The 72,089-nt window shown below is 43.6% G+C and overlaps 2 protein-coding genes across 3 annotated transcripts in view; one reads left to right on the top strand and one right to left on the bottom strand.

Moving 5' to 3' along the window:
- LOC110532251 (syntenin-1) overlaps window positions 1-7,251 on the top strand; it is a 12,954-nt gene extending 5,703 nt beyond the window's left edge. Inside the window, exons 4-9 of the mRNA XM_021615979.2 lie at window positions 1,266-1,366; window positions 3,139-3,303; window positions 4,666-4,841; window positions 5,963-6,134; window positions 6,230-6,321; window positions 6,439-7,251. Coding sequence (XP_021471654.2) covers window positions 1,266-1,366; window positions 3,139-3,303; window positions 4,666-4,841; window positions 5,963-6,134; window positions 6,230-6,321; window positions 6,439-6,493 — 761 coding nt within the window. The 3' untranslated portion in view covers window positions 6,494-7,251. The remainder of the gene's footprint in view (window positions 1-1,265; window positions 1,367-3,138; window positions 3,304-4,665; window positions 4,842-5,962; window positions 6,135-6,229; window positions 6,322-6,438) is intronic.
- Window positions 7,252-11,594: 4,343 nt separating this feature from the next.
- On the bottom strand, window positions 11,595-46,285 carry snphb (syntaphilin b). Of its 2 annotated transcripts, none has more exons than XM_021615978.2 (6): window positions 46,093-46,285; window positions 23,649-23,771; window positions 20,485-20,604; window positions 18,223-18,333; window positions 15,518-15,670; window positions 11,595-15,141 (listed from the first exon to the last, which is right to left on the bottom strand). In XM_021615978.2, the coding sequence occupies exons 2-6, from the start codon at window positions 23,696-23,698 to the stop codon at window positions 13,392-13,394; spliced, it is 2,184 nt and encodes a 727-aa protein (XP_021471653.1). In that variant the 5' UTR covers window positions 23,699-23,771; window positions 46,093-46,285; the 3' UTR covers window positions 11,595-13,391. The 2 variants fall into 2 exon arrangements, with proteins under 2 accessions (XP_021471653.1, XP_036844089.1); XM_036988194.1 differs by lacking the exon at window positions 46,093-46,285 and adding an exon at window positions 34,060-34,216.
- Between the last annotated feature and the right edge of the window lie 25,804 nt (window positions 46,286-72,089).

Below are 72,089 nucleotides of genomic sequence, written 5' to 3'. Positions count from 1 at the left end.
GAGGGGAAATAGATAAATGCATAGAGAGAGGATGGGAGTGAGATGGGGTCTTGGGCCTACCAGGGGAGTGAATGTAATTTCCCTCAGCCCCTACTCCGTGGCTCTCACTCCTCTCAGCCTCAGGGTCTTTGAGTGAGGGTGAAATGGGCAGGGAGACTGCAGTGAGTAGTCCCTCAATGCACGAGTCCGAATGGGGGAGGATGATGCTGGAGTACAAGAGAAAAGGAAAGTAGAAGATGGACAGGGGGCCCAGGGGGAGGAAAATGTGTTTTTTCTGCTCTTTTTCACTTGTTCTCCTCTTTCACTCTTGCTCTCTCTTGCCGGTTCTCTCTCAGGATGGGATGTCCTCTGGGCTTTTGTTTTCTTCCAGTGGAGCTAGTTTAGGGTTGCCATGGAGAAGGCTGGCCGAGCAGCAGGGCTGAGGAGGGGGGAGGGGTGTTTTTTTCTCAGGCCTGAAGGGGACAGACTGGAAAGGAGGTGAAGGAAATGGCCCTGGCATCATCACTGGACTACAGCCCAAACACAGCTCCCACTCCTGCCCCCCCTCGTCCCCCTCCCTCTTCATAGGAAGAGGTTGTAATGATGCGTGTAGGCGGTGGTTGGGTGAATCGCTGTCTGCAAATCCTTCTCACACACAGCATCTGTGGTCTGTGTGGGTGGTGGTCTCTGTGTTCCTTTGCTTGAACCAAAAATAGTGCCCTATAGCCAGTATGACTTCTATGCTTGTCTACTGTTTGACTGTCTCCGTCTTATCATATCAGTCTAAACAGGATGCACCTGAGCTCAAATTCAAGGTTCATAGCAAACGGTCTGAATACAAATGTATTTTTGTGTTTTATTTTAAATACATTTGCTACAGCACAGCAGCCAGGTTATTAGTAGCATTCCTCCAGAGCAGCTCAAGACTAACCCTGCTTTAGTGGTCAGTGTGACTGAATACAACCCATCACAATGTAGGAGTGTTCAATGCCTCTTATTGCTCATTATGTAAATATTGTAACACATACCGACTGAAGAGACATACAGAAAATGTTCTTTGTCAGTATTGTGTTCTGATTGGTTGACTTCTGAATATCGCATGTTTTATTTTAAGAGGGTAGTCGATGCAAAATGTATATTGAGTCAAATTCCCCTGACCTTGAATTGTCTGAAGGCCCATAGGGACAAAATCCACATTAATCCATTGATTATTTTTTGCCACAGCCAGGAGTCATAATTAGCATCGTCCAAATGCATTATTGTATTCATGTGGTGTTCTCTTCTAGCCCTGTACCCTAACCTGGAGGATCTGGGAGAGTACATGGGCCTGAGCCTCAACAGTGATGAGGTGCAGAGGAACATGGCCCTGGTGCCCATGGCAGACAATGTAAGTATTGTGGGTAGTTTTAATCCACCAAGCACTACGAGAAAGAGAGCCCACCTCTTGTTGATGTATGTCAGATGACGCGTTTGTGTGAAGGATGTCAGTGGTGATCTCGGTCAGAAGTGTTTTCTCCTCATTGGCTGAGTGAGGGATAAGAGGAGTTGTCTGTGGATGCCTGAATATTATAGAAGCAATAGATATAGACCTTACATCTGATGCTTAGATGTCAGACAGAGGACCCCAGTTCCATCAGGCCAGCTCACACAACACATCCTGTTCGTCTCTAGTGAAGACAGCACGGCCCTGACTGAAGCTTCCTCCGCCTCACAGAATAGGTTGCATTCAAAATGGTATTCGGAAGTGCAGCTAGTAAATTCAGAGGATGTAGTTAGTAAATGCAAACCACAAGGCTTCAACAAGAGATGTATGGTACTAACCCCCCCCCGGTACATATTTTGTCAAGAGTTGTACAAGAATGAGACGTGTAGCCTAGTTTTTTGAGGGGGAGGCAGGAGGGACATTGGTTTTGAAGGCGCTATGAGACTGAGTCATAGAATACTCTTTAGAAACCAGAGTGCTGTGTAGCACTGTGTTCCAAGAGCTCCACTGACTCACTCTGCAGCAGCCTGGAGTATGAGTGGGTGAGGCGTCTGCTCCCCCTCAGTGTGTAGGCCAGTGTGTGTGGGTGAGCTCTCATAATGCCCAGTATTATGTCCACTCACATTTAGTTCTCTTATTCACTTTAGAACACCAAAAAGAAGATTCAAGAAAATGCCAAATAAACAATGCAGATTTAGTCTTCTAACATGAGTGAGGGAACAAGAAGTAATGTCAAAAGCAGGTCTTATCATCTTTATTAAGTTCTAGGTGGTTTAATCCTCCTGGTTTAGCAAGTGGAAGTTTTCCAGGTGATGCTGGGAATTGAATCTACACTGAACAAAAATATCAAGGCAACGTGTAAAGTGTTTGTCCCATGTTTCATGAGCTGAATAAAAGAGCCCCAAAATGTTCCATATGTACACCAAGCTTATTTTTCTCAAATGTTGGTAATTAGCATTTCTCCTTTGCCAAGATAATCCATCCACCACAGGTGTGGCATATCAACAAGCAGATTAAAATGCATGATCATTACACAGGTGCACCTTGTGCTGGGGACAATAAAAGACCACTAAAATGTACTTTTTTTCCCCACTCAACACAATGCTACAGATGTCTCAAGTTTTGAGGGCGAGTGCAATTGGCATGCTGACTGCAGGAATGTCCACCAGAGCTGTTGCCAGAGAATTTCATGTTAATTTATCTACCAACGTCGTTTTAGAGAATTTGGCACTATGTCCAACCGGCCTCAGACCACAACTGCAGACCACGTGTATGGCATTGCGTGGCCGAGCGGTTTGCTGATGTCAACGTTGTGAACAGAATTCCCCATGGTGGCGGTGACTGTTTTTCTGATCAACTCCCCTACCTTGTTTTTTTAAGCTATCTGTGATCAAGAGATGCATATCTGTATTCCCAGTCATGTAAAATCCATAGATTAGGGCCTAATTAATTGATTTCAATTGACAGATTTTGTTATATGAACTCTAATTTAGTAAAATCCTGTAAATTGTTGGGTTATGTTTTTTATATTTTTGTTCAGTATACCTCCTCCCATGGACATTCCATCTCCAACTGCTTATTAATGTAGCATTCAATTCCACCCCTGCCATCTCTCTTCCAATCTCTGAATTCTCTCTCAATTTTATCTTCCTGTCTCTTCCCCCCTCCCTCTACAGCAGGTGGCAGTGCCCTCAGGCATGGGCATCGGTGGCATGGTGAGTCCTGTGACTGGGTCAGACGTGGGGATCAGGAGGGCAGAGATCCGACCCGGCCTGCGTGAGATCATTCTCTGTAAGGACCAGGATAAGAAGGTCGGCCTGAGGCTGAGGGCCATCGACAATGTGAGTCATCATGATAGCCTTACCACCAGACTAAAGCTTGGGGTTATCTATCCTCAGGCCAGTCTATATCTGGGCCGCAGGCACTTGTTCTAAATCTGTCTAAGAAACTTAAATCCCCCCTAAAGCAATCGCTGAATATTTATTAAATAAGCAGTCTAGCCTATATAAATGTACAGTGCATTTGGAAAGTATTCAGACCCCTTGACTTTGTCCACATTTTGTTACGTTACAGCCTTATTCTAAAATGGATTAAATGGTTTTCTTCCCTCATCAATCTACACACACTACCCCATAATGACAAAGCAAAAAACAGGATTATTATTTTTTTGTTGAAAATATCACATTTACATAAGTATTCACACCCTTCACTCAGTACTTTGTTGGAGTAGCTTTGGTAGTGATTACAACCTCAAGTCTTCTTGGGTATGACGCTACAAGCTTGGCACACCTATATTTGGGGAGTTTCTCCCAAAGAGTTCAATCTTGGTTTCATCAGACCAGAAAATCTTGTTTGTCATGGTCTGAGAGTCCTTTAGGTGCCTTTTGGCCAACTCCAAGCGGGCTGTCATGTTCCTTTTACTGAGGAGTGGCTTTCGTCTGGCCACTCTACCATAAAGGCCTGATTGGTGGAGTGCTGCAGATGGTTGTCCTTCTGGAAGGTTCTCCCATCTCCACAGAGGAGCTCTGTCAGAGTGACCATCGGTTTCTTGGTCACCTCCCTGACCACGGCCCTTCTCACCCGATTGCTCAGGTTGACCGGGAGGCCAGCTCTAGGAAGAGTCTTGGTGGTTCCAAACTTCTTCCATTTAAGAATGATGAAGGCCACTGTGTTCTTGGGGACCTTCAATGCTGCAGAATTCTTTTGGTACCCTTCCTCAGATTTGTCTCGACACAATTCCGTCGACCTCATGGCTTGGTTTTGTCAACTGTGGGACCTTTATATAGACAGGTGTGGCTTTCCAAATCATGTCCAATCCAATTTAATTTACCACAGGTGGATTCCAAGTTGTAGAAACATCTCAAGAATGATCAATGGAAACAGGATGCACCTGAGCTCAAATTCGAGTTTCATAGCAAACGGTCTGAATACAAATGTATTTTTGTGTTTTATTTTAAATACATTTGCTAAAATGTCTAAACTGGTTTTCGCGTAGATTGAGGGAAATGTTTTATTTAATTAATTATAGATTAAGGCTGTAACGTAATAAAATGTGAATAAAGGGAAGGGGTCTGAATTCTTTACGAATGCACTGTATCTAATTTCCACTGCAGACCTAAGAGGAATCTGTTATTCCAGCAGGGGAGATTATGCAGTGTGTTGTTAACTTCAGTGGAACATGTTGTATTTCCTCTCCTCCTCAGGGAGTGTTTATCCAGTTGGTTCAAGCCAACTCCCCGGCCGCCCTGGGGGGTCTGCGCTTCGGGGACCAGGTCCTCCAGATCAACGGGCAGAACTGTGCTGGCTGGAGCCTGGACAAGGCCCACAAAGTCCTGAAGGCCGCGGCCGAGACCCGCATCGAGCTCATCGTCCGGGACAGGTAAGGAGATGAAGCAGCACGTGTTGCACTTAGATGTAGACTGAGGGAAAGTGTCAGTAACATGCATATCATTCTCTCCTGGCTCAAAGTTGAGGAGAGATTGACTGCATCACTATTGGTCTTTGTGCGAGGTGTTGATGTGTTGAAGGTACCGAACTGTCTGTTCAATCAGTTGGCACACAGTTTGGACACCCATCGGAACAGCACAAGACATGCAACCAGAGGTGTCTTCACAGTCCCCAGGTCTGTATTAACTACATGAAACTCTCTGCCACCCCAAATTAGCAATAAAACCAGTTTTAAAAGAACACCTTACTGTACAAAGGGGACTGTGAAGAGACTTATGTTGTATTATAATTTGCACTGTACTATGTATTAGACCCAGATGTATGTACTGATATGCAGGCTATGTGTGATGTTTTAAAGGTATGTATTTCAGTCCTTGACTAATGATGTTCTGCACAATGTCATGTGGTCCCCAGGAAGAGTAGCTGATGCTTTTGCAGCGGCTAATGGGAATCCTAATGAATACCAAATGAATGACGACCAATATTTTAATCAAATGTATTTTATAAAGCCCTTTTTACATCAGCAGTTGTCACACAGTGCTTCACAAATACCTGGTTTGAACACTGAAACAGCTGAAGCAGAAGCACAATGGCTGGGAACAACTCCCTAGAAAGCAGGAATCTAGGAAGACCTCCAGAGAGGAACCAGTGTAGTCCAGTTTGATCAGTTTCCTGGATTATGTCATGGGGTTTTGGTGTTTATCAGTATGTCTGGCCATTAGGGGGAATGCTAATAGATGAGGAGATGCTCTGTGCTTTGAAAATCTAACACACTGTAGCTCTGGCTCCTCCTGCTGGACATATCACCACACTTGATGTACATTTTTGCTGTTAGGCTAATTTGTATCATCTTTTGAGAAACTGCATTCTGATCAAAGGACATGGTAAAAAAAAAAAAAAAAAAGAATTGTCCTTGATAGACAAGCAGCTTTAGGCCACTACCAACCCTAACCCATTTGAGAGATTTTAGGAGAAAGTGGACTGCGCTACTACTAAGTGCCCGTCTTGAGCATTTGAGTACCTAATTTGTCTTTGTTTGTGGTCTGACTTCAGGCCGTTCCAGCGTACTGTCACCATGCACAAAGACAGCTCGGGTCACGTTGGGTTCATCTTCAAGTCGGGCAACATCACTTCGCTGGTCAAGGATGGTTCGGCCGCTCGCAATGGCCTTCTGACCGACCACTACATCTGTGAGATCAACGGCCAGAATGTTATCGGCCTCAAGGTGAGTTTTGACTTGTAACTGTTGACGGAGACTTCTCCATAACGAAGAATGTGTCAAAATTGTCTTATGTATGCTAATACTCTGTTTATGTGCAGGACGCTCAGATCAAGGACATCCTGACCACCTCCCCTACAGCTATGACCATCACCATCATGCCCAAGTTCATCTACGAACACATGATCAAGAGGTAACCGGTCAGGAGCTGAGTGTCTAAGGAATAGCATTACACCGTTTCCTCAGATCAGTAACGCTGGTAAAATACTTAGCCATTTAGATTAATAGAATGCATTTTTGTTTTTGTTAGAATGTCCAGCGGTCTCCTGCGATCAGCCATGGACCACTCTGTGCCAGAGGTGTGAGGACCAGAACGTGACCACGTTCTCCTGCAGGATGGTTCCCATTGGGCCCCTAAACGTCCAATGGGGTTCTTTCTCTTTCGAAAAACCCTATTGTATCACAATCACCTTCATCGTAACAATAGTTATTCAATGTAGTTCCTTTTATACTTCATCCCTCTGTCTATATTTACATTTCATCTTTTTATATGATAATTCTTGTAGTCAAGTATTACATTATGTATGTGGCATTGCATTGAGTACACATTTATTTTAAAGACATGAACATTACCACGAGTCCAGAGCTTCCTCAAATATAGCATGGAAATGGATCATTGGCTCGTGAACTTTCACCCTTTGTGTCAAAATGCTGTAAAAGCCAATGACCCCCATGGTTGTTGATCGTTCCCCTATGCAGCTGGGGTGTTACGCTGGGCGGATCCACTAAGTGCACTTTCCACTTCCTGTTAGAGGTAGTCTTTCCTCTAACCATTTCAGTGTTTTGTTATTGTTCAAGTGGAGTCAAAATAAACTAGGAAGTATGTCAACAAGTATGGAGAAGTTAACTCTGGGAATTGATTTGTTTGATGCACAAAGTAATCAACAAATAAAACATATCTAGGGTTCAATCATGTTTCTCTGAATGTTCCTTTGCTGTTCGTTTGGTTGCTTTCTTTTTGTAATCTTTGATAAATCATACAGCCATCATTCTGAATGCTAGAATCTAAACGTTTATATACAAAATAACTGTAAAACAAATAAATAATCATTCTGTTCATTCATTCTGCTGTCCACTCCCTTTACTCAGAGTATATGTCCTTTTTTTTTTTACCTAGGCAAGTCAGTTAAGAACAAATTCTTATTTACAATGACGGCCTAGGAACAGTGGGTTAACTGCCTGTTCAGGGGCAGAACAACAGATTTGTACCTTGTCAGCTCAGGGGTTTGAACTTGCAACCTTCCGGTTACTAGTCCAACACTAGGCTACCCTGCCGCCACATATCAACCTATTTACTCTAGTTTAGAACACCCATCTTCTGCCTTGTACAATTTTAGGTGATTTAATCCCTTTAAATTGGCCTTTGGACTACTAATAACCAGCCATAGTGCTTAGGTAATCTTGACAGTATGGCTCTAAAGTATGGATGGACTCGGGCCACATTCCTTCATATCGGGTTTCATACCTTCTCAACAGGTGACGTTATCCTTTAAAGGCTGCCAGAACACAATAGTGGGAATGCCCATGAGACTCGAACCTAAAAATCATTTTACAACAACTTGGTTAAATTCCTTTTCCACAGCGATTTTAAATTACCTCCATTTAGTGAAAACATTTGAAAGTACTTTGTGGATAACTGAACAGAAACACAAGTGTCAGTTTTACATCATGCGGTTTAATATGGGGCCTTTTGGTTTTGCTTTATACAGTATGGTGGGAGTGAAAATGCATCTGTACTCATGAACTGTGTCTGCACTGTACACACTATTGCCATTAAGATAATTGATCTATAGCTATTAATGATGGCTACTTGATCCCCATACAAGGCATTTAGGAGGGAAAATGTCCGTCAGGTAAAGATATGTCTCATAACCATCTTTGATACAGATCCCTTTACATCCAACAAATAATCTGACAATTAGACACATGATACCGCACATTCAATACAATACCCTCAAAGAGAAAACGTCATGATTTCCACCAAGATTGTGTGGGTTTCTCTGGGATATACAGTACAATCTCACATATCTCACATTAATGTACTGTCACTGACACAACCTACCTCAGAGCAACAATACAGTGCTCTGAATTGGACTGAATGTATAAAAAACAGAATATATCTGAGGTACTAAGATATCTTCCAATCACATTGTAAAATAAAGATGAGTGACATGGATGTAGGATACAGTAACAACCCTGTTAAAACACTGCTTTCCAAACAAAACACTCTAGACTACCTCTTTATCAATGTCACAACATTAAGTGCTATACACACTGCTAAAAAAAATAAAGGGAACACTTAAACAACACAATGTAACTCCAAGTCAATCACACTTCTGTGAAATCAAACTGTCCACATAGGAAGCAACACTGATTGACAATACATTTCACATGCTGTTGTGCAAATGGAATAGACAACAGGTGGAAACTATAGGCAATTAGCAAGACACCCAATAAAGGAGTGGTTCTGCAGGTGGTGACCACAGACCACTTCTCAGTTCCTATGCTTCCTGGCTGACGTTTTGGTCACTTTTGAATGCTGGCGGTGCTTTCACTCTAGTGGTAGCATGAGACGGAGTCTACAACCCACACAAGTGGCTCAGGTAGTGCAGCTAATCCAGGATGGCACATCAATGCGAGCTGTGGCAAGAAGGTTTGCTGTGTCTGTCAGCGTAGTGTCCAGAGCATGGAGGCGCTACCAGGAGACAGGCCAGTACATCAGGAGATGTGGAGGAGGGCAACAACCCAGCAGCAGGACCGCTACCTCCGCCTTTGTGCAAGGAGGAGCACTGCCAGAGCCCTGCAAAATGACCTCCAGCAGGCCACAAATGTGCATGTCTGCTCAAACGGTCAGAAACAGACTCCATGAGGGTGGTATGAGGGCCCGACGTCCACAGGTGGGGGTTGTGCTTACAGCCCAACATCGTGCAGGACGTTTGGCATTTGCCAGAGAACACCAAGATTGGCAAATTCGCCACTGGCGCCCTGTGCTCTTCACAGATGAAAGCAGGTTCAGACTGAGCACATGTGACAGTCTGGAGACGCTGTGGAGAACGTTCTGCTGCCTGCAACATCCTCCAGCATGACCGGTTTGCGGTGGGTCAGTCATGGTGTGGGGTGGCATTTCTTTGGGGGGCCGCACAGCCCTCCATGTGCTCGCCAGAGGTAGCCTGACTGCCATTAGGTACCGAGATGAGATCCTCAGACCCCTTGTGAGACCATATGCTGGTGCGGTTGGCCCTGGGTTCCTCCTAATGCAAGACAATGCTAGACCTCATGTGGCTGGAGTGTGTCAGCAGTTCCTGCAAGAGGAAGGCATTGATGCTATGGACTGGCCCGCCCGTTCCCCAGACCTGAATCCAATTGAGCACATCTGGGACATCATGTCTCGCTCCATCCACCAACACCACTTGCACCACAGACTGTCCAGGAGTTGGCGGATCCCTCAGTAGACCATCCGCCACCTCATCAGGAGCATGCCCAGGCGTTGTAGGGAGGTCATACAGGCACGTGGAAGCCACACACACTACTGAGCCTCATTTTGACTTGTTTTAAGGACATTACATCAAAGTTGGATCAGCCTGTAGTGTGGTTTTCCACTTTAATTTTGAGTGTGACTCCAAATCAGCACATTCAACTATGTAAAGAAAAAAGTATTTAATAAGAATATTTCATTCATTCAGATCTAGGATGTGTTATTTTAGTGTTCCCTTTATTTTTTTGAGCAATATATATATATATATATATATAGCAATGACCTACAGGTATATCCTAACGTAAGCTCCAATGACATACAGGTATGTCCTAACGTAAGCTCCAATGACCTACAGGTATGTCCTAACGTACGCTCCAATGACCTACAGGTATGTCCTAACGTAAGCTCCAATGACCTACAGGTATGTCCTAACGTAAGCTCCAATGACTCCCAATGACCTACAGGTATGTCCTAACGTAAGCTCCAATGACCTACAGGTATGTCCTAACGTAAGCTCCAATGACCTACAGGTATGTCCTAACGTACGCTCCAATGACCTACAGGTATGTCCTAACGTAAGCTCCAATGACCTACAGGTATGTCCTAACGTAAGCTCCAATGACTCCCAATGACCTACAGGTATGTCCTAACGTAAGCTCCAATGACCTACAGGTATGTCCTAACGTAAGCTCCAATGACCTACAGGTATGTCCTAACGTAAGCTCCAATGACCTACAGGTATGTCCTAACGTAAGCTCCAATGACCTACAGGTATGTCCTAACGTAAGCTCCAATGACCTACAGGTATGTCCTAACGTAAGCTCCAATGACCTACAGGTATGTCCTAACGTAAGCTCCAATGACCTACAGGTATGTCCTAACGTAAGCTCCAATGACTCCCAATGACCTACAGGTATGTCCTAACGTAAGCTCCAATGACCTACAGGTATGTCCTAACGTAAGCTCCAATGACCTACAGGTATGTCCTAACGTAAGCTCCAATGACCTACAGGTATGTCCTAACGTAAGCTCCAATGACCTACAGGTATGTCCTAACGTAAGCTCCAATGACCTACAGGTATGTCCTAACGTAAGCTCCAATGACCTACAGGTATGTCCTAACGTAAGCTTCAATGACCTACAGGTATGTCCTAACGTAAGCTCCAATGACCTACAGGTATGTCCTAACGTAAGCTCCAATGACCTACAGGTATGTCCAAATGCAAAGTCCAATGACTACCAATGTGATTTTGGTAGTTCTTTTGAGCTATAAATAAACCCATCACCCGGATCATCTTTGTTGATGCTTAAAGCATTTCACACAAAAACAGTACACTTTGGGGAAAGGGAATTATCCCAAAGGACAGACACACTAACATCATAGCAGTGCATTACCAAATCAAATCAAGCATCCAATGGAGAGAGCTGGGCTTGTTAAAGTACTATGGTGGCAAGACCAGAACATCGGAAATCTAATTATGCTTCAAAACCCAGGAAAATAACAAGCAATTAGCAGACGGTAACTATAACATAAGCATGACCCGTTAGCCTTTAGTAATTCACTTAACATCACAGACACACACATTACTGTTAAGCTTGTTTTGTTGTGCGTAGAGGTACATAATGAAGAGGCGTTGTTTTACTGTTCAAACACCAATGAAATTGCTTGAGAAATATAAAATAGTCCAGTACAGGTTTAACAAGCGATGGCTTTGTTTACACAGGTAGCCAAATTCTGATATATTGCCACTAATTTGTCATTTGACCAATCAGATCAGACGTTTTTCCAATTATTGGCCAAAACACCCCATGTACTGTTGGGGAGACTTCAGGTGAGTCATCTACAAATGCATATCAATATGATTATCAATCACACTATTTTCATCATTGTGTTTCTGCTAGAGACATTCTCAAACACATTCACCTTACAGAAAGGAGTATGGCTTTTAATAAAAAAAATGCAGAGGCTTCCTGAACCACTTACACCAAGCAGGCTTTACAAATGGCAGGGGGACCATTCACAGGTCATGATGATGTGAAACATGACGGGGAAGAACTAGAGCAACGCACAATATCAAGACACAATACAAAATTCCAACAGGGTTGTGGAAAGTGTTCAAATCTAAAGCACATGACGACGTTGAAAAGTGTGTAAGACAACTCCCAAGCGTTTCATTAATTCACCACTCAATCTATTTTGTCAGTGCTGCTCGTGTGTTTCACTATTCATAGGTGCTGGAAGTCACGGTGAAGAGGTTACATCTGCAGAAACACACACAGAAGGGATTGTCAAGCAGCAGAAATGAAGAGGGATAGAAGAAACAACACCACAAATGCACATCCCAACGCACATTCCAGAAAGCAGCGAAACATTTTTGAGAAGGATATTCCCTACGGCTAAAACACTACAGGAAAAGAACGTTATGGACGGAAGGCAACAGTTTTCAGTGTTCAAAGAAAAATGGCACCTTTACTTTGAAACATATTTCATTAGACAGTTGTACCTGTGAGAAAGTATAGTGAACACAAAAAAAAACTCGAATGCGGCCACAGTTTTGCTTCTGACTTTGGAAACACACAAACTTGACTTCAAGTAGTTGCTTAGCCTCATAAAGTGAATAATAGTGCAAAACATTGTTAATAAATTAAAGGAATAAGATATATCCTGTTTCTTCTCTAAAGAACTCAATGTACTTCCACTCAAAGGACTGTTCTTGTTGGTTGCATCACAATCTTGTGGACATCAGTTAGCACTTGTTTGGCTCAGAAATCGCTAACAAAGACTTATATTTAAACATTACAGTACAGTCCTTGCTCAGCCTTTCAACTATTTCACATCAATGACTACATCCATTACAGCCCTAAACAATAAGACACTCAGATTCTTCCAACTCAGGCATGACACTGCAAACACCCCAAGAACAACAAAGTCCATAATCCCTTTCCTATTTTTGAAAGAAAAATAAACTTAGTTTCAATTATTATATCTCTATTTGCTTCCTTCTTGAGATGTTTCTGGTTCATGGGTCTGGAATGACTAACACTTGGACGACAGACATGGACTGAATGCTACAAGAGTGATTGTTAATCTAGGACACCAGTGACAGGAAGCAGAAATGTACAGCAGCAGCTTGCCTGGTACCTTTAGGGGGCAACTGCCATGTGTCAAGACTTCAGTCATTCACTCGTAAATGAGCATACCAACTACTGCACAGCCATGGCTGCGATTGCCTCCAGACATCTAGGTGCTTTGGCTACACAACGCAATACAACACAGAGAAGAACACACATGCTGCACACTCACAACACACGTCATGTGATCACACACATTTCTTACACACGAGTCAAAATGGAACTGGCCCAATAAAGGGAGCCACAGTGACGGACAGACCTTTCAGTCTCCCTGCACACAAGAGAGAGTGCTTACAATCACCATCAGTCACACTCCGGCCATTCAGTATCCATTGAATCGTACAGTTCTACCATTTAGTGTCAGTATAACACATCCTGGTGTCCCTTCTCAGTCTAGCAGAAGAGGTGGAAGAGGCCACCTCCAGAGAGGGTTATATGGTTTGCTGGGGCTGTCCTGTCTTCAGAATAATTTATTCAAAATCATCGCTCCCCTCCTTTCTTTACCCAGTACTTCAGGTGGAGGACAAACCCAGGACCCAGGACCAGAGAGGGCAGTGCTGTGTGTGTGCAGTTCCCAGGCTGTCATGGGGCCTGTCTCAGATCTCTGTGCCCCCCATGGCTCCCCCACCTGTGCCCGCGGGGTAGTGCCTGACTCCCCCGCCCCTGCGCAGGGAGGAGAGGGCCACTGTGCAGCAGCCACGCAGCAGTGAGCCGAAGTGGTAAATTGGCAGTCCATCGCGCCGTGCCCCCTGGCACAGCCATGCCACCGTGGGAACCACGGGCACAGCCACTGCCAGCAGGTCCACCAGGAAGTGGCGGCTCCAGTAGCTCTTCACTGCGGGTCCAGACTCAGAAGAGGTAGACTCCTCTGCTCCCCCTACTGCTCCCTGAACCTCAGCCTCTTCATCATCATCAACCTCCACCACTGTCACCCCAGCTATCTCCTGTAGCGAGCTGCTCCTGGGCTGGGAGGTGTGGGGCCGCTCCTCCACCTCCACTGACCTCACCTCCTCAACCGCTCTCTGATTCTTCACCTCCAAAACCTCCTCCCTCTGATTATATAGATCTAACTCCCTGACCTCCCCCTGCTTCCCCTCCCTCACCAACCCCAGCACCTTTACCTCCTCCTGCTTACACAACTCTACCAACCCCACCTCCTCCTCCTCCTGCTGCTTGCCTACCTCTACCATCCCCACTGCGCCCTCCCCCACTACCTCTCTATGCCTCTCCAACTCTCCCACCATCTTCCCATCCTCCTTCACTGATAGGGAGGCCATATCCACTGCACAGGAGACAGAGGCAGAGCTGGGTAAAGGAGTAGCAGGAGCGGGCTCAGCTGTTGTAGCTGTGAGAGTTGTCATGGTGACTGACGTCATGGTAACCGAGTCCAGGTCGTCTCCCTCATCTGAGACCCAGGTGGAGGTGGGGCTGCAGGCCTGAGAGCGGAAGGTGCGCTCGGTGATGGTGTCCAGGTCAGAGGCGTAGCCCAACCCCACCGGGACGGGGCAGCTCTCTGTCTGGACGGCCTGCTCCCTGAGGTGGTGGAGGTACAGGTGGTGGTGGGACAGACAGGAGTGGTTGGTGCTGCCCGCCCCACCCATGGCACAGCGCAGGGGCACCACCCTGTCCTGCCCGGTGCACAGCTTCTCGTAGGTGGAGGACTGTGGCAGGTGGGAGTAGGTGCTGAGCAGTGAGGCTGTCTCTTCAGATAGGAAGGCTGCCTCCAGGAGTAAGTCTGCCCTGTGACTGCTGTCTGCCCTGTGACTGCTGGCTGCACTGTGACTGTGACTCTCCCCACAGCACACAAAGCCGCTGTCATGGTTCTCCTCCCCTGACAGGCCGTTCCCGTTCTTATCCCCCAGCGCATGGTCGCTCAGCTTGGTGTAGGTAGAGCTATGGGTCAGAGAACGGGCGGGGGAGCCGTCACAGGACCCACACAGACTCTTGGAGCCACCCCCCCCAGTCCCTGATGCAGCGGGACTACTCCCAGGCCATGACCCCGCAGTCCCAGGCCTCCCAGCACGAGACCCCCCTGCCACTCCTCTTGCTGCAGCAGCCTCCTGCTCATTGGCCACCCCGTTCTGAGCCAGCTCCATGCTGAGCAGCAGGTTCTCCAGCTTGAGGTTCTGGGCGTTGATGTCCTGAAAGTATTTCTGGACGCCGGTGTCGGTGGAGTCACTGGAGCTGAGGTTGGTGCGCACCACGTCCACCACATCCTTGAGCTGCTGGATCTCCCTGTGCGCCTCTTTCAGGGCCAGCTGGGCCTCCACGCGGTGACACTCCTCTTCAACCCAGTCCTCCTGCATCCGACACAGCTGGGTCTTCAATGCATCAATCTCAGAGTCCCTGAGACAGACAGAGAAGAGGAGGAGGAGTGAGTGAAGAAGGGAGGTTGAGCGAGAGGGAGGGAGTGAACAAGGTAGGTTTAAAGAGAAAGATTTAGTAAAAATGTTTGGCGATTTAGTAATTTGCCCCCAAAAAATTCTGTTTATATATCAACATAATTACGAAATGAAAAGCGTTATGAGGGTAATTTGAAATGGGGTAGAAGTTGACATTCAAATCTATATTTCAAAGAGCATAATATTTCCAAAACAAAAAATGCTCAAATGAAAATGTACTTGTTTGAACGAGACCAGAGTAAATGGGAAAATGTAATGGTCCAAGTCCAGATCTTCCTTTTGGCTAGAGAATCATTCCAGTGTGTCCTTTTGTGTCTCACCTGTCCTGCAGCCTGTCGACTGACTCCTTGAGGCGGGCCCGCAGGTGTCTGATACACACCTCCTTCTGCTGCAGGGGTGTGAGGTACTGCTCTGGGGGAGGGGGGCGGATGCCATGGTTATCTGTACATGAGGCGTATGCCTTCATGTGACGCCTTGGAGAAAGAGAGAGAGGAAACAGGAGAGACAAAGATGTATTGGAATCCATTATCTTCTATAAGCTGAATTATAAGACATTATTAAAACCCCTTACACTCGTTGGAATTGGCCTGTATGGATGGCGATAGATTTAAATGTTTCTTACAGAAGAAATATGGAAAGCATATGCATACCCATGGTAGCAATTAAAAAGGGAACAGTTTAGAGATTACGGGGAAATGATTAGACTAAATTTGAGGACACAACAGCTCATGTAACACAAGACCGAATCCAAACATTACACTGTTGATTTTATTAACATTTTACATTTACTGTACTTTTCACCACATTTGTTGATAATGAAATCTGAAAATACTTTGGGGGTAGGTACAACATAAACCCTTGTCATTTTTTGTCTTGAGTGAGAGGTCTAACTGGCGTCTCCAAGTGGCCACACACCTCTCCAAAGTGTGCACAGTTCTCAAGTCATTTCAATGCACCTTTATGACTCAAAGAAGAGTCTTCAACTATAAGGTGCTCTTTTTTTACTCTCCAAGTGGTGCCGTTCTAGAGCAAGCAGACTTATATTTATTTTGTTTGGAACACAGCCCTGTGTCCCAGACATCACACAATTACTGTTGTTGTTGAAACAATCCAAAAATGTTCCATTTTAAAATCGCAATCTGGGTCCGGTGGGCATAATTCTATTTCCAACATGACTTTCCAATATTCATGTCAAACTTTATTTGTCACATACCCATGGTTAGCAGATGTTAATGAGAGTGTAGCGAAATGCTTGTGCTTGTAGTTCCAACCATGCAGTAATATCTAACAAGTCATCTAACAATTTCACAACAACTACCTTATGCACACACAAGTGTAAAGGAATGAATAAGAATATGTACATATAAATATATGGATGAGCGATGGCCGAACGGCATAGGCAAGATGCAGTAGATGGTATAGAGTACAGTATATACATATGAGATGAGTAATGTAGGGTATGTAAACATGATATAAAGTGACATTGTTTAAAGTGACTAGTGATAAATTTATTACATCCACTTTTTAATTATTAAAGTGGCTAGAGATTTGAGTCAGTATGTTGGCAGCAGCCACTCAATGTTAGTGATGGCTGTTTAACAGTCTGATGGCCTAGAAGCTGTTTTTCAGTCTCCTGGTCCCAGCTTTGATGCACCTGTACTGACCTCGCCTTCTGGATGGTAGCGGGGTGAACAGGCAGTGACTCGGGTGGTTGTTGTCCTTGATGATCTTTATGGCCTTCCTGTGACATCGGGTAGTGTAGGTGTCCTGGAGGGCAGGTAGTTTTCCCCCCGGTGATGCGTTGTGCAGACCTCACTACCCTCTGGAGAGCCTTACGGTTGTGGGCGGAGGAGTTGCCGTACCAGGCGGTGATACAGCCCGACAGGATGCTCTCGATTGTGCATCTGTAAAAGTTTGAGGGTTTTTGGTGACAAGCCAAATTTCTTCAGCCTTCTGAGGTTGAAGAGGCGCTGCTGTGCCTTCTTCACCACGCTGTCTGTCTGGGTGGACCATTTCAGTTTGTCCGTGATGTGTACGCCGAGGAACTTAAAACTTTCCACCTTCTCCACTACTGTCCCGTCGAAATACGATCTTACAGTGTTAGGTTTTCACAAGGCAATTAAGAGAAGCGGATCGTAATTTTGGTGCAAATAGAATAGAGTCATGAGTGTATTCAGATGCGAGGTCCACGGCAGATTTTCTTCACAGTACAACAAACATAGGCTCATTCTGTTCAGGACAACCTAGGGTATAACGCCATGTTACCTTGTAACTGTACATCAAACATAGTGATCATAAATGTTGACGCTGTACACGACATGAGTTTTATGATATGTAAATGTGGAGTGCACATTTGGGCTCACGTGTGTTCAGCTTGCTTGCATGACATCAAAGCAGTATTTATTATAATCTTCAACATCTCATCTTTCAAAATACAGAGAGTCCTCGTAATTTACACCTTCTCTCACTCAAACAACAAGCATTTTTCAGAAGTTGCCCAATTAGCGGGAGGGATGGGGGCAACTCCTTGTCGTGCGCGGTGCTCAAGTTCAGAACGGCTGTCAGTCAAAACCCATACAGAGCTGTGAAGCGGAGACCCTGAGCTCTGATCTCATGTATAGCCACTGTGTTCCAATGTAGGCGCTGATCAGTGTCAAGGGCTACGGCTCATACATTCCTCTAACAAGTTATAAGACCTTTTAATTACATGTCCTTATGATACAAAACATAACGCTTTGTAGGCTACTTTGCAGTAGGCACTCATTCTCCCATGTAGGAGAATGATACTGACATGGGGCATAGCAGGCTAGCCATAGGGTTATATTCAATCTGTATCGCTGAAGAAATGCAAAGGTAAGTTCCTACTTAGCGGAAAATTGGCAGCGTTTACCTTGAATGCCGTCTCAGCTAATGCGGGAACATTGCCTTTAAATTTCAATCACACTGGGACGCCGAATTTCCTCGATGCGGATTGAATAGAGCCCTTAGTCTTATAGATAGATGGGGTAGCCAATTTTTGTCTTACCCCTTGGTGGGGCTGCAATCACTGCCCTTGCAGGAGCCAGAGTTAGTGCTGCTGCTGCTGAGAGAGGCGTTGCCATAGGGATCTCTGTTGCTGACTGGGGCAGCTGTCCTTCTGTACCAGAGTGAGAGGGACCGTTAATACATCAGGCAATATAGACAGACAGAGTACTATTAACTGACATTATCAAACACCAGAACAAATCCTGCCTCAATAAAACTCAACCAACATTAAATCATGCCCAAAAACTCACCCGCAAACATGCCCACTAAAAAACAGACTCAAAACGTGCCAAGACAGACATACATTAAAAGGCCACGATGAAGGAGGACCTACAGTATGCTCTGCAACATAGATGATAGTACACAATGGCTCAAAGATGCCATGCACTTTGAGTAGATGAAAGCAGTCAAGAAAACCAAAAGCCAAGACAAAGTAGAACTTCAATCATGTCAATAAATAATTCTCATCAATACATGAGAATGCCAAAAGGTGAAAGGTTACTCCCAGCCAACAACAGATCAGCTTGCATGTGATGGTTTAAAGTGGCCAGGAATCCAGGATTCAATCTACATGCCATGGACCTTGTACCATAACGCTCTAACATCCCACATCTAGTGATGCTCAACAACAGAACAAGTTATCAGAAGGTCCAATTAAGACTTTAAAACGCATATTGAATGACAATATACATTTGTTATTCAATATATTGGCATTAAGACTAAATACAGAACATTCGGAAAGTATTCAGATCCCTTAGATTTTTTTTCCAGATCTTGTTACAGCCTTATTCTCAAATTGATTACATTGTTTTTTTCCCCTCAATCTACACAGAATACAAAAAAACAGGTTTTTAGAAATGTTAGCAAAAAAAAGTATGAAATATCACATTTACATAAGTATTCAGACCCTTTACTCAGTACTTTATTGAAGCACCTCTGGCAGCGATTACAGCCTCTAGTCTTCTTGGGTATGATGCGACAAGCTTGGCACACCTGTATTTGGGGAGTTTCTCCCATTCTTCTCTGCAGATCCTCTCAAGTTCTGTCAGGTTGGATGGGGAGCGTCGCTGCACAGCTATTTTCAGGTCTCTCCAGAGATGTTCAAATCGGGTTCAAGTCTGGGATCTGGCCGGGCTATTCAGAGACTTGTCCCGAAGCCCCTCCTGCGTTGTCTTGGCTGTGTGCTTAGGGTTGTTGTCCTGTTGGAAGGTTTTCATCAAGGATTTATTTGTACTTTGCTCGGTTCATCTTTCCATCGATCCTAACTAGTCTCCCAGTCCCTGCTGCTGAAAAACATCCCCACAATATGATGCAGCCACCACCATACTTCACCGTAGGGATGGTGCCAGGTTTCCTCCAGATGTGACGCTTGGCATTCAGGCCGAAGAGTTCAATCTTGGTTTCATCAGACCAGAGAATCTTGTTTGTCATGGTCTGAGAGTCCTTTAGGTGCCTTTTACTGAGGAGTAGCTTTTATCTGGCCACTCTACCATAAAGGCCTGATTTGTGGAGTGCTGCAGAGATGGTCATCCTTCTGGAAGGTTCTCCCATCTCCACAGAGGAGCTCTGTCAGAGTAACCATTGGCCCTTCTCCCCCGATTGCTCAGTTTGGCTGGGCGGCCAGCTCTAGGAAGAGTCTTGGTGGTTCCAAACTTCTTCCATTTAAGAATGATGGAGGCCACTTTGTTCTTAGGGACCTTCAATGCTGCAGAATTATTTTGGTACCCTTCCCCAGATCTGTGCCTCGACACAAACATGTCTCGGAGCTCTACTGACAATTCCTTCGACCTCACGGATTGGTTTTTGCTCTGACATGCACTGTCAACTGTGAGACCTTATATAGAAAGGTGTGTGCCTTTCCATATCATGTCCAATTAATTGAATTTACCACAGGTGGACTCCAATCAAGTTGTAGAAACATCTCAAGAATGATCAATGGAAACAGGATGCACTTGAGCTCAATTTTGAGTCTCATAGCAAAGATTCCAAATACTTATGTAAATAAGGTATTTCTGAAAACCTGAAAACCTGTTTTCGATTTGTCATTATGGGATATTGTGTGTAGAACGATGAGGGAAAAAAATATTATCCATTCTATTATCCAATCCATTCTAGAAGATGTCTAACGTAACAAAATGTAGAAAAAAGGGAAGGGGTCTGAACACTTTCTGAATGCACTGCACATGCCTACGGCACGAAGTCAGAGAGATACGACAACAAAACATTGAAGGAGAGAGAGGGATAAAAGGAGAGTTGTGCTAACCGACAGTGCCGCTCCGGAGACTTGGTAGTGAGATATCCTCGTTCCGTTGGGCGCATTGAAACCATATAGTCTGTCTCCATTGGAATGTAGTCTAGCTCTATGAACCTGCAGTAGTCAAACCTGACCAAAGACAACAAGTTATTACAGTGAGGAGGTAGTGATGTCTGTCAGACTAGAACCCAGTGACAAACATCAATAGTACTTAGGACTTATACTCTGTGTTGGCCAAATACATCAACAATGGTCATCATGGGATAAGAAAAGTGAGTACCTATCTAGTTTGATAGTGAGACTGTTTAAATTGAAATAAAGACCGTAGCCTGGATTGTTCAGAGCAGAAACACTGGCTAATGATGAATGAGAAATTAATTTAGAATGACATGGATTAAAATATTACTTCTCCTTAAAAACTGGCTCATTAGAACTTAATCCTTGGCTCTGGGAGATCCTTCTACACTGATGTGTGTAAATACAGCAGATTTGTTCTTTAATGAGAGAGAGCATAGGCAGAATACAACTACTAACGAGACATGAACTTGCCCTGTCGAGGTCTGCTATAGGCTAACACGGCATCTGAAGATGACTTCATCTAAACATTATTCCCCTAAACAAAGAAATGATTAAACCATGATTAAGATGCTGACATGTGGACCAGACACATTTCTGCCTTCTTACTCTGTCCCCCTTCTGTCCCCCTCAGGACGAAAGGTGAGCAGTGGCATCAGAGCCCACACTAAAAAGATGCACAATTACAGCCTGCAATTTGGGGAAATTCCTACCTCACATAACCCTTAAAAACAACATCAGAGCAAGAAACCAAACAAAAAAAGTCAGCAGAATTAACAACTGGGAGAAGAAGAAAACTAAAGAAAGTAGAATGAAATTCAGTTGAAGTCATATTCATGTAGTTTCTACATTTTATTAGTGAAGGAATGGGGAAGGGGCACTGTGATGGGCAACTCCTGTCCTGTACTAGTCTGTGACTGTTGACAAATTGGTAAATTGACAGGCAATGACAGGAGGACAGTAGTGTTGCCCAATCACTGGCTTCCAGACTGGGTGGGAGGAGATAAGCAGTGCCAAACAGATAGAACCAGCTGTTGGGAGCAGTTTTATTTTAGGAAGGGTTATGTCAGGTTATGACAAAGGCCATCAGCATACAAACAGAAAAGGGTCAAGCTGAAAAAATGCAGTGGAAGCAAGCCTGAAAAGAAAGGTCTAGAAAATGTAAAATATGTGGGCTAAATAAGGTTCGGCACAATTTCAGTCCATCATTACATCTCTTCTCTTTTGAGTTGGACCCTGGTGTGAACGTGCCTGATGTGGGCCAAGCTGGTGTTATGATGTGTATGCAGGCTGTGCTGATGCTGTGTGAGGAATACTCCTATACAGAGTGGTTGCAAGAAGTGAGACGAGAATGTGGTGGGACAGAGAGACCTGCTCTTATAAACTACCACACAATAACTACAGTCAGATTTGAAGATGGTTTGAGAGATTGTCCAGTGTGACTGACCAGCCAGCACTACTACTTTAACAGCAGTACTCTTCAGTAAATGCTCTGTTAAATCAGTCAATCACCTCATCAAGCTATTGGCTATAATATTGGCATACAGTACGTCACTGTACCAGCAATTCTGTTTGGTGCATCTGGAGGGTTTATCAGTGAATGTCAAAGATCAATGGATCTCTGTCTGTGCCGGTCTGTCCAGCTATGACTACGGCACATGAGCATGCTCTCTGGGACAGTATAACTGAAGGGTGTCTCACGCAGGGGGCGCGGGCACGGGTACAGGCACGGGCGAGGAGGAGGACGACAGCATTTGCTGCAAGCGCCGTTTGGGCTGCAGAGCCTTCAGAGGGTTGAATCTAGGGAGAGAGACGACAGAAAGGACCAGAGCTGGGTTCCATCTTTGCTCCAGTTTTCCAAGCCTAATAGAGTTCATGCTACTCTTGCGCTGTAGCTAGGACATTGGACATGAGTAATTCATTGAAGTGAAATACAGTATCAACATAAAGACAACTTTAAATAGACAGAGTGCAAGTTCACAATATACTTGCAGTGTGTTAAATCCAATCATTCACTCCTTTTATAGCAACTCTTACCATAATCCCAACACACCCCTGCATTCATTTTTAGCCGACAAAGCAGTTACATGGTCAAACCAACCATGTTGGAAAAAAAAGAAAGAAAAGCAAAGCTCTAAAGTGCTGACAACTGTGTCGAGAGAGAGAGGAGAGAGAGGAGAGAAAGAGAAAGAGAAAGAGAGAGAGAGAGAGAGAGGGTGAGAGAGAAAATTGGCCTGTAACCGCTTATGGAGCTCAGCAGCTGATGGGACTGACGCAAAACTGAGCCTCAGCTCTCCCAGGAGATGATAATCCCCTGTAGCAATAAAGACAAACACAAGTTCACACACAGCATTCAATACTCAGCGAGACATCACATCATTAAACGGGTTCTCTGGGAGGGACATACCCACATTATTCACCCCTGACCATTTCTTGTGGCTGATGATAAGAAGACAAAATGGATGAAGTAGGGAGAACAAAATAGAGAGATGCGAGAGAGAGAGAGAGAGAGGTTGACTAAGAGGTTGACTGAAAAAGTTAAAAAGAGAAGGATTTAGAGGAAAATAGGGCTGTTCAATAGAAAAGGGAGATTAGTAAAACAGAGTACGAGGGATTTTAAACGGATGAGTCAAAAATAAATGAGGGTGTACTTATATAAGAGACGGGGTTAAGTGGAGAACATAAGAGTGTGAAGGTAATCTAAAAAGAAGATGAAAGGAGAGCGATAGAGGATGAATTAGAGAAATGAGGACAGACTGGTTGAATCAACATTGTTCCCACGTCATTTCAATTATGTTTTTGACTGTCACATACACCACATAGGTGCAGTGAAATGTGTTGCTTTACAGGGTCAGCCATAGAAGTACAGCGCCATGGGAACAAATTAGGGTAAAGTGCCTTGCTCAAGGACACATCAGTAGATTCCTCATCTTGGCGGCTCGAACCAGTGACCTTTCGGTTATTGGCCCAACACACTAACCACTAGGCTACCTGCCACCCACGTTGAGCCAACGTGGAATAGACGTTGAATTGATGTCTGCGCCCAGTGGGGAGAGAGTAGGAGTTTCAGATGTGTAGGTGCGTATGCGGTGCTGTACCTGCGTGAGCCTGACACAGACCTCCGGGTGGAAGGCGCAGGGGCAGACATGGAGCCAGACAGCCTCTCTCACCCTCTCTTTTCGTATATCTCTGTGTCTCTCTCTCACTCTGCAGCTTCAGCTCTGCAGTGACAGCCAGCCCGAGAGAGGAAAACAGACAAATGAACACAGTGAGTTCTATACAAACACACAAACAGGCACTGACTCTGTGTCACTGTGGACCAGGCATGACACACTGTTTTGAACCAACAAATCATGCAATTGTTTTCAAGTATGAATAAGTCAGTGAGGTCACACACACGTTTTGTTTTTCTATCCTCGTGGGGAGCTAAAATTAATTTCAATTCAAAATCCTATTTTCCCTAAACCTTAACCCCTAATTCTAACCCTTAAACTTAAAATAGCCTTTGTCCTCATGTGGGAGCATTTTCCTTGTTTTACTATCCTTTTGACTAGTAAATCACACACACACACACACACACACACACACACACACACACACACACACACACACACACACACACACACACACACACACACACACACACACACACACACACACACGCACACACACCTGCTGACTACCTTGGTGATAACTATAGATGTTTCAGCTTCGTGCTCTGTGCTGACAAGCTGGCAGGAGCCAGGGATGGCCATATCTGGGATCAGCCCAGCCAGACAGAGCAGCAGGGAGAGTCAGACAATCACCACTTGCTAGTCTGGCCACAGGCCGGAGACGGTAGAGAGCAGTGTTTGTGCTTCAACAGCAAATGGTTTATGGATTTGATTCAGTGATAAATAACAATCTAAGTGAGAAAAGCCCTGTGACAGTTGTTGCGGTCCTTCGAAACGATCTAATTAACATGCTTTCAAAGCTCAAGTTTAAATATATTGCAATGTTGCGCAAATGCCGATTGCAAAATAAGATATGGGTCTCAAGGTCAACAATGTGCCAAGTATGTCTATTCCTCATAACCTCTTGGCCCTGCACAGTCAGTGGAGATAAGCAGTGATGATTGAGAGAGACAGACCTGATTGGGGAGGTAGCAGGTATGATAGGAGAGGTAGATGAGGGAGAGTACATGAAGGGAGTACATGAAGGGAAAGAGGGGATTAATCCCATTAATAATAGAACACAGGAGTTAGTGAGTTCAGGAGCCAAGTGTGCACCATAAGCCTGTCCCCTAAACCTCCCTCAGGCTTCTCCATAAACCCACCCATCCTTCTGTCTGTGTGGGCACAGAGCTACCTCCTTGACCTCCTCCTCATCTGTCATCCCCTCTCCTAAAACACACTCCCATATTCCTTTACTTTTCCTCTGTCCCTCTGCTTTGCGTTTCTGATCATGAAAAATGACCCTACCCTTATGTGAGAAAAGCCAGTCCTTCAGACTCTCAAAGACAACGCTACGCTGTAGTTTATGTTGTCCCCATTTCCTCTGTCCTTGCCTGACAGGGTTGGGCAGCAGTGTACTGTTTGTCCCAACCCTGCAGTGTAGAGTGAGTAACCATGTTGAATCACCCCTCAGCAGCCAGCCAGCCAGCTGGCCAGACAGACGCCCACTCAGCCTGCAATGCTATATATTCATTTATTTATTATTATTTATTTTTTTACCTTTATTTAACTAGGCAAGTCAAATAGACAGACAGACAAAGAGTCAGCCAGCCAGCTACCCAGAGAGACAGGCAGCCTGAGACAGATACCAACTCAGTGTCCACTGCGACAGACACAGACAGACAGACACTTGTCTCATTGCTACAGAAAGACTGCTACAGAGAAAGTGAGACTGCTACAGAGAGACTTCTACAAAGAGACTGCTACAAAGAAACTGCTACAGAGAGACAGAGAGACTGCTACAGAGAGACAGAGAGACTGCTAGAGAGAGACAGAGACTGCTAGAGAGACAGAGATTGCTACAGAGAGACTGCTACAGAGAGACAGAGAGACTGCTACAGAGAGACTGAGAGACTGCTACAGAGAGACAAAGAGACAGAGACTGCTACAGAGAGACAGAGAGACAGAGACTGCTACAGAGAGACAGCTAGAGAGACTGCTACAGAGAGACAGAGAGACTGCTACAGAGAGACAGAGAGACTGCTACAGAGAGACTGATACAGAGAGACAGAGAGACTGAGGGACTGAGAGACTGCTACAGAGAGACAGAGAGACTGATACAGAGAGACTGAGAGACTGAGATACAGAGGGACAGAGAGACAGAGAGACTGCTACAGAGATACAGAGAGACTGTTACAGAGAGACAGAGAGACTGTTACAGAGAGACTGAGAGACTGCTACAGAGAGACAAAGAGACAGAGACTGCTACAGAGAGACAGAGAGACAGACTGCTACAGAGAGACAGAGACAGCTAGAGAGACTGCTACAGAGAGACTGAGAGACTGCTACAGAGAGACTGAGAGACTGAGATACAGAGGGACAGAGAGACAGAGAGACTGCTACAGAGATACAGAGAGACTGTTACAGAGAGACAGAGAGACTGTTACAGAGAGAGACCCAGCTGGTTATCACCTCACCTCATCACTGATAACCCTATAAACACCCACAGAGTGTGACATAGCCTGGTTGAAACAGCTGTTAACTCTTGTGAATACAGTTAATAGACACGTAGGAGAGCAGCACGCAACATAGAAAGAAGACAACAATTTCACCTACGCCGCTGCCTAACCAGGTAATTACCTCAAACAGTGCAGTTACGCAAACATTTCTATTACATTTGAGTCATTTAGGGGTGGCAGGTAGCCTAGTGGTTAGAGTGTTGGACTAGTAACCGAATGGTTGCTAGATCAAATCCCCGAGCTGACATGGTAAAAATCTGTCGTTCTGCCCCTGAACAAGGCAGTTAACCCACTGTTCCCCGGTAGGCTGTCATTGTAAATAAGAATTTGTTCTTAACTAGTTAAATAAATGTAAAAAACTTTTTTTTTTTGCAGATGCTCTTATCCAACTTACAGGAGCAATTCAGGTTAAGTGCCATGCTCAAGGGCACAGTGACAGATTTTTCCCCAAGTTGACTCGGAGATTCAAACGAGTGACCTTTTGGTTACTGGCCTAATGCTCTGATGTGATACAGTGCCTTGCGAAAGTATTCGGCCCCCTTGAACTTTGCGACCTTTTGCCACATTTCAGGCTTCAAACATAAAGATATAAAACTGTATTTTTTTGTGAAGAATCAACAACAAGTGGGACACAATCATGAAGTGGAACGACATTTATTGGATATTTCAAACTTTTTTAACAAATCAAAAACTGAAAAATTGGGCGTGCAAAATTATTCAGCCCCTTTACTTTCAGTGCAGCAAACTCTCAAAGTTCAGTGAGGATCTCTGAATGATCCAATGTTGACCTAAATGACTAATGATGATAAATACAATCCACCTGTGTGTAATCAAGTCTCTGTATAAATGCACCTGCACTGTGATAGTCTCAGAGGTCCGTTAAAAGCGCAGAGAGCATCATGAAAAACAAGGAACACACCAGGCAGGTCCGAGATACTGCTGTGAAGAAGTTTAAAGCCGGATTTGGATACAAAAAGATTTCCCAAGCTTTAAACATCCCAAGGAGCACTGTGAAAGCGATAATATTGAAATGGAAGGAGTATCAGACCACTGGGACGGAGATTTGTCTTCCAACAAGACAATGATCCAAAACATAAAGCAAAATCTACAATGGAATGGTTCAAAAATAAACATATCCAGGTGTTAGAATGGCCAAGTCAAAGTCCAGACCTGAATCCAATCGAGAATCTGTGGAAAGAACTGAAAACTGCTGTTCACAAATGCTCTCCATCCAACCTCACTGAGCTCGAGCTGTTTTGCAAGGAGGAATGTGAAAAAATGTCAGTCTCTCGATGTGTAAAACTGATAGAGACATACCCCAAGCGACTTACAGCTGTAATCGCAGCAAAAGGTGGCGCTACAAAGTATTAACTTAAGGGGGCTGAATAATTTTGCACGCCCAATTATTCAGTTTTTGATTTGTTAAAAAAGTTTGAAATATCCAATAAATGTCGTTCCACTTCATGATTGTGTCCCACTTGTTGTTGATTCTTCACAAAAAAATACAGTTTTATATCTTTATGTTTGAAGCCTGAAATGTGGCAAAAGGTCGCAAAGTTCAAGGGGGCCGAATACTTTCGCAAGGCACTGTATATTTGAATTATCTGTTGCACTAAGCATTGCTCTAACAAGGTCCTTCTATCACATGTTAATTACGTGGCATTCAATAGAGAACTACAAATCGCTATTTCATCCATTCATGTGTTGTGTAAATAAGAGTAGCCCTATAAAAGTAAAGCTGATATGAAAACAACAGACAAAGAACAATCAAAGACCGTAGAAACAAAGGAAGAAATGAATCAGTGCCACCCAGAAGGAAGACACACCTGTGTCCATGATGGCTTCCCTGTTAATGGCTGTCACTAAGCAACATCAAACCCTCTGGGGCAATCAAGGCCTTCTGATGTGGAAAACATGATTAAATATGGAACACACACACACACACACACACACACAAAAAAAATAATAGAGCAAAGATAACAATAGGAACTCTGTGGAATGTTGGAAAAGCCTTTCCTATCTTCTTCCTCTCTGATACAGCCTAGACCTATCCCTGGTCTGACGGGAGCAGGTAGACTGGGAGGGAGGCAGAGGCAATACTTCCTACTACAGATGTCGGATATTAATTGTCCTGCAATGCAGGAAATTAAAAACGTGTGTACTTGAGTTTTCAAAAAAGGCTTCTGAAGTTTGTAATTTCCACTTTGAAATTTCAGACTTGATTTTCCCTTACATTTTTCATACCAACCCCCCCAAAAAATGTCCATTAATTATAATCCACATAATAATTGACATTTCCTGTTGCTGCAGGATTATTTTCCTGCTGTAGCAAACTGGCTCAAACTAAAATCCTACACTATTTGACCAAAAGTATGTGGACACCTTCTTTTCGATCATCTCATTCCAAAATCATGGGCATTAATATGGACTTGGTCTCCGTTTTGCTGCTATAAAAGCCCACTCTTCTGGCTTTCCACTACATGTTGGAACATTCATTTATATCCAATAGTTCCTCCTGGCTGTATGTAATAAGACTTTAGATTTCCTGGGGTAACAGTGTAAAAAATAATACATAAAAATAAATAAAAATACTGCATAGTTTCCTAAGAATGCGAAGCGAGGCGGCCATCTCTGTCGGTGCCGGACAATGCCCCCATGCATGCTTTGTCATGCTGAAACAGGACAGGGCCTACCCCAATCTGTTGCTACAAAGTTGGTAGCACAGTATCGTCTACAATGTCATTGCACAATGTAGCGTTAAGATTTCCCGTCACTGGAACTGAGGGGCCTAGATCGAAAAAGAAAAACAGCCCCTGACCATTATTCCTCCTCTACCAAACTTTACAGTTGCCACTATGCATTTGGGCAGGTAATGTTCTCCTGGCATCCGCCAACCCAGATTCGTCCATTGGACTGCCAGATGGTGAAGCGTGATTCATCACTCCAGAGAATGCGTTTCCACTGCTCCAGAGTACAATGGCGGCCAGCTTTACACCACTCCAGCTGAAGCTGTGCGTTGCGCATGGTAATCTTAGGCTTGTGTGCGGCTGCTTGGCCATGGAAACCCATTTCATTAAGCTCCTGACGAACAGTTGTTGTGCTGACGTTGCTTTCAGAGGCAGTTTGTGACTCGGTAGTGAGGGTTGCAACAAACAGACTATTTTTACGTGCTTCAGCACTCTGCGGTTACGTTCTGTGAGCTTGTGTGGCCTACCTCTTCGTGACTGAGCCATTGTTGCTCCTACACGTTTCCACTTCACAACAACAGCACTCACAGTTGACCAGGGTAGCTCTAGCAGGGCAAACCTTTGACAAACTGACTTGTTGGAAAGATGGCGTCCTATGGTGGTGCCACACAATGGTCTGCTGAACGCAAACTTGAGCGTTGTAAACATTCTGTACAACTTCCGGTGTGCGTTTACTGTGAACACTGAGGCTGTACCCGCTTTAAGTTCGTTTTAGCAGTTGGCTACTGTGGCTATTTGATCATAATGTAGGCCTACCAGATTGGCATACCATAAAAAACAATGGAGAAAATGCATCCCATAACATTTTAACATGGAAATAGCTGTTCTATTGTCCAGCCTACAGTAGCAGCCAATGTGTGGTGTTCAATTGAGGCCTACATTCCATGAGACTTTTGTAAAAAAAACATGCAGGGCTTGACATTAACCTGTTCATCCACTTGTCCTTCAGACAAGGAGGTGACTGGAAATGTTGTTGTGTTGTTTGATTCAAGAAACCACTCTACAAAATAAAATGCATCATTATTCCTATACCATTACAACAGAGAAGCAGAAAAATTATGCTACCCTCTGCCTATTGGTCACTTAGACAGGCTTGAATAAGCTCAAAATACAACACTGCCACTTTAAAGACAAAAAAAGCTCTTTACCTGACTCACTTTTCAAAGATATCTAGAAATACACACGTTTTGGGCCCTTGTAAGAAGCAATCACTCCCCTATTGCTGACTACAAATTGTCTATAACTGGGCTAATAACTCACTAGCAAAGGATATGAACAAATGTGCACGTCGCTACGTGTAGCTCTAGCTTTGATCTCAAAACAAGCGCATCTCCTCACGACCGCTCATGCTGTAAACACAGTCCAGTTCAAAGTGAATGACACAGATCCATATATGGCAATGGTCTAGTTGCATATACAGTAGGCCTACTTCAGCTCTGATTGGTTATGGCGCACTGGTCTGTGTAGAGTACGGGTCTGAGTCGTGCCTGTCAATGCAATAGAATCCTAATCCGATGCGTTCTGCCTTTAACAAAATCTCTTGTATAGTTAGTTTTGCATACTAAGTCTGGCATTGTTTGCTTTGTTTCAGTATTTTACATTGAAAGTGACTAATATTGTGTTGATTCGATCATAATTTCCACAGTAAAGGGAAATGTTGATTGAGTTCTAAAGAGATCTCTAAATTGAGTGAAATTCAATCTCGTGCTTCTCTGCGCGAGCTGATATTTCTTCTGCATGGCAGTCCAGCACGTGCAGTTTAGAGGGAACATTGGTGCCACGTTTAAAGTCACTGAGCTCTTCAGCAAGGCTATTCTACTGCCAATGTTTGTCTGTGGAGATTGCATGTGTAACGATCGTGTCCTCCTCGGATGAGGAATAGGAAGGATTAGACCAAAACGCAGCGTGGTAAGTGTCCATGTTAATTTTAACAAATAAACTGAACACTAAAATAACCAAAAAACAACAAAGAGAGAGAGTGAACGAAACAAAACAGTTCTGTAAGGTGAAGACACACAAAACAGAAAACAACTACCCACAACCTATAGTGGGAAAACAGGCTGACTAAGTATGGTTCTCAATCAGACAACGATTGACAGCTGCCTCTGATTGGGAACCATACCAGGCCAAACACACAGAACAAAACATAGAATGCCCACCCCAACTCACACCCTGACCAATCTAAAATAGAGACATAAAAAAAGGAACTAAGGTCAGGACATGACAGCATGACTGTGCGCTCAATTTTATTCACCTGTCAGCAACGGGTGTGGCTGAAACAGCCGAAACCACTAATTTGAAGGGGTGTCCACATACTATATATATTTTTAAAAGTGTATATCTGTGTGTACATCACAAGGCTTTCATACATGATTTATTAAGCCCTGTTATATAACACCATCCTCAGCCAAAAGTACGGGCAGCATCAGACAGGTACAGCAGCTCGCAAGCAGCTTCAAAGCTGATGAGAGAGACAATGACGTACCGCAATTTCATGAGGTCCCCCTGCAAGATACCATTAGGTCCCCCCAATTATTCTACATATTTTTCCATGGGGCAAAGATAAAATATTGCCGTTTTAAAGATAATTCCTGTAATTCTAAACATTTTGCCATGGCTTATGATGTGTTCATATGCTATCCGGGGGGACAAAGACATGTGGACAGAGGCATGTGGACAGAGGGGGACAGAGACATGTGGACAGAGGGGGAAGAGAGGGAGAAAGGGAGGGCAGATATGGAGTGTGAGCGAGAGAGGAAGCTACACAGAGAAGTAGGGAAAACCTTAATCTACCATCAAGCCTCATATGCTTATCTATCCTTCTCATGTCTAGCATCTGTAGTGACCGCCTGTATAAATTTGCACCTTTGTGGGAGTCACAGTAAAAGCTCTTTACATCCTTGATGGAATCTAACACCTTGGACACGCACACACCCCATGGTTATGTATATCACGCACACACCGGTACAGTCGCACATGCACACACTGTCACACCTCAGCATGGTCTCTCGCTCATCCACACGCTCACACACCGGAAACAGAATGTCCCTGCTCTCTCAAGGAAAGGTGACCTTGACTAATCTCATATACACCCAGGAATTCCATGTACAGGACACTGTAGCACGTGTTAAAGGAAGAAAGATACGAGAGTGTGTCTTTCCTGCGTCACTCACTAGTATGTATGTTGCTGTACGTCAAGTGAGAGTCTGAGAAGTGTGTTAAAAGTGTATACTGCTGAGCATACAAACATGCGTATATTAATGTGTTTGAACAAGAAACAGTGAAAATCTCTGGGATTCTGACTCACAGTCAGAAATATTTCAAAACATGCATCCTGTTTGAGTACCACTGTTAATATTTTCAAGCATGGTGGTGGCTGCATCATATTATGGGTATGCTTGTAATTGTTAAGGACTGGGGAGTTTTTCCAGGATAAATAATAAATGTAATGGAGGAAAGCATAGACAAAATCCTAGAGGAAAACCTGGTTCAGTCTGCTTTCCGCCAGACACTGGGAGATGAATTCACCTTTCAGCAGGACAATAACATAAAACACAAGACCAAATCTACACTGCAGTTGCTTAACAAGACAACATTGAATGTTCCTGAGTGGCCGAGTTACAGTTCAGACTTAAATCTACTTGGAAATCTATGGCAATGACCTGAAAATGTTCGTCTAGCAATGATCAACAACCAATTTGACAGAGCTTGAAGAATTTTGAAATAAATGTAAATGTAGCACAATCCAGGTGTGCAAAGCTCTTAGAGACTTACCCAGAAAGACTGCTGTAATCAGCTGTAATCACTGTCAAAGGTGAATACTTATGTAAATTGGATATTTCTGGATTTCACTTTCAATACATTTGCTAACATTTCTAAAAACATATGTTCACTTATGTGGTATTGTGTGTAGATGGGTCAGAAAAAAAATATATTGAATCCATGTTGAATGTAGTCTAACACAACAAAATGTGAAATAAGTCAAGGGGTATGAATACTTTGACGGCAATGTATATTGTAACAGTATGTACAGTATCCAAGGCCCTAGATGTCCTCCCATTCCCCATGAACAACACAGTGGAATAATTATCCACCGAGTTAGTTAAATAATAGATATATGAGTCGGTTTGCAGCAGCTTATGACTCACACTCTCTTATCAGGCCACCCCGCTCAGTTAGAAGCTAGGGAAATGGCCCCATGCACTCACAGCCTCAGCCCAGAACTCATAATGCGACAAATACTAACATTATTATCACACTGACAAAATTGATAAATGTGTGAGAGGATAGTATACTCCTAACCAAATTATCAAAACAACTTTAAGAAGGACCCCCATCTCTTCTACAATCCTACAGGCAAGGTTCAGCACCGACAATATGACTGCACAGGACACAACAGCTCCAATGCAGAACTTGTAACTGGTTCCAGGTATGCCCAATGAAAAACATACTTTTTTTCTCCATAAATTCTGCTCCAAAAAGGTCAACAAATACTAAAAATTATGATTTCTTGACTAAATATTAAAATGAACATTATTTAAGAACATTTCGTTTTTGGTTTACATCATAACCACCAAAAGGCAACGATCTCCTCTATAGAAATACAAACACGTGTTCAGTTTACCTTCTTAGGTACAACTTAAACATGTGTCTAAGGCAGTGGATAAGAATGCAGAAGTGTTTGTGTTGAAGCGCCACAAGCACACTAATAAACAAGGAGGGCTGAATGAATGAAACTTAGTCTCAAAGTAAATCTGAAACTACAACGTCGACAACTTCACAAACTATGCAGCTGAAATGTAGTAAGATGCAGTTTGTAATATCACCACTAGATATCAGCGTCTGTATTTCACTGTGTTATTTTTGCACCAAGGATGGGTCAGTGTTTACTTTCGCGCCCGTCCAGTATTCGCACAAAAGTAGCACAGATTGCTAGCTCGCTAGCTAGCCTAACTATCTTACTGGCTAGCTAGTCAGATAACGTTAACTAAGTAAGCATATGATCAGGACAGGGCTGCTTGCTTGCTGAAGTGTACTTTTGATGATTTACTTGTTCAAATATGCTGTCGCCGGCTGTGTCTAGCTACTCACCGTCAAACCACCATGTCCACTCTCTCACGCCGTGTAATATCGCCACTGAATGATGTTCAATGAGCAGCTCGTAGATCGCCCTACTCAGGCAATCGTTGAAGGATCTATGAGGATCTATGAGGCTTCTTTCACAGGATGGGTCCACAGGCAAAGGCTGTGCCATCTAGAGGAGGACAAAGGTAACAAATAGATATTGTACTAGGCCTAGGGGCCTGAAAGGGTCACAGAGGCATCTATAATTACCTCACTACTGGCAATATCATCTGTACCATTATCATAGTCATTAACCATTCATAACCAGGCCAAAGTCCAAATTTCGGCACCACAACTGCGACAACAATGCTTTATCTGTGAAATAAAATATTTCAGTGAGAGGCTAATACCAGACGATAATATCGGTCAACCGATTTATCGGTCGGCCTCTAGACAGGACAACATTTCATTACCAAGAATCTCAAAATCCTGCCTAGTCACTGCACTGCAGAGCAGCTTACAGCAGCAGAGCTCTGTCCATTTAATCAATCAGTCCAACTATCCACATAATCCTGCGAAAGAGGCCAAACAGTGTAGCGAGAGAAGGAGAGGGAAGGAGGGATCCAGAAGCAGAGCACTGCATCTGACACAACACTGAGCAGTGAGGATCTGTGAGGCTTCTTTCACAGGATGGGTCCACAGGCGAAGGCTGTGCCATCTAGAGGAGGACAAAGGTAACAAATAGATATTGTCCTAGGCCTAGGGGCCTGAAAGGGTCACAGAGGCATCTATAAATACCTCACTAATGATAATATCAGCAGTACCATTATCATAGCCATTAACCATTCATAAGCAGGCCAAAGGCCTAGTTTTGGGACAACCACAACTGCGACAACATCACCGTCATCAAAATCATTATCGTCATTATGTCCTTTCATGTCAGAAAACTGCAGCATCATCTGCACCGTCCCAGGCAGTGGAGGTGTCCTTAAAAGAGGGCCTTTACCCGGGAGTATGAGGGGAGGAGAGGTTGAGGAGAGGTTGCTGGACTAACATCTGGATATGTCAGGAGCCAGCACCCGTCTCACTCCCCTCCTGAGATGCATCAAGAGCACCTCCACTTTAGCTACCCGACGAGCTAAAGACCTTCTTCGCCGTCTTTGTGGAAAACAGAGCCGCCGACATGGGCGCCCGAGGCTCATGACTGTGCACTCTCGTTCTCCGTAGCCAACCTAAGATAGAGTATTAACCCTCGCAAGGCTGCCGGCCCAGATGGCATCCCAAGCTGTGTCCTCAGAGAATGTGCAGACCAGCTGGCTGGAGTGTTTAGGGACATATTCAATCTCTCCATATCCCAGTCTGTTGTCCCCACTTGCTTCAAGATGTCCACCACTCTTCCTGGGCCCAAGAAAGCGAAGGGAACTGAACTAAATGACTATCGCCCCATAGCACCTACTTCTGTCATCATGAAACGCTTTAAGAGGCTAGTTAAAGACCATATCACCTCTACCTTACCTGACAGCCTATTCACATATCGCCCCAACAGATTCTAGGATGACGCAATCGCAATTGCAATGCACACTGCCCTATCCCACCTACGTAAGAATGCTGTTCATCGACTACAGCTCAGCCTTCAACACCATAGTGCCCTTCAAGCTCATCACTAAGTTCAGGGCCCTGGGTCTGAACCCCTCACCTGTGCAACGAGATCCTGGACTTCCTAACGGGCTGACCTCAAGTGGTGAATGTAGGCAACAACACCTCCGCCACACTGATCCTCAACAAGGGTGCGTGCTCAGCCCTGTCCAGTACTCCCTGTTCACCCATGACTGCGGGACCACCCACTTCTCCAAATTCCAACTCAATCATCAAGGTTGCTGACGTCACAACAGAGATAGGCCTGATTACCAACAACTACGAGACAGCCTACAAGTTAAGTTGTTCGTTTCACGTCGACAATTAAAGTGAAATACCCTTTTTGCAAGCTGAAAAACCCAACAATGCAGTAATCAATATCAATGTAGTACTAAAATAAGACATAAGCTAGAACAAAAACACACAAGAAATACAAATAAGAAGAACATGAGAAGTAAGTAAGCTATATACAGAATCAGTTCCAATATCATATTTACAATGTGCAGGGATACTGGAGTGATGGAGGTAGATATGTATAGGGGTAAGGTGACTAGGTACCAGGGTATATGATACAGAGAGTAGCAGTAGTGTATATGATGATTGTATGCGAGTGTGCGTGTGTAGAGTCAGTATAAATGTGTGTGCATGTTAAGTGTGTATGAACAAATGAAGTGAGTGAGTGAGTGTGTGTGTGTGTGTGTGTGTGTGTGTGTGTGTGTGTGTGTGTGTGTGTTGGAGTGTCAGTGTGTGTAAGTGTGTGGAGTCCTGTGAGTGTGTGTGTGTGTGTGTTGGAGTGTCAGTGTGTGGAGTCCTGTGAGTGTGCATTGAGACAGTGCAAAAACAAAAATACAATACAATACAATACAGGGAGGAGGTGAGAGCCGTGGTGGACTGGTGCCAGGAAAATAGCCTCTCCCTTAACATCAACCAAAAGAAGAAGCTGATCGTGGACTACAGGAGACAGCAGAGAGAACATGCCCCCATCCACATTGACGGGACTGCGGTGGAGAGGGTCAAAAGCTTCAAGCCGTTTGGCATGCACATCACTGACAACCTGAAATAGTCCCACAGCGCCTCTTAGACCTCCGGAGGCTCAAGAAATTTGTCTCGGCTCCTAAGAACCTCACAAATGTCTACAGATGCAATATCGAGCGCATCCTGTTGATACGGCAATTGCACCGTCTGCAACCGCAGGGCTCTCCAGAGGGTAGTGTGGTCAGTCTAACACATCAACAGGGGCACACTGCCCGCACTCCAAGACTTCTACAGCACCCGGTGTCACAGGAAGTTCAAGAAGATCATCAAGGACCTCATCCACCCAAGCCACGGTCTGTTCACCCCGCTACCATCTTGAAGGCGGAGACAGTACAGGTGCATCAAAGCTGAGAAACAGCTTCTATCTCCAGGCCATCAGACTGTTAAACAGTCAACACTAACCAGCCTCTGCCCAGTACCCTGCTCTAAACCTTAGTCACTGTTACTATCAAATCAAATCAAATCAAATTTTATTTGTCACATACACATGGTTAGCAGATGTTAATGCGAGTGTAGCGAAATGCTTGTGCTTCTAGTTCCGACAATGCAGTAATAACAAGTAATCTAACTAACAATTCCAAAACTACTGTCTTGTACACAGTGTAAGGGGATAAAGAATATGTACATAAGGATATATGAATGAGTGATGGTACAGAGCAGCATAGGCAAGATACAGTAGATGGTATCGGGTACAGTATGTACAAATGAGATGAGTATGTAAACAAAGTGGCATAGTATAGTATAAAGTGGCTAGTGATACATGTATTACATAAGGATACCATCGATGATATAGAGTACAGTATATACGTATGCATATGAGATGAATAATGTAGGGTAAGTAACATTTATATAAGGTAGCATTGTTTAAAGTGGCTAGTGATATATTTACATCATTTCCCATCAATTCCCATTATTAAAGTGGCTGGAGTTGAGTCAGTGTCAGTGTGTTGGCAGCAGCCACTCAGTGTTAGTGGTGGCTGTTTAACAGTCTGATGGCCTTGAGATAGAAGCTGTTTTTCAGTCTCTCGGTCCCAGCTTTGATGCACCTGTACTGACCTCGCCTTCTGGATGATAGCGGGGTGAACAGGCAGTGGCTCGGGTGGTTGATGTCCTTGATGATCTTTATGGCCTTCCTGTGACATCGGGTGGTGTAGGTGTCCTGGAGGGCAGGTAGTTTGCCCCCGGTGATGCGTTGTGCAGACCTCACTACCCTCTGGAGAGCCTTACGGTTGAGGGCGGTGCAGTTGCCATACCAGGCGGTGATACAGCCCGCCAGGATGCTCTCGATTGTGCATCTGTAGAAGTTTGTGAGTGCTTTTGGTGACAAGCCGAATTTCTTCAGCCTCCTGAGGTTGAAGAGGCGCTGCTGCGCCTTCTTCACGATGCTGTCTGTGTGAGTGGACCAATTCAGTTTGTCTGTGATGTGTATGCCGAGGAACTTAAAACTTGCTACCCTCTCCACTACTGTTCCATCGATGTGGATAGGGGGGTGTTCCCTCTGCTGTTTCCTGAAGTCCACAATCATCTCCTTAGTTTTGTTGACGTTGAGTGTGAGGTTGTTTTCCTGACACCACACTCCGAGGAACCTCACCTCCTCCCTGTAGGCCGTCTCATCGTTGTTGGTAATCAAGCCTACCACTGTTGTGTCGTCCGCAAACTTGATGATTGAGTTGGAGGCGTGCGTGGCCACGCAGTCGTGGGTGAACAGGGAGTACAGGAGAGGGCTCAGAACGCAACCTTGTGAGGCCCCAGTGTTGAGGATCAGCGGGGAGGAGATGTTGTTGCCTACCCTCACCACCTGGGGGCGGCCCGTCAGGAAGTCCAGTACCCAGTTGCACAGGGCGGGGTCGAGACCCAGGGTCTCGAGCTTGATGACGAGCTTGGAGGGTACTATGGTGTTGAATGCCGAGCTGTAGTCGATGAACAGCATTCTCACATAGGTATTCCTCTTGTCCAGATGGGTTAGGGCAGTGTGCAGTGTGGTTGAGATTGCATCGTCTGTGGACCTATTTGGGCGGTAAGCAAATTGGAGTGGGTCTAGGGTGTCAGGTAGGGTGGAGGTGATATGGTCCTTGACTAGTCTCTCAAAGCACTTCATGATGATGGATGTGAGTGCTACGGGGCGGTAGTCATTTAGCTCAGTTACCTTAGCTTTCTTGGGAACAGGAACAATGGTGGCCCTCTTGAAGCATGTGGGAACAGCAGACTGGTATAGGGATTGATTGAATATGTCCGTAAACACACCGGCCAGCTGGTCTGCGCATGCTCTGAGGGCGCGGCTGGGGATGCCATCTGGGCCTGCAGCCTTGCGAGGGTTAACACGTTTAAATGTCTTACTCACCTCGGCTGCAGTGAAGGAGAGACCGCATGTTTTCGTTGCAGGCCGTGTCAGTGGCACTGTATTGTCCTCAAAGCGGGCAAAAAAGTTATTTAGTCTGCCTGGGAGCAAGACATCCTGGTCCGTGACTGGGCTGGGTTTCTTCCTGAAGTCCGTGATTGACTGTAGACCCTGCCACATGCCTCTTGTGTCTGAGCCGTTGAATTGAGATTCTACTTTGTCTCTGTACTGGCGCTTAGCTTGTTTGATAGCCTTGCGGAGGGAATAGCTGCACTGTTTGTATTCGGTCATGTTACCAGACACCTTGCCCTGATTAAAAGCAGTGGTTCGCGCTTTCAGTTTCACACGAATGCTGCCATCAATCCACGGTTTCTGGTTAGGGAATGTTTTAATCGTTGCTATGGGAACGACATCTTCAACGCACGTTCTAATGAACTCGCACACCGAATCAGCGTATTCGTCAATGTTGTTATCTGACGCAATACGAAACATCTCCCAGTCCACGTGATGGAAGCTAGCCAGCTACCACTCGGTACTCTACCCTGCAACTTAGAGACTGCTTCCCTAAGTACATAGAGTCATTGAACACTGGTCATTGAACACTGGTCAAGTGTTTGCATACTGTTTCACCCATTTTATATGTAGACAGTGCATTTGGAATATACAGACTCCTTCACTTTTTGTTATGTTACAGCCTTATTCTAAAATGTTATATTTTGTATCCCCTCATCAGATACCCCAGGTTTTTAGAAATGTCAACAACAAAAAACGTATTTACATAACTATTCAGACCCTTCAAATTGAGACTTGAAATGGAGCCCAGGTGTATCCTGTTTCCATTGATTATCCTTGAGATGTTTCTTCAACTGTGTGGAGAGATGTTTCTCCTTCCCACAGGACAACGACCCTAAGCACACAGCCAAAGACAATGCAAAAGTGGCTTCGGGACAAGTCTCAGAATGTCCTTGAGTGGCCCCGGCCAGAGCCCGGACTTGAACCCGATTGAACATCTTTGGAGAAACCTGAAAATGTGCATCGACGCTCCCCATCCAACCTGACAGAGCTTGAGAGGATCTGCAGAGAAGAATGGGAGAAACTCCCCAAATACAGGTGTGCCAAGCTTGTAGCGTCATACCCAATAAGAATCGAGGCTGTAATCGCTGCCAAAGGTGCTTCAACAAAGTACTGAGTAAAGGGTCTGAATACTTATGTAAATGTGATATTTCAGTTTTGGATAACATTTCTAAAACCCTGTTATTGCTATGTCATTATGGGGTATTGTGTGTACATTGATGAGGGGAAAAACGTACCAAAATGTGTAAAACTTCTAGGGGTCTGAATACTTTTCGAATGCACTGTCTTCTAGTAATGGCTCATCCAATATAACTTTTTTTTTTAAAAACATTTTCTGGATTATTACTGCACTGTTGGAGCTGTAAACACAAGCATTTGGTTGCAACTGCAATAACATCTGCAAATCGGTGTACTCAACCAATAAACAGTCATTTTGATTTGACAAAGATCATAATAACAAATGCAGCCACATGCAATATTTAACTGTGTTGCCATCTTTGTAAAGATGTTCAGGAATTAGCATGTTCTTAGTTTACATTGTTCTATTTCCAAATGTATAAATATACTTCAAATATACCTCCCCCTTGAATTATGGTTTTAGTAAGCAGGCTATGTAACAATGTATACCTACACTGTAATTACATTATATGCCTATTTAACATCCATATGTGTTTATTTCATTTCTTTACGTAGGTTGTGTTTTGAAATCACCCAAAAGACTTTGGTTTGGAGAAGGAAATTCCAACAATTGGACAGAGGAGAAGATCCTAAGCAGATGAGTCACAGCCAACATTTGTATTGCAAACCATGATTTGCTCTAATCTATAGGGTCCAGGCTTAGTCCTTCAATTTGAATGCTCTCAAGAAAGGTCATGAAAACCAGTAACAGCAGCATTCTACCCCTAACTGACCAGAGATACTTTTCCATGAGAAGTCTGATCTTATCAGGACTTCTAGAAACCCTGCTGATCCAAAAAGACAGGTTCACAGGAAAAGTAACAAATCTGGAATACTGTGAAATACTGTGAAATAAGTGATAATAGTAGCGATCAGCTGTTCAGCACCATGGACAGCTATAGGATCAGAATTCCGGAGTTCAAGCACATGGACTGTGGACAGCGACTGACTCACAGGAGTAATGACAAAGTAGGCTTATCCAGGAGGGAAGAAGTCTGGTAGGGAAGGCTCCCCTAACTAGAAACTCTGTTTGCTAGCCCATTTCAGACATATTAACTTTTATCAAACTTTAGAATTGTAAATATTAGAGAAAAATTGACTTCTTCATTATTTATTTGGAATCTGGATCCACAAATGCAGAACATCCAGATACTATGAGTGTGGTTCAGTGGTTAGAGTAGTACAGTATATGACAGAGGGTCACCGGCGCAGATGACATCATTTTGCCCTTCAGCATGTTTGCATTATAGTTGGATATCATTGCATGCAAATCCCCACTGAAACAAAGACCAAAGAATCCATCATATAATGATTATGAAGTCAACCATCTGTCAGTAATTTGGACTGCTATAATTTAGCATGAAATGTCATCCCCTTTCCTGGAGTTGAATCAAATCACATTTTATTTGTCACATGCAGGTGTAGACCTTATCGTGAAATGCTTACTTACAAGCCCAAAAAGGTAGTTCAAGAAATAGAGTTAAGAAAATATTTACTAAATAAACTAAAGTAAAAAATGAAATAAAAACAAATAAAAACTAAATAACAATAACAAGGCTATATACAGGGGGTACCGGTACCGAGTGAATGTGCAGGTTAGGTTAGTCGAGGTAATTTGTACATGTAGGTAGGGGTAAAGTGTCTATGCATAGAAAAAAACAGCGAGTAGCAGCAGTGTAAAAACAAAGGGGGTAGGGAGGGGTCAATGTAAATAGTCCAGGTGGCCATTTGATTAATTGTTCAACAAGTCTTATGGCTTGTGGGTAGAAGCTGTTAAAGAGCCTTTTGGACCTAGACATGGCGCTCCGGTACCGCTTGCCAGGCATTAGCCGAGAGAATAGTCTATTACTTGTTTGGTCTTCCTCTGACACCGCCTAGTAAATAGGCCCTGGATGGTAGGAAGCTTGACCCCAGTGATGTACGGGGCCGTACGCACTACCCTCTGTAGCGCCTTACGGTCAGATGCCGAGCAGTTTCCATACCAGGTGGTGATGCAACTGGTCAGGATGCTCTCGATGGTGCACCTGTAGAAATTTTTGAGGATCTGGGGACCCATGCCAAATCTTTTCAGTCTCAGAAGGGGGAAAAAGTGTTGTTGTGCCCTCTTCACAACTGTCTTGGTGAGTCACTGCAGTATTTGTGCTAAATGCTGTTATTATAGTCAGCAGTTTCCAGGCGAATGCTAGGAGCACATTGTGAAAATAAGACCTGTGGGGAAAAAAACTGCATGTGGACTAGCAAAGGGGCTTATGGGTCTAGAAGGAGCAGGGTTGTAGTGCTGCCGGATGGTTGTGCAGCGGCGCTCCCTCACTTTTTACATTTGAGTATACGCAGAGCTGGTAAAACTATTTCCGGAAAATTAATTCTGATGAATTCTAAATAAATTATATTTAGTTACCACAAAAATTCCATTACGAGCGATAGAATGACAACCCAAATAAATATGTATAGCAGCCTAGAGGTAGGTAAATGGTGGTTTCTTCCCTGTCTTCTCTCTGGTGGTGGTGGAAATGATGAAGAACTATAGGCTGCGTGTGTGAACTGCGGAGGCCCGTCGGCCAAATCCGAACGTTGATTAAAAAAAATCTACTGCTCAGGAGAGTGTGAGGGAGTTCAGCGACATTATCATCACACCAACGAGATCGAGGAAACAAATTCACTGTGCGTCTGCCTTGATGTTCATAAAACTCCACGGACGTTCTCTTGCACAGTGGAACCAGAGCAATACGTGACCCCTTGGTTACGACACCATTCTACCGCGGACACCTAAACCAGAGTGGCCACCACAAAGTCCAAGGAGCCTGACCCTCACTGGACGTTGCTGTAGCCCTGTTTGGAATATTTAACCTACATTGGATATTGGTTGAGACATAGGGCCTATTCTAGTTTGGTATGTCAGGGTGGGCAATTGGAAATATGAATTAGGACAAGTTGGAGGTAATAATGTGTTTATTGAGATGCATGAATAAACCACACCAAAAGCTTGATTATTTGGCTGTTTTAAAACAAATTTCCTGCAATTCTACTTAGCTTAGCAATGATTTATGTTCACTACTTGGTCAATTGATTTGATAGCATGTTTAATCTATGTAAATCAATTATATGAATTGATATTGGAAACATCATCTTCCTCTATCTTTTTTACTACTAGACATAGAAACGTGCCATTTTCACATATGTTTATGTTGGGATGGTGCTGGAGATGAGGAATATGAAGTTAGCAGGTTTTTTAAAATGTCCCTTTAACATCACTGTGCGATCCTGGTGCTGTCCTTTTAGAACCATGAAGGGTGTTCCAATCGCTTAAAATAACACTCATCTAGATCTGTTGCCTACGCTCAATAGTCCTACTCATCACTTTATTACAAATAGAAGATTATCACTTCTCACAATGGTGCTCGTTTAGTAAAATTAGATCAAAGCTGAATCAATGTCTCGCAATATCACATAATGATTCATTTGCATTTTACATAACAGAACCGAATATAATAGCACAGCATAGCAGGCCTATTACGTTACACCAAAAACACCTCATTTCTAATGAGATTTTAAGAGGGTTAGCTGAAGCTGAGTAGTCTTTTTCTCATGCGCCAAAACTCAATATAGCACACCACGAGGCAGGATATATGCTTTGATTCAAAATTCAAGATAGGCTAATAGCTTGTTACCACCATCTGCTCTTATTTGCTCACAAAACACTAATTCCAATAAGATTGACAGTGATGACGGCCTATTTTGAAATTAGGTATGCCTAACTTGATGTTTGAGGGTATTAAAAATAAAAAATAAATATATTGAGACAATATGTGTGAGCATAGGCAGATGTTTTTATGCATATTCTATATTGATATGCTATTCAATAGGCCACATCTGTCGGTACAAACTTAGATTGAGGATATGACAACGTCATTAACATTATTTATTTAGCTCTATCTCATCTATAGGGCTCTAAGGCACTGCAGCTCAGTGCTAGAGGCATCACTACAGACCCTGGTTCGATTCTAGGCTGTATAACAACCGTCCGTGATTGCGAGTCCCATACGGCGGCGCATAATTGGCCCAGCGTCGCCCGGGTTAGGGTTTGGTCGATGCAGCCTGTCATTGTAAATAAGAATGTGTTCTTAACTCAACTTTTTAAAAACATATAAAAAGAGCACTTTACCACTGAGGAGATGAAAGGAGGAATTGGAGAGAACGATCTGCACAATGGAGACTGAGAGGAAACAGCATGCTATGACAGTGATCACCATGGAGATGGTCAATCTGCCAATTTTCCAGAACGTGAGCTGCTGTGTAACAGGCTAGATCAGGGGTGGGATTTGAATATTAGAATGTGTGTAGCTAGCGAATATAATACTGGCTTGGTCATTCGTTCACTGGGATGGTCAGCAAAATGGTCATTGCTGACCAAAATGCTGATCATACAGCTGAGGTACCTGGTCCAGTAGGCCTAACAACCTCTAGCCCCTACCCCTTTTGTATTTGCACGTCTGAATGGAAAGCATTCATTTTTCAATAAGGCAGAGGCTTGCTTTATCCAACTGAAGGCTATAGGTCAGGGGTGTCAAACATACGGCCTGCGGGCCAGAGCCGACCCATGAGGGGGTTCAATCCGGGCAGTGGGTGGATTGTGTAAAGAAATGATAATACCAAAAATATGTTTTTACCAAAAAATTCCTTTGGGGTGGAAACAAACTCAGTATACTTTAAAATGTATCAACCAATTTTCAGTGCGGCCCCCTGAATCTAGTTGAAGACCGAAAATTAGACATGCCTGATTTAGGTGGAGCAATGGCCAGTTTGCTGACATCAGTCTGGTGACAGTCCTCTACAATCTGCAAACACTAAAGAGGAGGCGGCTAGAGAAAAAGGCTGATCTAGGTGTTGTTGTGGGACCAGGCAATGTGGGGTGCATGTGCTCTCAATTGGGCAGAACCGGGCCTTTGAAACCCATAGGCAAAGACCGTAAATACACACTTAGGCCTATATCTATAATGCAAAGCTGAACCACTGCAGATTCCTGGAAAAACAACATATATTTCTAGAGGACATTTGGAGAGAGTGTGAGTAGGGTATGCTACCTACAATCTAAAATCCCCAGTAACCAACAAACACAAAGTCAAGAGCTCTTTTACAAGACAGATGGTTATATTTCTGACATATGCCGTCAGATTGACTGTTTTACTGAAAATAGCAAACTGCTGCAAGGTCGAATTGCATGCCAGAAGACCAGTCACGATATAGGGTACCAACATGGCAGGTGTTTGTTTGGTTTGAGACTATTGTGCATTTTCCCAACGCTTAATGAACCCGCCCTCCATATGCGTCATCTCTATCAAAAGCTTACCAAATACATTGCGGCAATAGCCTAATAATGTATCAAGCCAATTCGCAAAAAATCGACGTGTAATTTGTAATGGTTGTGATCACCTGGCCAAAGAATAGCCTACCGCTACCGCGAACGTATACCGAAAGATGACATTATACACAAACATCTGCGGTGCACCCTTGGAACAGCAGGCTCCTGCTGGACAGCGACACACACACACAAACATCAACAACAACCATCATCATCATCATGACATCTGATATGTGCTATATGTGCGTGCGTAACTCTTTATAAACAAAATCATATTTTAGGTTTCGCTACATCTTGCAGCTCCCCCTGCATGTCTCAATTTCTAGAATACTCCATTCTTACTTATTCACAGTGGCTCATGTTGAGCATCCTTTGCAAAATTACAGTTAAGCCAAATGACATTAGGCTACAACGTCTTGAATCTAAAAAGATTGAGGTTTACCTGTTTCCCCCTTCCGTATTTATTTTACAGTTCCATCGTTACACCGGAGATACCGCCTCCTTTCTTGATTACACCGCGATTCCAGTCTCTGGTTAGGACTCCGCCAGAGCGGTGTGCCTTTGCTCGCGTGCACGGGGCTGGTCTGAGATGCATGAGATCCGTTTGAGAGCAGCGGCGTGAGGAAAGACAAGCACATTGATGAAAGCTGATGCGTGGTGCTACTTTGGTTCTTAAAGGGAAACACCAATCTTCAAAAAGACAAATAGTGAATCATTCGTGGATTCATGTGTTTGCACTTGATGCAGTTCTTATTAGTTATGGTCTGGATTCGAATGAACAATCTGTTCACGAGCCTGCATGTCTTTTCACCCCCCCCCCCCCCCCCCCCACACACACACACAAACTGAGACCACCTTGTTTTCTAGTAGTGAATTCAAGTAGTGAATTCAATAAAGTATAATATTTTGCTACAGAAGTCTGAAAATGTTACATTGCCTTACTGTCTCCCCTGGGAGCACTTCTGTTACAGTGTGTGTGTGTGTGCGTGATATTTAGCAGTCTCGGCCATGTACACAGGCTTCCAGTGTGTGGCCTCCAGATTACAGGCCTGACAAAAACTATGGCAAAGCAGTCGTCTAGGTACTGCGGTTTCAGTTGTCATGGGCAGCCTAGCTGTTTGGAGATGGAGATGCTTTCTGTACCCTTTGAGTGCCATTCACACAGGGAACTTTGAAATGTGCTTGGATCCTTTTTTTTGTACATTTGATTGGTGGATTCAAATAAAGTATTGAATTTGTGATCCAAGTATCCTCTAATAAATGTGCACTAAATGCTCTCAAACCTCTTTCTTTGACCCCCAGAATGTCACATTTAGATTACACAGTATACTGTGTTGTATCTATAAATGTTAAATATATTTAAATTTATCAAGCTTTCATGTGGGCTCCATTTATGTTCTGTAAAATCATAATATCAGGATTGAGGGTAAAATCATTTAATCCAAATGAGCAGCATGACAGTGCTTGTTCACAATAGCTTTGGTTGATGAATAAGACAGTAATCTACGCTTTAAATTCCTTTCACCTTGTATTCTTACATTTCAGTAGTAATTTCCAGAATGCACCCCATATCAACTAAGTATTAGTTTTTTCCAACCGCTTACATGAGTTTTCAAAACCGTCTCCTTTTTTTCAAAACTCTACACACAATTCCCCAAACTGCACACACAAAATGCAAAATGCCTCACATCTCCTTCAAAATGTAACACTGCATTCAAAATGCCATAAACACATGTCAGAATGAAGCATTTGCATCAAATGGCGAACACTGCTTTCATAATAGCACGTTTTTGGACATACCATGTAAACAGTTGTTCTAAATCTAAAGCTCTTTGGTCTTACATAGGCTTATATCTACATTTCAATACAATGTTCTACAGTGAAAGTAATCTGCTGAGAGGGGTAACAAGTACACTGTAAACACCAATGCAATGTAGAAACAGAAAATATTTATTAGGCCAAACATTACTGTTGTATACAGTAGCATGCAACAAAACCATAAACATATGTAAACCAAAAGTATATTCTTTAGAATACAGTAAAGAACACAATTGTGTGTGTGGGGTCCCGGGGGGGGCAGTCCAGGAATTGGTGGTGGGGGTGGGTGGGGGGGGGGGGGGGGGGGGGGGGTGCAGTCGCCTGTACTAAGCTAAGCTTCATCTCTTCTCCGGCCTGGGTCTGGCCACCATATTTCGTCCACATCACAAGATACGTTTTCTCTTGCCAAACATCGAGGGAAGTATCTCCTAGCATGGCGTGTCTAACCTTGGACAGAGGCAACCTCTATGTCCCCACATGGGTCATCCATTGCCTGGAGAAGCGGCATGCAGGCATAGGGTTGGCGATCATACACTTTCCAGCATCAGAATGAGAAGAATTCCTCTATGGGATTTAGAAAAGGTGAATATGGGGGTAGGTACAAAACTACAAATTGTGGATGGGTGGCAAACCAGTTTTGGACCAGAACAGCCCGGTGAAAACTAACATTGTCCCATAAAACCACAAATCTAGCAGGCTCCTGATCTGGATCAGGGACAAGCATTTGTAAATTGCATCCAGAAAAGTGTGTTATATTGTGTTGTACAGACCCAGTGTGGCATTGGGATGGAGGACCCCGTTTTGAGTGATGGCAGCACACATAGTTATACTACCCCCACGCTGTCCAGTGACATTGGTAATTACCCTCTGTCCGATTACATTTCTTCCGTGGCGCCTGGCTTTGGTGAGGTTGAAGCCAACCTCATCCACATAAATAAATTAATGGCGAATTACATGGGCATCCAGCTCCAATACTCTCAGTAACAGACAAAAGGATAAACAGATAAGTAAATATGGTATGTCTGAAGTACTGGAAGTAGTGCTGCAAACATACCTCTACAAAGTCATGTTGCATATTCTTGACTCTGTCAGAGTTTCTCTCAAATGGCACCTTGTAAAGTTGTTTCGTCACTCAGTGCTGTTGGAGGATGCGTTGTATGGTCGACAGGCTTACAGCATTGATGTTGTTAAATATGGTGTCATTATTCAAGATATGCCATCTTATCGTTCGAATCCTAATTGCATTGTTGGCCAAAACCATAATTAAAACTGCAGTCTCTTGTACATCTGTAAACAAGTGTCCTCGTCCTCCATGATGTCTTTGCCTTTCCACTCTGTACAGAATTCAAACACAGTATGTGTTCAGCATAGGAACTGTAAACAATGTACAAAAAAATGTAAATTCAATGCAGTGCAGTAAATGGATGGCTTAGAGTTACAGTATTTATGCAATACTATGCAGTCTTTTAGTCTTTTTGTTGTTGTATTTTACAGTACATTACTGTAATGCTAAAATAGTCATTAGATAGTAGCATACCTGTTCTCATTTCTGAAGGTTTGAATTATGGACGCCACTGTAAATCGACTCAAGTTGGGCTGGACTCTCAGTCCAGCCTCTCTCATGGTCAAACCGTGGTTGATCACATGATCAACTAGTGTTGCCCTAATCTCATCAGAGATGGCTCTCCTTCCTTCTCTTCCTTGCCCTTGCCCTCTTCTTCTTCTTCTTCTTCTTCGTCGTCGTCGTCCTCTTCTTCTTCTTCTTCCTCTTCCTCCTACTCCTCTTGCTCTCTGTCCATTGTTGGCACCCATTGTTCAAAACAGGTAATCTGACCTTTGACCTATTTATAGGCCTATACTACAGTCACGCAGTGATTGGTTGGTGATCAGTTAAGCTATTAGTGTTTGCACATGTGAGATGTGTGTGTGTGTGACCTGGTGAATATGTGTAGCATTTTGATTGGTCGTGTTTCGAAAAGGAAAGCAAGTCACTTCCTGTTAGATTTTTGTGTTTTAGGTAGAGAATTGTGTGTAGTGTTTTGAAAAAAGTGTTTTATGCAATTGACAACTGAGTCAAAGGCTGATAAATAGCTTATTGTTTTGGATATTTGGTGTGTAGTTTTGCACTTTGAGTGACAGGTTTCAAAAATTGTGTGACATGAAAAGATTGTGTGTAAGCAGTTGGAAAAAACTGTAAAGGCCTTCCCCTGGTACTTCTCTTTTTTCTTGACAATGCTCTCATCTAGTGGAGGTAGCAATAAACTTTCAGCAACATTGAAATTCCAAAAGCAGTGGTTCCCGAACCGTGGGGAGCGCCTACGGAGGGCGAGGGTCAAATATTAGACATGGCAAAAGGTTTAGAATTGCAAGAAAATTAGCTTTGAAACTGAAAAATGTTCTCTGTACCCATGACAAAATGTGTAGAATTGCAGGAAATAAGCTTTAAACCCACAAAATGTTCTCTCCATCAATAAGACAGGTGTGAACAGTTTGTGTCATGAACAGTGCTTGTGCCCATAGAAATACTGTAGATGTGGCGCGGGATGTTCCTCAATGCTGGAAGGGGGGCCTGAGTGAAAAAGTTTGGGAACCCCTGGGCTAAAGAGTAGTGCTGGTATTGGTATTGCCAGTATAGTGTTTTTGGGTGGGTGGGGTGGGTGGGGGTTGCTTTATGTCAACGGCCAGGCTTTGAACCCCAGTCTCCTGCATGCCACAAGACTGTGAAAGCCTGTCGTTACAGATAGTTCTATTTTTCTTTGGCGCTGGGAGTATTGCAGGGAACAAAGAGTCTGGAGCAGGGAGTAGTGGTTATTCCGATGTATTGGTTAATTGCAAACAGCTGTAAAATGTTGTGGTCCTGAACAAACCCCCGGTTTATAACCTGAAGTTCTAAGTACCAACTGCTCAACTACCAGTAGATGTCACTATATGATCATTCTCATACTCACTTCTCCATTCACAGCCAAGGCACCTGCCCTGAACATACCTGTTGACAGACACAGGGGTGTATTCATTCCACCGATTCTGTTGCAAAACATTACTTAAACGGAGTGACTTGCTGGAATTTTTCCAACAGAACTTCTGGAACTGTTTGGACTAATGATTACACCCCAGGTGTTAGTTTCCTTTGGACTGGAGTTAAAGGGGACCTGTCCTGGATTACAATGTTTTATTTCAGCTAAAATCTTTAATGTCATGCACTTGGACTATGTGCAATAGGCCTACATAGGCTGTCTGCACTAATGGGCAAACAAGTATGAGCAATTTGACAATATTTCTCCCAACCCATGTTGTCCTCTATCATTAATGCTATCTATGAAAAAAAAAGAAAGTGCAATTCTACCACTTTTCAACCTCATATTCATTATCTACATCACCATACCAGTGTCTAAATTTGTGAAAATTGCATGTTTCTATGATCTGTGGTTAAAAAAGATAAGAATAAATGTTTTCAAAATGTTTTATCATCACAGGGTAGGATTAAAAGTGATTTTCTAAACCCCCAACGAGTTTCTGGCCAGAGGGAGAGTATTTTTTTGCTCCCCACATCACCGCGAATCTCATAGTGTTTGAAAATCATAGTTTCTTAATGACCTCTTCAGTCTACCCCCTACATTTTCGAACATTCTGTTAAAAATCGCGCAACATTTCCGCGTCCTGCTACTCATGCCAGGAATATAGTATATGCATATGATTAGTATGTGTGGATAGACAACACTCTGAAGTTTCTAAAACTTGTTGAATAATGTCTGTGACTATAACAGAACGTGAACAGCAAGCGAAATCCCAAGAAAAACCTGGTCACAAAAACCACAGAAAAGTATTAATCCGCCAGTCTCTGAATTGTTTATTGCAAGCAAAATATATAGCAGGGAGCTTGCAGTTCCTACAACTTCCACACGATGCCGCCAAAAACGTCATTTTCATTGACAAAAATCCTTTGTGTAATGACAAATAGATCCTTCATTTCGTCCAGCATACAGCAATCAATTTTGGAAGAGAGACAAAGGACATCAATTGAAAAAAGTAAATTAGGCCCTAATCTATAAATTAGGCCCCACCCACTTGGGAGCCATGCCCACCCACTGGTTTGGCCAGGCCCAGCCAAACAGAATCCGTTTTTCCCCACAATAGGGCTTATTTACAGACACTTTACATGTTGAGTTAATATTTTTGTTCAGTGTACATTTTAGTCATTTTAGTAGACGCTCTTCTCCAGAGAAACCACCTGTTACAGTCATAATAATTATATTTTCCTCAATAAAGTAGTTATCAGCAAAGTCAGTGCCAGTAGAAAAAGACTAGTGCGAATGTTATTACAGCCTGGATTCATATCCCATTGCCTGGCCACTGGCAGCATTTTGAATGAATTCAATTTCATGGCTGATGTGTGTTGCATAAATGTGTGGGTCTTGGCACCAGTGTTGTGCCCATTCCCCTGTGCATTCCTTGGATGTGGACAGGCAGGGGTAGAGAGGCTCATCTCAACCCTAATAGAAATGGGAGAACCAATAATGCAGAGGGACACATGTTAGGAGTGGCTATTACACTTCACCCTGGATACTCTACGATACCTTGTCTCTACACAGCTAATGGGCAGAACCACAGGCATCTGGAGTCCTCGCTCTGTTTATTTCTCTTGCTTTCACGACATCAACATTTCCAAAACTCAGTCCTGGACCCTTTGGGTCCCTGGGACCGAGTTTGGGAAATGCGGCGCTTGATAGGCACTACAGGGACTTGAGATGAAGCCTCTATTCTCCTCAGTGTCATAGTAATCAAAACCAGGACGATTAGCCCCGGGTTTATCTCAAATGTAATGATATTCCCACTTAATTTCCCCGACATAAACAGAGGGTGTTTGGGTGGAATGAGTATACCAGGAGTTATGTATGGCTCTCTGGCAGCCCTGTTGATCTGAGTTCCAGTCATGATGACATGATTACTGCCTTAGGCATCGCAGTGCCACCTCCTATTATAATATTTTATGAGCTGGAAGTTATAACTTTGCTTTTAAAAACTCAGACACTCGATGGCTGAGCATAGCAATTAGATTGAGCCTATCAGCTAAAACGAGCAGAAGATTAATATTAACAATTTGGAAAGAAAGGAAACGATCAGAGATGGCATCTAGAGATGATATGGATCATTTTGTGGTATGTACAGTGCACTTTCAAAGACAAATTGACTGACAAAATTACAGTTATGTTGGTAGATGTGCATCACAAATGATTCAATCTATTTGTCCCATGGAAAAAGATCTTGGAGAAATTCAAGGGAAAACATTCACTTAAAAAAAACGAGTTGTTTTTCAAAGCACATAATTATTAGGTCTTATTTCTAGTCCAAGTTTCTGTCCTTAAACTATTTTAATTTGCCAGATATATCAAATGAGATTGTTGTTTTGTAGAGAATTTTTCCAATTATGTTGCAGTAATTTTCCGGGGATTTCCCGTACCACCATAGGGGTCAACTGCAGGAGTTTGGTGTGGACTAATTATAATGGTTTAGGAGGAAAGACCTTGTAGTGACAATGCTGCTAGGCCTGTGGTGAGATGACGTGTTTGATAGGTCATCCGGTGTGTGTGTGTGCTAGTAATTTCCCCCTACTCTGTGGGAGATGTTCAGAACGATGGGAAACATTCTCTTTGCTTTGGAAGGCATATCCCAGTCTCTGTTCCTCTCTGCCTGTCTCCTTGACTCTCTTCTCCCACTACAACATTCTTATCCATTTTTACTCTCTTTGTTTCTCGCCCTTTCTATCTCTCTTGCTCATGTTTTTCTGTTATCTCTCAATTCTCTACCCTCTTCCACTTTTTCTATCGCTGTCTTCTCCTTACAAAGATTCTAAAAGGACATGAAATAACTCACAACTTTCATCTCTTTGAACTTCAAACTCTTTAAAAATCTTTCAGTACTGCTTTGTTATACAACTTTAATTGATACAAAAGAAATGTGATTATCTTTTTAAAAGTGGCTACGTGACTTGCACTTAAAGACTCCTGATTAACATTCAGATGGTTAAATGGATACCAGTCTAGCATATATCCTATCCACCTGGATGAGTACTCCATCAGCAGTCCTGTTTGTCTCTGCCCTCTGTGAGCAGAAATAGCTCAGGGATGGCCTTTTTCTCAGCATATACTGGGTAGATAGGTAAAACATCGCGTCATAAGGTGTTGAGAGTGTTAAGCTTACCGCATGCTTCCCAGTCAAAGCAGTTTGAGCAGATAAACAGAGATGCTTGTTCTAGGTCCCAAGAAACAAAGAGATCTTCTGTTGAATCTGACAATTGATCTTAATGGTTGTACAGTCGTCTCAAATAAAACTGTGAAGGACCTCGGCGTTACTCTGGACCCTGATCTCGCTTTTGATGAACATATCAAGACCATTTCAAGGACCGCTTTTTTCCATCTACGTAACATTGCAAAAATCAGAAACTTTCTGTCCAAAAATGATGCAGAAAAATGTATCCATGCTTTTGTCACTTCTAGGTTAGACTACTGCAATGCTCTACTTTCCGGCTACCCGGATAAAGCACTAAATAAACTTCAGTTAGTGCTAAATACGGCTGCTAGAATCCTGACTAGAACCAAAAAATTTGATCATATTACTCCAGTGCTAGCCTCCCTACACTGGCTTCCTGTCAAAGCAAGGGCTGATTTCAAGGTTTTACTGCTAACCTACAAAGCATTACATGGGCTTGCTCCTACCTATCTCTCTGATTTGGTCCTGCCGTACATACCTACACGTACGCTACGGTCACAAGACGCAGGCCTCCTAATTGTCCCTAGAATTTCTAAGCAAACAGCTGGAGGCAGGGCTTTCTCCTATAGAGCTCCATTTTTATGGAACGGTCTGCCTACCCATGTCAGAGACGCAAACTCGGTCTCAACCTTTAAGTCTTTACTGAAGACTCATCTCTTCAGTGGGTCATATGATTGAGTGTAGTCTGGCCCAGGAGTGGGAAGGTGAACGGAAAGGCTCTGGAGCAACGAACAGCCCTTCCTGTCTCTGCCTGGCTGGTTCCCCTCTTTCCACTGGGATTCTCTGCCTCTAACCCTATTACAGGGGCTGAGTCACTGGCTTACTGGGGCTCTCTCATACCGTCCCTGGAGGGGGTGCGTCACCTGAGTGGGTTGATTCACTGATGTGGTCATCCTGTCTGGGTTGGTGCCCCCCTTCCTTGGGTTGTGCCGTGGCGGAGATCTTTGTGGGCTATACTCAGCCTTGTCTCAGGATGGTAAGTTGGTGGTTGAAGATATCCCTCTAGTGGTGTGGGGGCTGTGCTTTGGCAAAGTGGGTGGGGTTATATCCTTCCTGTTTGGCCCTGTCCGGGGGTGTCCTCGGATGGGGCCACAGTGTCTCCTGACCCCTCCTGTCTCAGCCTCCAGTATTTATGCTGCAGTAGTTTGTGTCGGGGGGCTAGGGTCAGTTGTTACAGTGCTTTGCGAAAGTATTCGGCCCCCTTGAACTTTGCGACCTTTTGCCACATTTCAGGCTTCAAACATAAAGATATAAAACTGTATTTTTTTTCCATCAGGTTTTCTTCCAGAATGGTCCTGTATTTGGCTCCATCCATCTTCCCATCAATTCTAACCATCTTCCCTGTCCCTGCTGAAGAAAAGTAGGCCCAAACCATGATGCTGCCACCACCATGTTTGACAGTGGGGATGGTGTGTTCAGCTGTGTTGCTTTTACGCCAAACATAACGTTTTGCATTGTTGCCAAAAAGTTCAATTTTGGTTTCATCTGACCAGAGCACCTTCTTCCACATGTTTGGTGTGTCTCACAGGTGGCTTGTGGCAAACTTTAAACAACACTTTTTATGGATATCTTTAAGAAATGGCTTTCTTCTTGCCACTCTTCCATAAAGGCCAGATTTGTGCAATATACAACTGATTGTTGTCCTATGGACAGAGTCTCCCACCTCAGCTGTAGATCTCTGCAGCTCATCCAGAGTGATCATGGGCCTCTTGGCTGCATCTCTGATCAGTCTTCTCCTTGTATGAGCTGAAAGTTTAGAGGGACGGCCAGGTCTTGGTAGATTTGCAGTGGTCTGATACTCCTTCCATTTCAATATTATCACTTGCACAGTGCTCCTTGGGATGTTTAAAGCTTGGGAAATCTTTTTGTATCCAAATCCGGCTTTAAACTTCTTCACAACAGTATCTCGGACCTGCCTGGTGTGTTCCTTGTTCTTCATGATGCTCTCTGCGCTTTTAACGGACCTCTGAGACTATCACAGTGCAGGTGCATTTATACGGAGACTTGATTACACACAGGTGGATTGTATTTATCATCATTAGTCATTTAGGTCAACATTGGATCATTCAGAGATCCTCACTGAACTTCTGGAGAGAGTTTGCTGCACTGAAAGTAAAGGGGCTGAATAATTTTGCGCGCCCAATTTTTCAGTTTTTGTTTGTTAAAAAAGTTTGAAATATCCAATAAATGTCGTTCCACTTCATGATTGTGTCCCACTTGTTGTTGATTCTTCACAAAAAAATACAGTTTTATATCTTTATGTTTGAAGCCTGAAATGTGGCAAAAGGTCGCAAAGTTCAAGGGGGCCGAATACTTTCGCAAGGCACTGTATATCTGGAGTACTTCTCCTGTCCTATTCGGTGTCCTGTGTGAATTTAAGTGTGCTCTCTCTAATTCTTTTTTTCTCTCTTTCAGAGGACCTGAGCCCTAGGACCATGCCTCAGGACTACCTGACATGATGACTCCTTGCTGTCCCCAGTCCACCTGGCCGTGCTGCTGCTCTAGTTTCAACTGTTCTGCCTTATTATTATTTGACCATGCTGGTCATTTATGAACATTTGAACATCTTGGCCATGTTCTGTTATAATCTCCACTCGGCACAGCCAGAAGAGGACTGGCCACCCCACATAGCCTGGTTCCTCTCTAGGTTTCTTCCTAGGTTTTGGCCTTCCTAGGGAGTTTTTCCTAGCCACCGTGCTTCTACACCTGCATTGCTTGCTGTTTGGGGTTTTAGGCTGGGTTTCTGTACAGCACTTTGAGATATCAGCTGATGTACGAAGGGCTATATAAATACATTTGATTTGATTTAATTTGATTTGATTATGGCGAAAGTTTGAGATGTTTTAGTCTTTGGCAGTGTTTTTTTGACTGTTCTTGCACACAAAATCTTTTCACCAGTAGACGAAATCTACGTCCCTTCGTCGGTGATTGGTCAACAGTACTATCAAATTTCAACTAATCAAATGTATTTATAAAGCCCTTTTTACATCAGCTGTTGTCACAAAGTGCTTATACAGAAACCCAGCCTAAAACCCCAAACAGCAAGCAATGCAATGTAGAAGAACAGTGGCTAGGAAAAACTCCCTAGAAAGTCAGGAACCTAGGAAGCAAAAACCTGAGGAGTGAATGTCAGTTGGCTTTTTCTAGCCAAGCATTCAGAGGTCGAGGCAGCAGGTGCAGAAGAGAGAGAGAGAAAGAGAGAATTGAAACAGCAGGTCCGGGACAAGGTACCATGTCCGGTGAACAGGTCAGGGTTCCATAGCCGCAGGCAGAACAACAGCAACTGGATCAGCAGCACAACCAGGTGGACTGGGGACAGCCAAGAGTCGTCAGGCCAGGTAGTCCTGATGCATGGTCCTAGGGCTCAGGTCCTTTGGGAGAGGGAGAGAGGGAGAGAGAGAGAGCATAGCTAAGATCGCACAGGATACCAGATAGACAGATTGACCATAGCCCCACAGCACATAGACTATTGCAGCTTAGATACTGAGGACTGAGACAGGGGGACGGGGGCCCCACAAAGATCTCCCCCACTGTGCAAGCCGAAGGGGGCCAAAAACCGAACAGGAAGATCATGTCAGTGACTCAACCCACTCAAGTCGAGTCTAGTGAAAAAGCATGGCATGATGTAATGCATCCGTCCCAGGGACGGCATGGGAGAGCGCGAACAAGCCAATGACGCAGCCCCCGTAATAGGGTCAGAGGCAGAGAATCCCAGTGGAGAGAGGGGAGCCGACCAGGCAGAGACATCAAGTGTGGTTCATCACAGCAGTGCCTTTCCGTTCACCTTCGCACCCCTGGGCCTAGACTACACCCAATCAAAGGACATACTGAAGAGATGAGTCTTCAGTAAAGACAGAGTCTGCGTCTCTAGAATGGATCGGCAGACCATGCCATAAAAATGTAGTTCTATATGAGAAAGCCTACAGCTGTTTTCAGAAATTCTAGTGACCGTAGCATATGTGTAGGTACCGTAAGGCAGTACCAAATCAGAGAGATAAGTAGGATCAAGTCCATGTAATGTTTTATAGGATAACAGTAAAACTTGAAATCAACCCTAGCCATAACAGGAATGCGAGTACTGGAATAGTATCACATAATTTTGGGGTTCAAGTCAAGATTCTAGAAGCCGTATTTAGCACTAGGTGAAGTTTATTTAGTGCCTTATCTTGAAGTGAAAGTGAAGTGAAAAAGCATGGATTAACTTTTCTGCATTCTTTTTTGACAAAAAGTTTCACATTTTTGCAATGTTACGAAGATGGAAAAAAGCTGCATTCTTTTTTATATGTTCGTCAATAAAGAGATCAGGGTCCTTCACAGTTTTATTTGAGACGACTGTACAACCATCAAGATTAATTGTCAGATCCGACAGCAGATCTTTGTTTCTTGGGATCTAGAACTCACATGTCTGTTTCGTCGGTGTTTAAAATGTAAAACATTTGCCGCCATCCACTTCCTTATGTCTAAAACACAGGCTTCCATGGCAGACAATTTTGGGGCTTCCCTATGTTTCATTGAAATGTACAGCTCTGTGTCGTCTGCATAACAGTGGATGTTGACATTGCGTTTCCTAATGACATCACCAGGAGGTAGCATATATAGTGAGAACAATAGCCTTGGTCTAAAGCCATGAAAAGCCATTTACCACTTTCACGAGCATGGAAAGATAAGCTGTAGACCACAGTATCTACCTAAAGAGTTTTCATCTGTATTCATTGTAGCTGTTTACATACCACCACAGTCAGAGGCTGGCACTAAGACAGCGTTGAATGATCTGTATTCCGCCATAAGCAAACTTCTAGTAGCCGGGGACTTTAATACAGGGAAACTTAAATCCGTTTTACCAAATTTCTATCAGCATGTTTGTCACATATACTCCCTCTCTGGCCTCTAGGTTATCAGGCTGCTGATTATCCCGCACACCTGTCACCATCGTCAAGCGCACCAGCGCCTCATGACTCTCACCGGGACTCCATCACCTCCTTGATTATTTTCCCTATACTGTATATATACTGTATATATTTACTCTGAGCTGCGTTTCGATAGATTGGTCAAAGATGGAAGACTGGTTTGCCCAGCAGAGATCGCCATTGTCCTTTGAATAATCTCTCTGGTCGTAGTGTTGTGGAGCGGATACGTTAAAGTACCCTGTCGTTCTTCTGAGATTGTCTGTCCTCTCCTAGGCCACGTACATTTACAGCTGCAGCTGATAACTCGATGTCTAGGAGGTATCACTTCTTCTTTAGTGAATAATCATGCTAATAATGGGCTCGTGCTGTATTCTGGCTGGTCTAGTCGAAATTCACCATTCCAGCGTGGTGATCGTCACCTACACATTGAAATTCACCCTTTTAAACGTTAGGACAGCAGTCCTAACATTTCTGGAACTAATAAACCCAAACAATGTGATAATGAACTAGAATGTATTGACCTGAACGTTACACTGTCTCCCCAAATGTCTTTTACCCTTAATGGAATGTATAGGCCACCTAACACCAAAAGTCTGTTTTTTGATCAGTTTAATAACATGCTTAGGGAATGTGATTTTAGGAGAGAGGTCATCTTAATGGGAGATTTTAACATGAATTATGAAGACAAGTCTTGTAGGAAAACCCTCAAACGGATCACTAATACCTTTGACCTTACACAGCTAGTTAAAGGGCCAACCAGGGTGACTTGTTGCTCTAAAACACAGATTGATTTGGTGTTCAGTAAAAAAACAGAGTGTCTAAATCATTCAATATGGTTACTGGGCTATCTGATCATAATCTGACACTTACAGCCAGAAAGCTGTCTAAGAGCAGGTTTAACCTCTCTACTGTTAGAAAGCCGGATCAAGTAAGAATACCTAAGAGTGAATTAAATTATTTTGAAAACGCAATTAAGGGAACTAACTAGAATGGTCTCTTGTCCTATACAGATGTGGAAGCTGATAGTCAGGTTTTTCTATCCACAATCCAGACTACAATAAATGGCTTCCTAAAGAAAAGCAAATCCAAACCTGGCCTAAAGAGCACTCTTCCTTGGCTAAATGGAGAAATCTGGAAACTGATGAAAGAACGAGATTATGCTCCAAAAACAGCCATAAAATCCAAATTAGAGCATGACAGACGTAGGTTTACCATGTTGAGAAATAAGGTGATGACAGAAATCAGACAGGCCAAGGTAAACTTTTTTATTAACATAATTGGTGAAGCAAAGGGAAATTCTAAATTGATCTGGGAGAATCTAAAAAAGTTAACAGGGAAAGACCATAGTAACACTGCAAAAAGACTAGAAATCATGGTGAATAACAATCTAACACAGGATGCAGTCGAAATAGCAATAGCCTTCAATTCCTACTTTATTGACTCTGTCAGGGTACTGACACAGAACCCCTCTACTGGTTTCTTGGGCTCAGTGCTAGTAAATGACGCTCAACCTGTCTTCATCATAATTAACATAAGGGAGGTTTCTGAGTCAAAGGTGAACAAGGTGATTAGCTCACTAAAGAACTCTAAAGCCAAATATGTGCTTGGGCTGGACTCTACCTTTCTTAAAAACTACAAAGAGTCAATCATTGGCCCCATTACTAAGGTCACAAACACATCTATTGGTCTGGGGGTGTTTCCAAGGGTATGGAAGTTGGCCAGAATAACGGCCATCTTTAAACCGGGTGACCCTGCTGACGTGAGTAACTACAGGCCCATTAGTATACTACCTGTGGTGTCGAAGGTTGTTGAAAAGTGTGTAGCAGAACAACTGATTGCCCACCTCAACAACAGCCCCTTCACATTACACTCCATGCAGTTTGGCTTCAGAGCGAAACACTCCACAGAAACGGCCAACTGCTTTATTCTGGAAAATGTGAAGTCCAAGATGGACAAAGGAGGCATTGTTGGGGCTGTGTTTCTGGACCTAAGGAAGCCTTTTGATACTGTTAACATGAGATTCTCATCACAAAATTGTCCAAGTTCAACTTTTCCCCAATACTGGGGCCCCTCCTGTTCAGCCTGTACATTAATGATTTGCCTTCTGTCTGTACTTGGTCTGAAGTTCAAATGTTTGCAGATGATACAGTGATATATGTGCATGCAAAGAGCAAACAACAAGCTGCACAAGAACTCACTACTGTAATGGTCCAGGTTACAAAGTGGCTCAGTGACTCATGTTTGCATCTCAATCGGAAAAAACTGTCTGCATGTTCTTCACAAAGAGGGCAACAGATGCTACTGAGCCAGATGTCTGATGTGTCAGGGGAGAAGCTCCAGCTGGTATCTGATTTTAAGTACCTTTGCATCATACTTGATTCCAACCTCTCTTTTAAAAAGCAGGTGAAAAAGGTAAGTCAAATAACCAAATTCAACTAATTTCAACTAATTCATCTAATTTCCGATTTGTTTGCAAAACTGTACTTCAAATTTATGATACTCCCCCACTTAACATACTGCTTGACTAGTTTGGCCCAAGCTTGCTGTACGACATTAAAACCCATTCAGTCTGTCTACAAACAAGCTCTCAAAGTGCTTGATAGGAAGCCCAATAGCCATCATCACTGTTACATCCTCAGAAAGCATGAGCTCCTGAGTTGGGAAAATCTTGTGCAATACACCGACGCATGTCTTGTATTCAAGATCCTAAATGGCCTGGCTCCCCCTTCACTCAGTATTTTTGTTAAACAGAAAACTCAAACATATGGCTGCAGAACCACAAGGTCTGCCATGAGAGGTGACTGTACAGTTCCCTTAAGGAAAAGCACCTTTAGTAAATCTGCTTTCTGTGTGAGAGCTTCCCATGTCTGGAATACACTGCCATCAGACATATATAACTGTACCACCTCTCACACTTTCACAAAAAACATGAAGACAAGGTCAATCAGATTTGTGAACATAATCCCTAGCTGTGTAGTGCCGCTTTCAATATTGTCTGTTGTCTGTAGCTTGTGAAATGTGGAAACACTTTTTTGCTTTTATGGATTTTGTTTTGTTGCTGTTTGTGCCATGTTGCTCTGTCTGTATGCTACGTCTTGCTTGTCCTATGTTGCTCTGTCTGTATGCTACGTCTTGCTTGTCCTATGTTGCTCTGTCTGTATGCTACGTCTTGCTTGTCCTATGTTGCTCTGTCTGTATGCTACGTCTTGCTTGTCCTATGTTGCTCTGTCTGTATGCTGCGTCTTGCTTGTCCTATGTTGCTCTGTCTGTATGCTACGTCTTGCTTGTCCTATGTTGCTCTGCGTGTGCTCACTGCTCAATGATTGTCTGTATTGTAATTGTTTTTAATAACCTGACCAGGGACTGAGGTTGAGAATTAGCCGGCTGGCTAAAACTGGCACTTCTACTGAAACGTTGATTAATGTGCACTGTCCCTGTAAAAATAAACTCAAACTCAGACTTCCGTCAATGTGCTTTTGTACTGAGGGAGAGAAGGCCATGTTTCATAGTTCTCAACCAATGTCTGTTCACTTGGGCGTGGCCACTGAGTGAGCATAAGTTTACTTATGAAAACAATTCTCTCATTTAGAAGCTAAAATCACATTTCATCTTCTCACAAATAGATTCATATTTAAACATTTAAATTGCACAACAATTCCATGTGAATCTGACTTTCCAAGATACAATTTGTCTTCCTATCATCAGATATAATGTCCCAGACAACAACTGATCTGACGTCATATTCTTTAAGTACCAACAGACACTTTCAACTGTTTGAGAAAGGGCAATATTGTTCCATTCCCCAACCTTTTGATGTTACCATACTTTCTCTACGTTAACAAAGGGCTTTCCAAGAGTCCATTCTGTAGAGTGGAGAGAAAACATCACCCAACAGGGCAACGTCATGACAGCGTGTATTAACACTGCTGTAGGACTCGCTGCGGCCAGCACTAGCAGGTGAAACAAATTACTAAAATGAACGAGTCACTTAGAAAAACTAATCATGGCACTCGAGTCAGTAAAAAGTCGTTCTAAAAGAAGGAATACTTCCCAAACTGCACATCACTAGTGCCGACACATCTTTCTAGCTAAGTTATATACTATATTGCGCTTGGTGACCTCTGACTGTTTCATCTTAACATCATTGGTGCCGACATGGATAACAATAGGCTAGTAGGAGTGGGAACATGAATTGTTTCTTGTCATTGGGACTACTCGTTTTCATGCACATTTTTTCAGTTCAGAGTTACTGCACCATTTGCTAGTTGTAAAATTTCACGACTAAGACCTCCTCGTCAGTAACGTCAAAATGTTTTACTGATGAATTCTGCCAATTTTGAGGAAGTGTTACTGGGTATGTTGTTGCTATGGTGACTCAAGAGGGATAAACAACAGTAATATTGCCACTTTTTGATTGTTTTTTAAGCAAAGGTTTTTTAAGCACAGACGTTTGCTTTCGCCTAGACGAATTCTGCTAGGAGCAGTAAGAACCTAGTCTGCGGGTGCCTTTACAGCTTGATTTGGCTGTGAGAACAAAACAAGAAGATACATAAATAGGCAACCATTAGATATTAGTACAAGGGGAGAAAGGAGAAGGAGAGTGATTAAAAACGTTATAATTTGGGTTTGTGAAGTGTTTGTTTTTGAATGGGTTCAACTGGTGTGTGTGTTTGGATGTGTGTGCCCCTTAAAGTACTGTATTGACCTAATTATTTTTAGTGAGTGAGAGTATATTGTGTCAGTGTTTTGCAAGAGAGGGACAGTGATTGCTATGCTAGACCTAAGTGCAGTAGCAGTAGCTATAGACGCAATCAGAATACTCAGAAGCCAAACAGAGGTCATTTATCATGGCAGCTGATTGTGAACTTGTATTGTAGTGCTAGCAAAGCGAACAACGTGATTCCCAGCACTGCACGACCTTCAGCAATGCCTCTAATCAAAACCACAGTTAATACTTTCCACTACAGAATGAGTGTGTGTGTGAAGGAGGAAAGCAGGAAATAACATTTCAAAACACTGTTGGGACCATTAGATGAATGGTGTCACTGTAAAGGTAATGGAGGAAAATAAACATGGACTAACACTGTACTACGTGATGTTCCACAATACTCTTTGTTTTTGATTTGTGCTAGAATGTACTCAACCACACTACAATTCAGTTTTGTCATATCATGTTGACTGCCAAAATGTACTTGTGGAACATGCTTGAGAAATTAACCAGATAAGTCCCTGTCTGTTTCTTGAGTCCTCCAACATCCTAATGTGAGAGCATTTCTAATGTGACAATTCATTATAGTTGCGGGAAATTCAAAGAGATGTACTATGAACAAAAACTCTAGTTGATTTCTCAAACAAAGTCTAGGTCTGGATAGTGTCTCGGGACATGACTGCCATCAGTCTTATATGTGTAACCTTATCGCCTTGAAGAGTTCTGCTGCTGTGTCTTTGAGTACTGCTCTGATGTGCAAATGAAGTGATTTGACAGAGTGACAGGCAGAAACTAATGAAGGGTTAGGTAGGAACATGGGAGGATGTCAAGAAGACAGGCAAGAGAAGGGTGTGTTGATGTTGCTATGGTGGATTAAAGAGTTTGTGATGTGTACTTGTCCAAAATCCCAGAGAGGGTGATAATCACTCTCTCTCTTTTCTTTTTAAAATAATACAGAAAAAATATTCACCCATCTACCCTCTTCAGAGGAAACATATATATATTTTTTTGTTTTTACAGTTTTTTTGCTACATATACTGTACATACATTTTACATACATGGTACTTTTATATACAGCAATCACATAACAATAATACATTACCGAACACGAGCTCTTTAATCCCGCCCCTCAGCCACTCTCAGCACATCCCACCTGTCACCGTAGACCTCAGCTCTTTAATCCCGCCCCTCAGCCACTCTCAGCACATCCCACCTGTCACCGTAGACCTCAGCTCTTTAATCCCGCCCCTCAGCCACTCTCAGCACATCCCACCTGTCACCGTAGACCTCAGCTCTTTAATCCCGCCCCTCAGCCACTCTCAGCACATCCCACCTGTCACCGTAGACCTCAGCTCTTTAATCCCGCCCCTCAGCCACTCTCAGCACATCCCACCTGTCACCGTAGACCTCAGCTTTTTAATCCCGCCCCTCAGCCACTCTCAGCACATCCCACCTGTCACCGTAGACCTCAGCTCTTTAATCCCGCCCCTCAGTCACTCTCAGCACATCCCACCTGTCACCGTAGACCTCAGCTCTTAATCCCGCCCCTCAGCCACTCTCAGCACATCCCACCTGTCACCGTAGACCTCACCTCTTTAATCCCGCCCCTCAGCCACTCTCAGCCCCTCCCACCTGTCACCATAGACCTCAGCTCTTTAATCCCGCCCCTCAGCCACTCTCAGCACATCCCACCTGTCACCGTAGACCTCAGCTCTTTAATCCCGCCCCTCAGCCACTCTCAGCCCATCCCACCTGTCACCGCAGACCTCAGCTCTTTAATCCCAACCCTCAGCCACTCTCAGCCCATCCCACCTATCACCGTAGACCACCCTCGTTTGGTTTCCATGTGCCATATATTTTTCAATTGTGCTGTGATGTTTTACATGAATTCTGAACCTTTCAAATCACATAGTATCCGTAGATTGTGAGCTAAAGATGAAACACTTTCCTACGAGTATTATTATATTATTGATTGACTATGGCTTTACACATCGCTTAGAGAAGTGCTTCCATCTGTCTCTCTTTTCCCTATCCCCAACTCTTCTCATCTTTCATTTGATGTAAATTGCTTAAGCCCCGTGTAAGTTCATTCGTCTCAGGTGTTATGGTGTGTGTTAGTCTCTGCTTTCATCTTCCGATCAGCTCATGTTTGTCTGCTATCGGCACTGACAGTTTTGAGGGTTCTCAAAGGCCCCGTTTGTTATTGCTCTTTATTGCATTTTGATTCAAAGACCCAGTCAAAAGTGTGTACACACCTACTCATTCAAGGGTTTTTCTTTATTTTTACTATTTTCTACATTGTACAATAATAGTGAAGACATCAAAGACATCATGCAGTGACTACCTCATGAAGCTGGTTGAGAGAATTCCTAGAGTGTGCAAAGATGTCATCAAGGCAAAGGGTGGCTACTTTGAAGAATCTCAAATATAAAATATATTTTGATTTGTAGAACACTTTTTTAGTTACTACATTTTTTACAATTGTATTTTACCAGGTAAGTTGACTGAGAACACATTCTCATTTACAGCAACAACCTGGGGAATAGTTACAGGGGAGAGGAGGGGGGATCAATGAGCCAATTGTAAACTGGGGATGATTAGGTGACTTGTAATGGTATGAGGGACAGATTGGGCATTTACATAATTCCATATTTCATAGTTTGGATGTCTTCACTATTATTCTACAATGTAGAAATAGAACAAATAAAGAAAAACCCTTGAATGAGTAGGTGTGTCCAAACTTTTGACTGGTACTGTATATATATATATATATATAATCCTTTTGGAACAGTATTTTTTTACATTTTATTTCAAATCTAGACTTTCAAATCTCTTATTTCCCAACATGGGGACAATTGGAGAACCAACCCCCCCCCAAAAAATAATAATAACAATACAAATAAACGTAAATTGTATATTTTCATTGCCTGCTGTTGCTCTAGCCTTGTAATAGTTCCATTGTTGCCTACACCTGAGTCAGAACCCCACAGTTCTCAACTTTCTAACAGTACTAGGCATTTGTTTATAGGACGTACATTTTTTTAATCGAAATGTAGTTCATGAAAGTAGTATACAATATGTGTCGCATAAAAAATGTCACCTGAGGGCGACAAAGTTTAACAGGAACATGAAGTTTGCGAGTGACTACATGCAAGAGATCATTAATTCATTCACTGTTATGATAATTGATCTCCTGAAGAACCTATCCCTTTTGCTTTCTTTCTGTGCCCCCAAATGTTTGTATATAGCCTACTAACAAAGTTACCAGGTTGTTAGCTAGCTAGAACCCCCTAGTCTATTGACACACAGGTGCATCAATGTTAGTAACATAAAAAAATCTCCATAAAAATGCTTCAGTTTAAGCTAGATATATTTTTTGCATGGGCTGCGTCTCAATCCATCACATCCTCCTATGGTGGCCTTCTGCATCTGCGGTGGAATGTGGCCGAGCTACAGCCGGGTTTGTCAGACCATGAGACATCTTGAAAATGTGCCTTCTCACGAAAACAGTTGTAGCCTCCGAACTATTACCACTCAATGGAATGGGGAGATTCTCCCTAACACAATGTTGGTCTCCGTTTTGCTCTACAACCCCCACAAGCCTTGATGTGGCAACTTCTGTTTGTAGCGTCTGAACCGTTTAGGCTACAAACTAATGTGACCGCACAGTGGAAAGGGGAGATTCTCATGAACACGATGGTGTTCTCCATTTTGCTCTATGACCCCCGTCTGAAGGAAACCAGTACTGGTTCAACCCTTGTGTTGAGTTCGGGTCTGTGGGACCCATTTTCAATGTTTACTCAAAGAAAAATAATACAATGAATAATTTTTTCAACCTCAGACTCATTGGCCTTTACTAATTTTCTGTGAAGAACATGTAAAATAACACATTTTCATTGAGTGCACACTGTGCACCCCCCTACACATTTATATTGCATATGCGGTGTTCGGGTCCCCTGGGCTGTTGGGTAATAAAAGTGTGGAGAAGTGTGTGTGTGTAGGTGAAAACAAGTAAAAATGAAACAAAATGGTTTGCTGTGTGCCTTCACTCTGTCTTCCTCCTCCCTGGGCCTGCTGTTTCAACATAGCACCAAGAACCTGTCTGTCTCCCTGCTTGTCTGCCTATATCCAGCTTTTCTTGCACTCTTTACCCTTTGTAGTGTGTGAAACTACACAATGTCTTGCGGGAACCTGCACAATGATATTACAATACAGTATTTCGATACATTATTTCGATACAAATAATTCAGTATTTCCCCACACTCTACCCCAGCCAGGTGCAAATTGGGGGAGGAACACAACAAATAAATAGCTTTGCATGTGTGGCCCCTTACCAGAATCAATCAGTAGTGAAAAAATAATCTCTGCTCAGAGGGCCTTAGAAATCATTTTTTGCAGAGAGAAGCTAGTGTGGAAGGAGCGGAGCGTCTCTCACTTTGGAAGATGAAGAATTTTCAGAATATGAGGATCATGTCTCCGTCAATTCGGAGTCTGACAGTGAGTTGGAAGAAGAGGATGAGATTGACCCAGGACTAGCCCATGAGCAACCAGCTCATCAGCAGCCTGCAGGAGGAGAAATATGGATGTCAAAAAATGGTCTGAGACAGGCTTGTGAACGCTCCACAGGCAGACATTGCCTATTATGGCCCATCCGAGATCAAGCTTCTGGGTGTATGTTGAGACATGGGGCCCATTAACTTATGGACTCTGATAATGTCTCTTCCAAGAAGGAGCATGATGGGAGCCTTGGGTTTGAGTTCTGGGATGAGGTGAGCAAGGGGTTTCAGGTGAGCATGGTGGAGCGCTGTGTCTACAGTTGGGATCTCAGATCGGTTGTTCGGGATCTCATTATACTCGATGAGAGTTGGCAGTGGAATATTGACTTGCCCATCCATAGATTCTACCTAGTACCCGTTGGCTCTTCATCCTACTGTCTCAATCACTCTGGCACAAGTCTTAAAGGAGTAGGGAGAGCTGAGGCCTTGTACCCTGAAGATATCGAAGAACTCAGAATGAACCAATGATCTGTTGCTTTACTCGTCGAGGATGGCATAGAATTTCACTGCTCTATCTCGGTAGCCTGTTGGGTAGATTTTGACGATGCAGATCTTAGAGCAAGACCTGCCGGTGAGGTTCCCACCGCAGATTTGCGTACACTGAGACATTGCGTCAGAAGTAGGTGTGAGCTCTTCCTTCCCACTGTACTCTGTAGGAAGGTCTTCTTTTTTGACCCAGGGGGGTATTCCTGGATGTGTTATGACTCTCACTCTCACATTCTGCGCAGCTAACGCTTGACTTGCAGTTCTTGGCAATGTGAAAAGAGGATGAACAACATCTAAAGCATATGCCCTTCTCTTTCAGGAAAGCCTTGCGTTGGTATAGTGGTTTCTCGCAGAAGGCGCAGCACTTCCTTAAGGGGTGAGGCTTCTTGTGGATAGGGCACTGCCGTTCGGAGTTCTTGGCTTTCTTGATAGGCTTGTCTAAGTCAGAGGAGGTAGTGGGGGATACCTCTGTTTTGTGAACTGAGACTTCTGTCTGCTTTGCTCCCAGGGAACTTTGTCTGCTTTATTGGGACACAATCATGAAGTGGAACGACATTTATTGGATATTTCAAACTTTTTTAACAAATCAAAAACTGAAAAATTATGCGTGCAAAATTATTCAGCCCCCTTAAGTTAATACTTTGTAGCGCCACCTTTTGCTGTGATTACAGCTGTAAGTCGCTTGGGGTATATCTCTATCAGTTTTGCACATCGAGAGACTGCATTTTTTTCCCATTCCTCCTTGCAAAACAGCTCGAGCTCAGTGAGGTTGGATGGAGAGCATTTGTGAACAGCAGTTTTCAGTTCTTTCCACAGATTCTCGATTGGATTCAGGTCTGGACTTTGACTTGGCCATTCTAACACCTGGATATGTTTATTTTTGAACCATTCCATTGTAGATTTTGCTTTATGTTTTGGATCATTGTCTTGTTGGAAGACAAATCTCCGTCCCAGTCTCAGGTCTTTTGCAGACTCCATCAGGTTTTCTTCCAGAATGGTCCTGTATTTGGCTCTATCCATCTTCCCATCAATTTGAACCATCTTCCCTGTCCCTGCTGAAGAAAAGCAGGCCCAAACCATGATGCTGCCACCACCATGTTTGACAGTGTGTTCATGGTGATGAGCTGTGTTGCTTTTACGCCAAACATAACGTTTTGCATTGTTGCCAAAAAGTTCCATTTTGGTTTAATCTGACCAGAGCACCTTCTTCCACATGTTTGGTGTGTCTCCCACGTGGCTTGTGGCAAACTTTAAACGACACTTTTTATGGATATCTTTAAGAAATGGCTTTCTTCTTGCCACTCTTCCATAAAGGCCAGATTTGTGCAATATACGACTGATTGTTGTCCTATGGACAGAGTCTCCCACCTCAGCTGTAGATCTCTGCAGTTCATCCAGAGTGATCATGGGCCTCTTGGCTGCATCTCTGATCAGTCTTCTCCTTGCATGAGCTGAAAGTTTAGAGGGACGGCCAGGTCTTGGTAGATTTGCAGTGGTCTGATACTCCTTCCATTTCAATATTATCGCTTGCACAGTGCTCCTTGGGATGTTTAAAGCTTGGGAAATCTTTTTGTATCCAAATCCGGCTTTAAACTTCTTCACAACAGTATCTCGGACCTGCCTGGTGTGTTCCTTGTTCTTCATGATGCTCTCTGCGCTTTTAACGGACCTCTGAGACTATCACAGTGCAGGTGCATTTATACGGAGACTTGATTACACACAGGTGGATTGTATTTATCATCATTAGTCATTTAGATCAACATTGGATCATTCAGAGATCCTCACTGAACATCTGGAGAGAGTTTGCTGCACTGAAAGTAAAGGGGCTGAATAATTTTGCACGCCCAATTTTTCAGTTTTTGATTTGTTAAAAAAGTTTGAAATATCCAATAAATGTCGTTCCACTTCATGATTGTGTCCCACTTGTTGTTGATTCTTCACAAACAAATACAGTTTTATATCTTTATGTTTGAAGCCTGAAATGTGGCAAAAGGTCGCAAAGTTCAAGGGGGCCGAATACTTTCGCAAGGCACTGTAGACATAGAGCTTGATGATACAACAGCAAGGTGGTGTTAGGCTACATCTACAATGAGAACCGGCGTTTCTACGTCTATGTCAGCAATCGAGTCCATCGGATAAGAAAATCTAATTGTCCAGAACAGTGGTGCTATGTACCTGCAGCCCAGAACCCTGCAGATCATGCAACAAGATTCATCCCTGTAGCTTACTTCTCAGACACAACCTGGCTCTCTGGCCAAGCATTTCTGACATGCCAGTCTTTGTCTTGAAAGGGACGCTTTTGAGCTCATCAACCCCTCAGATGCTGACGTTCACCCCCAAGTGTCCACACTGAAAACAACAACTTCCCTCAAGCAGCTTGGATACCTACGCTTTTCAAGGTTCTCCATGTTGCTGACTTGTGCCATCATTCACCTCGTCCACATCGCTCGTCTCTTCAACAACACTACAGTGGCAAAAAACAGCAACTGTAAGGGCTGGCACTACTGTCAGACAGCATGCACACCAGACACATTTTCTCAGTCAAAGGATGTCAGAGTTTGAGTGCTTCAGGAACCAGGAAACAAGTCTCAAAGAAAGCTCTCTGAGAGTCTTAGATCCATTAATTGATAAAGACGGCCTTCTGAGAGTTTCATCAAGCTTCATCAACGCCCTGAAGCGTTTCTTCTCGATCCGAGGCCCAGCAAAGCTGATTTGTTCCGACTGTGGGACCAGCTTCATTGGGACCTGCCTGCAAGGAACTTAAGATCCCCTCTAACATCAACGATAACTCCGTGGATACCTACCTGTCAGAACAGGGCCTGGATATTCAACCCGCCTCATGCCTCTCACATGGGTGGTGCCTGGGAGAGGATGATTGGCATAGCAAGGAAAAACTTGGATTCTATGTTCCTCCAACAGGGTCATTTAATGGTAAGTCACAAAACGCTCATTACTCTGATGGCAGAAGTGGCTGCCATCATCAATGCCAGAACTCTGGTTCCAGTCTCTACAGATCCAGATGACCCCCTCTTACTTACACCTGCTACTCTCCTCACACAGAAAGTGGGTATCCCTTAGAGTCCTGCTGGCGACTACGGAGCCAAGGACCTCTTTAAGCGGCAGTGGCTTCAGGTTCAACATCTTGCAAATACCTTCTGGGATAGGTAGAGGAAACAATACCTCTCTTCACTTCAGATAAGAGGGAAGTGGCAGTCAAACCAGCCCAGCCTCGAGCCTGGAAGCATTGTGCTCTTCAAATTTATGCTCTCCAATCTCCAGTATTTAGGTTGCACTAGTTTGTGTCGGGGGGCTAGAGCCAGTCTGTTGTATCTGGAGTATTTCTCCTGTCTATCCGGTGTCCTATGTGAATTTAAATATGCTCTCTCTAATTCTCTCTTTCTCTCTTTCTTTCATTCTCTCTCTCAGTGGACCTGAGCCCTAGGACCATGCCTCAAGACTACCTGGCCTGATGACTCCTTGCTGTCCCCAGTCCACCTGGTCATGCTGCTGCTCCAGTTTCAACGGTTCTGCCTGCAGCTATGACCTGACCTGTTCACCGGACGTGCTACCTTGTCCCAGACCTGCTGTTTTCAACTCTCTAGAGACAGCAGGAGCGGTAGAGATACTCTGAATGATCGATACTCTGAATTATTTACTCCTGAGGTGCTGACCTGTTGCACCCTCTACAACCACTGAT

Source organism: Oncorhynchus mykiss, chromosome 9 (assembly GCF_013265735.2).
Source record: "Oncorhynchus mykiss isolate Arlee chromosome 9, USDA_OmykA_1.1, whole genome shotgun sequence".
Taxonomy (NCBI): Eukaryota; Metazoa; Chordata; class Actinopteri; order Salmoniformes; family Salmonidae; genus Oncorhynchus; species Oncorhynchus mykiss.
Note: the sequence above shows the minus strand (reverse complement) of the source record. Positions and strands in the feature narration are given on the sequence as shown.

Bases quoted from the DNA above. Each gene is read 5' to 3' on its own strand.
- snphb (XM_021615978.2), bottom strand. From the start codon at position 23,698: ATGTCTGCCCCTGCGCCTTCCACCCGGAGGTCTGTGTCAGGCTCACGC. The intron at 20,605-23,648 runs GTACAGCACCGC...GTCTTTGGTCAG, and splicing joins TCTGTGTCAGGCTCACGCAG to GTTTGACTACTGCAGGTTCA. The intron at 15,142-15,517 runs GTGAGACACAAA...TGTCTGTCTCAG, and splicing joins GTCGACAGGCTGCAGGACAG to GGACTCTGAGATTGATGCAT.